General features: G+C 40.4%; 3 protein-coding genes across 3 annotated transcripts in view; all 3 read right to left on the bottom strand.

The window, feature by feature from the left end:
* The window catches only part of lrp1bb (low density lipoprotein receptor-related protein 1Bb), a 287,271-nt gene extending 277,087 nt beyond the window's left edge, over window positions 1-10,184 (bottom strand). The window contains exon 1 of the mRNA XM_083922252.1: window positions 10,054-10,184. Coding sequence (XP_083778378.1) covers window positions 10,054-10,144 — 91 coding nt within the window. The 5' untranslated portion in view covers window positions 10,145-10,184. The remainder of the gene's footprint in view (window positions 1-10,053) is intronic.
* A 24,996-nt stretch (window positions 10,185-35,180) lies between these two features.
* LOC310953341 (uncharacterized protein) lies at window positions 35,181-35,694 on the bottom strand. Its single transcript, XM_083922350.1, has 3 exons — window positions 35,579-35,694; window positions 35,421-35,492; window positions 35,181-35,339 (listed from the first exon to the last, which is right to left on the bottom strand). The coding sequence occupies exons 1-3, from the start codon at window positions 35,682-35,684 to the stop codon at window positions 35,182-35,184; spliced, it is 336 nt and encodes a 111-aa protein (XP_083778476.1). The 5' UTR covers window positions 35,685-35,694; the 3' UTR covers window position 35,181.
* Window position 35,695: 1 nt separating this feature from the next.
* LOC310953239 (uncharacterized protein) lies at window positions 35,696-37,049 on the bottom strand (the record flags this gene model as incomplete). The annotated part of the gene is made up of 3 exons (XM_083922201.1): window positions 36,982-37,049; window positions 35,758-36,290; window positions 35,696-35,702 (listed from the first exon to the last, which is right to left on the bottom strand). Exons 2-3 carry the CDS (start codon window positions 36,282-36,284, stop codon window positions 35,696-35,698), a joined length of 534 nt encoding a protein of 177 aa, XP_083778327.1. The 5' UTR covers window positions 36,285-36,290; window positions 36,982-37,049.
* Window positions 37,050-72,089: the final 35,040 nt, after the last annotated feature.

The raw sequence follows: 72,089 nt of genomic DNA, 5'->3' as shown, positions 1-72,089 counted from the left end.
CTGAGTCAGTTTTCATGGCAGAGGGCATGACTCTTAATTTGCATCAAGTGATAAGAGTAAATAATAACTTAGTAAATACTTCCAATGGCATATTTTAAAACCAAAATGATTCATGACTTGCAATAAGCAGCTTGCACAATCATTTAAATATTTAAAAGCTTTTGATGGTGTGTTCTAGTTATAAATATTTAAAGAAATACTAAATTAAATTATCACAACTCTTCAAATGTAGAATAAAAAGACTGGTTGCTCTCTTTGGCAATTATTTCAAAATGCACTGTTGGCTTCTCGTTATTTTTGCTAAATGACCTTTCTTGCCTGAATAAAAAGTCTCATTTAAAGTCTTCTGTTGGAATTAAGTAGGAATGAATGAGGTATGGCACAACATATTTAAAAGTATGGGTTATCAGGGCACAGTAGCTCAACTGTTGGAGGGTGCACCCCATAAACAAAGGCAGAGTCCTTGCCCCAGGCCCTGGTCTGAATCCATCTCACAGTCCCTTGCTGCATGTCAGCCAGTCTCTCTCTCCCCTTTCCTGTTGATCTTGAGCTGTACTGTCAAATAAAGGCAAACAATGCCAAACAAATAAACTTCATAAAACTGCCATGGTGTATGCATGTAAAGGTAGACAAAATCTGCATTTAATGGAATAAAGTAATACATGTAAAAAAAAATGAACATGAAAAATCCAATCCCTCTCCAAAAAAAGAAAAGCATGTGGCCACTAATCTTCAATTTTTCACTTGTCCGAGGCCAAAAAAGCAGTCATAAGAATGTACTCTCTAAGAGGAACATTAAATCTTAGCGAGTCCAGAGAGATTTTTATTATTTCTCTGGTGTTTTCTTCTAGGCACTGAGCAGTGAGAGATACCTGTGACAGCTGACATGTTTGAGGCCCAAGAGCTTAATCTCTGGTCTCCGGTACGGAGCAGTGAGGCGCATCACTAAAGCAAGAGGGGGAGTGACTGCACGCATTTCAAATCAGCCGACACGAGAAATGGAACGGGAGTTAACCACGTAGCATGAGCGCGGGAGCACTGCTCTAATCGTATCAAAGACTTCTACAAACAAACATGGGTGAACTGTGATTGATGGGAACGCAGTTAATAGGACTCCCAATCCAACACTGTGCGAGAAGGGAGGGTGGCGGGAAGCAGAGATCAATAGCAGCTCGGAAGCATGTTAGGGAATCATACTGAATCAGATTGATGACAGCTGGTGGTGATGTATTTGGCAATCTAATTTTAACACAAAGTAACTCAGTGATAGTGCTGCCATAAGACTGAAGTCAATCCTCATGGGCCAACAGTACCACAGCTGTTGAGAGTGAATTGTGTGTCTGCTGCAGGTGTAAGTAGGGGCAGCAGTCTTTGATTTTCAATTCATGCACTATGCCATCAAAGTGCATTAAATTATTCATCCTTATAGGCAATCTCACAAATATTTTAGGCCAAAAAGCCTCTTTCAGTGCACTGTCAGGCTTGGAGATAGATTTAGGCTCGCTGCTCCAAATTGATATTGAAAGAATCAGATTGGTAGATATTCATAGTGCAGCCCAAAGCAGTTGACAATAAACCGGCTGCACATTTGATGTAGCCACGCGTTGCTTTGCAGGCATGAAAATGAAGCCAATAATTTCTCTTTCTACCCTCCATCTAGCTGGACTGGATTACAGTGAGCTCTTCCAGGGAAGTCAGCCACGAGACATACAGGGCAGAGACATTCATTTTCAGAAAAGCTCAGTTTGTGTATGTGTTTGTATGCATGAGCTACAATATATACCGTTTGTGTGAGAGAAAGTTGGTAAGCTCTGTAAAAAAGAGACCCCTAATGTACCGTATGTACTGTACACCCCTACACTGCCCTGCATCTTTACTAAAGATCATTTTATCTGAATTCATCTTCTGGTTAATGGCTGAAATATACTGCAGCTCTTTAAGGGCAATGGGTTGTGAGAATGACTGAAAAACAAATCAGGCAAAAGAGAAATGTCTTCTGTTCTGTAGTAAGTGGTCCCTGCCTAAGCATTTTATGTTTAAATCCATAGCGGAAAATTGTGGATTATTACAGGGACGTACATTAAAATGGAACACCTTGATGGCTCAATATTTCTTAATTGCTCAGTGCACCAATTTTTCTTTTAAGACGGACACAGCGTACCATCACCAACTGGCCTTAGGTTTATCTGCTGAATGAAGCTTGTTGGGGGATGGATGAATCCCTCCCCTGTTCTGGTTTTCTGGGCCAATTCTGCATGATGGAGCCCTGAGCCTTCGGTCTGTGCCAGGTGGCAGCTGGGAGAGAGAGAGTCCCAAGCCAGGCTTCAGGAGCCCTCTCTCTGGTCCTCTGGCCACCATCGTTGCCACTTGGGGCCCGACACTGGCACTTCTGACCTGCAGATAGGCCAGGGTCTGCCCTGCAATAGCCAGTTTGTCTGAGCATCTACCTTTTGTCCACAATTTATTTGTTGAGCCAATAATTCCAGGTGTACCCCACCATTCACCATTTAAAAACTGTGGATTTTTATTTTCCCCCTGCAGAAATTCCCTGAGCTGATCACTTTAAATCTCAAAGAAGCTCTGCTACACAGAAGAGCATTCATCTCCAGTCTATTCACCTAAATTAAATTCTGCTGTGTCTGGTATGGACACTGGCAGAAAATGTTCTCTGCTCATACAAAGTGATGAATCAAATCTTAAAGTATTAATCAGCGAGATGCTTGTTGTTGGGGCTGGGCCATAGAGGCTCAGCGCATACAAGCTCATGCATTAACCAGGGGATCTCCATACTGCCAGTTTAATATTTGGGTGTGAGTGTGCCAAGAAATATAAAAGCTTCTCCAAACAACAATGTAAATTCTCCATGCAGGGTGAATTGCTTCCTACAGAAATGGGTACCTCTTCACCACCTCATAGAGAAAACTAAAACCCCTCATGTGTTTTTAAATTAAAAGTGTATTTCATCACTGTACCGTTACTGTACCTTTGACAGCTCATAACACTAATATAACATGTTCTGTGTCATTTTTGTCCCTTGGGAGACTCCGATGAACCACAGAACAATAGAAAAACACCTCCACCGGCCCGTCTAGTCAATCAAAGGTGTGCCGTCCTTTTTGCAGGGATAGATAGCAGACATCAGTGATAAAGAGTGGCGAGTTAAGTGGGAACTATAAAAAAGTGAGGTTAATGCTCCTGCTCCATCTCTCTATATATTTGAACAGCCATCTATTCCCATGGCAACACAACCTCTGCAGGAATGGTTCCAGCTACCCTAGTATTTAGGTAGCAGTGCATACGATAGCCAACTGGTCAAAAGCTAAATAAACAAGACAACAAAAGGATACAGCTGCAGTTCCTCTAGATCATACAGCCCTTTTAAAAAGCTCCTGGTATTGATACTGAATATTGGTATCATATCAACTAGAGGACCTAAGGCATGCTATTTTGTCAAGAAGGAGGCAAATACCGCAACAAAGTAAGGCTAAATTTAGGCAAGAGAAAAGGGTTCCTTGACCTCTGGCCTAAAGATATCTGAATGAAAATGGGTTCTATGCGTACCCACAAGCATACACACAAACACACACACTATTCTAATCCCATGCAGTTTTGGGCAAAAAAACATGCATTACAGATGTGTTATTTTGGCCTATTCTAATAAGGGTGTATTTGAATATTTCTGCATACTTGGGTCCCTAAACAGTCTTGGATTTGCATAAATTGTCTCTGACTTGAAAGCTGAGACTTTTGGATTCAATAAGCCCATCATATTCATGGCTGATGATGTCGGTTCCCATGGTAGCCATTTCATTGTACTGAGACCTTTTAACGAGCTAACTTTTCCCCATGTTTATAGATATAGATAAATAAAGACAACATTATACAAATATAAAATATCAAAGTCTGATCCAAACAGTGTCTGCTTAGAAAAAGTCTGACCCCTCTAGACCAGACTAGACAGAATGGAGGAACTAGGTGGTCTGCAAGGATCCACTGCTGCACTGAACATCGGCACATACTGAGCACACAGCGTTATGCAGGGGGCATATCCTCGGGGTGCTGCCTCCATCCAGCTAGCAGTTCACCCTTTCAAACTGACAGAAAGACTTTTAGCCTGAGATGGAGACCCATCTCAGTCGCCCCCCGCCCCGCACTATTCCCCCCCTGGAGAGGCTCTCACTTTTCACATCATGCTGCATACTAACTTTAACCTTTCCTGTCCAGGCATTCCATGATCATGCTCTTAACAAATATATGCCCTAGAATATATATACATTACAAAACTGTTTCATTGTTTGAATTTGTGTTTCAGCAGATGGTCTCGCTTTTTGCATGTGCAGTTTTTTTCCCTCCATTCACAAGAAACATTACATCACCCTTACATTTCATTTTATGATGCATTCTATCTTATCCATCACCCACTAATGCCCTCATGCTCAACTCGACTTGTGAAAGGAGTGGTTTACCCTATGAGCCCCATTTTCATTAGCATATTTGGCAATAAAACAGTTATGCATTCCTCCATTAATAATTTATCTACACTTTTTTTTATATATGAATCAAGCAGCCATTTCAGTATACAGCTGAGTTGCTCTTGGATTCAATTCCTGCAAAATGGGGCTTCTCTGAAGAAAGGCTTATTGATTCATTATTCACATTTTAAATTACGTAACATTTCAGAAAAATCTAATATGAAAGCCCATGCCACCCACATAATTAAGTCTGCCCGAACTTCAACACAAATCGATCATGTGGGTTAAACATTTTAAAATGTAGCTCCTCCTGTTATTGGTAATCAATGGCAATGGCTTTCACAACGTGAGCCAATCCATTACAGATTCAATTGTAACCCATTAAGACTGTAAGAGGTGATATTAAAGGTGACACTATCAAAATCCAATGGCTTCATTCAATAAGTTGGTTCTACAAGAGTCAGCCCAGCCCCACCATCACCCTGCATACCATAATGACACAGTGTAAGTGTGTGTGTGTGTGTGTGTGTGTGTGTGTGTGTGTGTGTGTGTGTGTGTGTGTGTGTGTGTGTGTGTGTGTGTGTGTGTGTGTGTGTGTGTGTGTGTGTGTGTGTGTGTGTCACTGCTGCCTCCTGTAGCTCGAGGCAATACTTCACCTCTGCCCCAAGAAAGATGTAAGAGCTCAGTGACAGCAACACTTAGCTGACATCACCGCAAAGATGTGTCAGCTGTTCTAATGTCTTTTCATAGCTTGTAAAAGACTCAATGCAATCTTGCAAAAGTGCTGTCGACGCCTTTGGCTCACACAAACCTCAGAAAACCAGTGATGACTAGTATGATGTTTGAAGTACTTCTGGGGGATAAACTAAACATTGAAAGGCTTAATCTGCTCACGTACAAACTGAAGCTGACCTTCTCAACACGCTACTAGATGACAGGCTGCTCTGACAACTCGTCTGGTTTTCCAGACAAGACATAGTTGTGAGGCAATAGTCAATAAAAAGCACCTGAAGAACTGAACACAGGTCCTGAATGCCAACAACAACTCCAGCCAGTGCCTACTCAACAAGTTTTCCTTTGCAATGCTGACTAGTCCATCACCTCCTACTGAGACCACCCTCCCCTTCATCCTGCCCCTGGCATTCACTTTATTTACTCTTTCCAAACCAGCTTCAACTGGAATCTACATGTGGTTTCTCCAATCACAGGGTGAAGACAGCATTGCCGGGTGAGTGCAAGCCACCTTCCGTTCTGAGGATCACCTACTGCTGAGGTAGACGCTTTTTCCTCCGTGTCAGGACAGGATGCGGACAGAAAATCGAGCTATAAAGGAGGACTCACAGCTGGCTGGCTCATTTTGTGTTAATGCTTTCCAGAAAAAGATGTGAAACAGCTATGAAAACAGAATTCAGAGCAACCTTAGAAGGTCAACCGTTAGTCACTGTCCAGCATTTCTTCTATAAAAATGATATCCTGGTCGGATGGCTGAATGTCATAGAAAGGCCTCAGGATCATGAAGAACAGTACAGATTTTTGTTTTAGAGTAGTGTAAGTGATTTACATAATGTCCATTTGGTTGCAATCTCTCATGTCCAACTGCAATTTAGTGACCAATTTTCTGCCTCAAAGCCATCTATTAAATGAGTAAGGATACAATAGTGACATTAAGGAGAGTGAGCATTTATTTAACTCAGCAGCAGTAAGGAAGCAGAGTTATAGATAGTCATTGAGCAGATGTCAGAGATTATTAATGTGCAAAGCCCTGAATTGTGGCTTGGTGCCCCTTGCTGTAACGCCGACACTCTGGCTTTGATTACAAAGTGATTCAATGGAATGAGGACCATTTTTAACTCTAAAAAGTAAGGACTGAATATGTGACATGATGGACGAAAAATAGGCATTTGTAAAAATCCTTTGTTCATGAGAAATATGTATCAATATGGTTGCCTTACTTACAATTACATTAATATTATTAGAAATTATTAGTAGTATTTTTAGTAGTAGTTAGTTATTAACATTAAACCCCTCCAACATGGGATTACAAGACACATATGACTAAAAACTGAAAGGTCCTATGTTATAAAAAGTGGGATTTCCAAGTCTTTTTCAGTTTTAAAGCACTTTGAGGTACTATATAAATACTGTGAAAGTATCAAACAACTATAGTATATGTATAGGTAGAAAGAGGCGCTAAGTGCTGTTACAGTCATTCTCCCTCTGCAGTGACAGCAGAGGGGCTTAAAAAGACAGGCACTAAAATTAAGTGTTTTGGACAGGATGAGAAAAAAAATTAACATGAAAGCGTGTAAAAATGTTCTAGAAACTCACAATACAAGTATGAAACTGAAAATGAGCATGTAAAAAGCCACCTCTGTTAACAAGAAAAACATGAGTTATATCACATTATATGTACTTGATATATATATATATACTTATACAGTATATACTTCAAAATATTTCCAAATATAATCACATAGCAGCAGAGAAAATAAAATATACAGCCTAAAGTTTATCCTGAGGCTTTCCCCCAACCTCTCCCAGGCTTTTTACAAAGTAACTGGCTGACTTTAAGTGGTACTCCAGTGATGCACTTCCATAAAGTTAAAGCACCCACAAGAGACTGAAGAAAGACATGGTCAAAATAGAAGCAGAACAAACCGAAATATCGACTTTTACCCCCTAGTAATGGTCAAGCTTCAAAACACGCTGGATCCGACATCATTTCCATGCAACGCAACCTGAGGCTATCTGTTCTCCAGACCAAGCAACGGTAAACCTGATCATCATCATCAAGGTCACTTTTTTCAGACCTTAGACAGCTCTTACAGAACCAGGGCATTATACAACTGCATTTTTGTAACCAGTTAACTAAACTGTGTAAAATCTGTGCCCATCTATATGTTTTTTTTTAATATGTAAAAATGTTAGTAAATTTTACTAAACAAAGTATTATGCGGTTCCCGGTAAAATAGAACGATAACAGGACAACAGAAAACAAAATATAACAAATTTGCATTAAGGTCATACAGTGAACAAATCAGATATCAGATTTCAACAGAGCACATTAAGATCTATACTTTACTTTACCGAATACATTATATAAAACACAGTCTCTATAATATCATATTCTATGATACTAAATGTGTGCAATTTTGGTTTAGTCCATATGTTGTACAGTATGTTGCAAATATGTGCTTTTTACATTTAGAAAAATGAATCTGAAAACACCTTGTTTAAATGTGAAAGAAGCTAAAGGGGTCTGAAATGTGAGCTGGCCTTTGCACACACACAGGCACTCACTTACACCTCTGTGATACTGTCTCGCTTAATTAGTTCCTAAAGGCTGCCTTCAATGCATTAGTAAGTGGACCTATCTGTGTCTTCCATTATGTTAGCATCTTTTAAATGGGGTGTACATTTGAAACAACCTTGAGCTGTCTGTGCTAGGTGATGTTTATCTGGCGCTGAGGTCACTGACTGAGATCAAGACTCTTTAGTTTTAAATATATATATATATATATATATATTAGACAGCAGTCTACTGAATCTAAACTTCTCTTTTCTGTCTTTGCGTCAGATCAGCTATGTTCTGCCATGCCGGTCCGGCCAGGTCATCCAGCTCAGTGTTAGATGGACACAAGTGATAAGGAGTAGGACACTGTGGAGACATTTCAAGGAGACAATGCTATTCTATGGATGAGCTGGAAATGCTTCCAATTCACACAGAGAAAAACCACAGACTCACTACTTGGCAGTGAGCGTAACAACGCTGCTACCACAAAGCAAATTCATTTTGGACTAATTAGGCTAACCACCAGCTTTGGTGTTGGAAGAAATAAGAAATGCTATTATCATTAGTGTCCATTTAGACACAGTGACGAGAGCTTCTATTTATTCTCAGTGCAAATGCTGACGAGCAGGACGGCATCGGCTCATAAGACAAATCTGCAGGTCTCAACTTTACTTTCAGCTCTGCGCGTGTGTCTGAATATCTGCTCTTAGTTTACATATCATTTTGCTAGCCCGCACGAGACATTCTAAGGGCACATGAATCTTCACTTTTATTCAAGCTTTATGCTGACAAAGCTCAGTGCTGCAATGCTGAAAAAACACAAACTCTAACAGCCATTTAACAGTCCGCTCTCAGAGCAGGGGCATCCTCGGGGACGTCAAGAGAGACAAATTCAACTTTTCATTTCATGCACAGAGAGTGGTAAACAGTGGTTTTCTTGCCTACTGTGATTACCAGTCAAACTCTCAGTCCCTGTTCTCCACGCTGTGTTGGGGGGCATTTGGTGACATTTGGGATGGTCTCTCAAACACACAGCCAAAGCATGACACTCATTGCTATGCTGGAGAGTGGACAAGTGAGGTACCTCGAGGCCAGCAATTAATGGATATACTATGATTCCCAACAGCATTTAATCATGATTTTTATGTTTCTAAAAAATACCTCATGTAACTGCAATTACACATAGCAGATAGAGTCAGTATGTCCAGTGATCATAATTAAAAATGTATACTTTATTGCCAGCCCTGAAAAATTAAACTACAAAGCAAAAAGTTATAACATAGGTTAAACATAAAGATTAATATTTAGGCTAAAAATTCCATTTCCATCATACTTAAGTAACCTGCCGATTTATGTTCCTTTGAGGATCCACATGATTATAAAACTTTCAACCCGCACACTTCCAAGAAGTAGCCATCTGCAATTGGAGCTGACGAAGCTGTAGGCAACACAACTCGAAGATGTGCTTGAACTCTATTCTGCAAATAAATGATCTTAATAGGTGAAGTGCGAGGGTCATTTCATCCCACATGACGCCAGAAAGACTGCTGATTGTGAAAAACCTGTGAAGCAGCAGCACTGGAGCGAGGATGCATGTGCTGTCATTTTGTGACATTCAAACGTGCAACAGTCAATATGCTGCTCAAAAAAAATAAAAAAAGAGTACCCCGACATGACTAGAATATGCACCCCGAACCGCAGATCCACAGTTTACCGTGCAGAAAATATCCTATCAACTGCGTCTCCATCCTATGATGTGCTGATCCCACGACGGAAATACACGCTTCGGCCCGGGGGAGAGACAAAACACACTTTGGCACGGAGATATTTTCACCTGCTGCACCGTAGGAGAGCGCTGCTACGCGCCTGCAGTCAGAGCATCTGAATGAATTCTGACTGGCTCCCGACAGCCTCAGGAATGTTCCTAAAAATGCAAAAGCTGTGCCTAATGCGCAGTGCAATTTAAGTGTGTTATAATTAAGGTGCTGACGTTATTTGTGGTTTATCGCATTATAATGCAACCTTTTTAACATCCCGAACGATAAAAGAAAAGATGCAGACTTCCAGTGTATCATCACACACTGGACAAAAAAAAAAAAAAAAAGAATGACGAGCAATTTTACATGATTTACTCTTTATCATTCATGACTGATGGCTTTTAGAAAAACATCCAACCGCTGCACAACATTTGGCGCCCGTAACAACACCATGCAGACTGCACTATAAACCGGCCCACGGTGCCCAAGTTTCACCGGACTGCGCATCCCCGCATCCCCGGTTCTTCCTTACCTCTCTCCTCGCCCGACACTGCCGAGGGCTCGGCGCACGGAAATAATCCCGAGAATAGGGCTAGGAAGGCGAGTAGAAAAAACTCGGACATGTTTTCGGAGAGCGGGCTACAAAGAGCCGCGGTGCTTCCCCCGGTCCTGCTCCTGCTCCCGGTCCGGGTCCAGTCTCCCCCTCCACCACCACCCAGTTGTCGAGCGCCGTTATTCGGTGGTGTCCAGCGGAACCAGTGCGCAGAACAGTGCAGCGCTCCCCCGAGCTCCGCGACACATGCACACCGCTGCTCTCGCTGTGCTCTATACAGCAAACAGACGCACCGGAGTCGGCAGGAGAGATGAGAGTCAGAGGCAAGGGGACAGAGCGAAGGCGGGGTGGGAGTGTAGGAGGATAAAGAATGAGTACGTTTCCTGTCTTTTCTCAATGATTAAATGCCGTCAAGGTGGCGCAGCTCGCCTGAAATTCATCATAATGGTTAGCTGTGCAGTCAGCGGGTGTCGTTCGTAGGGGGAGCCTTAAAAAAAAGAAGAAAAAGTGAGAGAATGTAGCAGGAAGCATGAATAATCTCAGCCCTCAGCGCTGTCTCCCTACAGTCAAGTTCAACATACAAAACCCTACAGACGCATCATATAAAATACTAAAGTGACATTTTTGAACTGTTGGACTTGTTTACAATCATGTCAATGACGCCCCAAACTGTGACTAATTGGACCACACAGAATGTCTGACACCGGACTGCATGGCGATAATTAAAGACACTATGCTGTGGTCATTCAAGTGCTGTTACATTTTGCAACAGCAGTTCATGTAGTGACTCGGATATGGCCACTTTGTAGTCCAGTCACCTTGTGTTGCCTTCAGAACTTGGTAAAAGAGGTGACTGTCAGACCTTTAGTAAATGAATACCCCCTGAAGAACATATGGAAGCTTAATGTCACGCATTACTGTTGCTGCCATTGTAAGTGGGGTTATTTTTGACAGAGGGAAACAAGCACAGCAATAGAAGAATGTTAAAAAGACCTCTGATTTTTTCTTTGGTCGGAAAAATTCCAGTCCATTTCCCCCTTTCCTGCTGTTTTGATTGAGAATTAACAAGGACACATTGTATGAGCTCAGATGCTGAATGTTGAACATCAAGGCTTGTATTATGCTCCTTAAGAAATCACCAAATATTACACTGGATGGTAGGCCATTTTGGTGAGAACTAGCCTTAGTGGGTTGTTCTGTGATTATATCCACCCCTTTGGTGTTTGTTTTAACTAAGAAAATTGTGGTCAATGTTAATGTCAAACACTTTAATTCCCTACATGTTACAATTTATAATAAAAAAAATAAATGTATAATAATATGGCTCTAACCCACCTAAAACCGCTAAGTTATTATTTTCTCTCTAATTTGTGGTTGTGGTTTTTCATGTTTATTTCATATATATATATATATATATATATATATATATATATATATATATATATATGGTATCCTCTATCTACATAGAGACATAGATAAAGTATGCAGTAATTAGAGATGAGTTATTGCAAGAAAAGTACTTATTTTAAGAAAAATCCAACACCTGTCATCTATGTTATAAGATGTGTACCTGTATGTGTTTTCTTGCAATACCCTAAGTTTAATCACTGCAGTTTTTTGAACACTAGTGGTGTTGTGGTCTATGTGGTTTTTGATTATACTAGAACAAACATTCTGCTGAGAGCCATTAATGGCCATTCTCACAGCCATAAAATAAAAATCTCTTGGAGAGTCACAAGGCCATTGTCAAAATTATTTTCTAGTTCAAGGATAAAATGCCTTTCGCCTGTGGATCGCTCTTCATGGCCTGTTACAGCGCTACTAACAATACTGTGTTGGTGCATTGGCCGGAATAAGAGGGAGCAGTAGCAAAATGATTTTCATTGTTTGGTGTGGATGCTGCAGCTGAGCTTAGTGTGGGAGACCTTCAGAAGAGCAGAGCGTCATAGCATTGCACAGTGGTCGGAGAAGAAAGTGATAGAATTGCATTAAGCGTGTGTTAATATTGGTGTGGATCTTTCCGGGCAAAACAAAAGTCAAACGCAGAGGCGGTAGTGTTTTTACCGCTAAATCAGTTTATTTGCTTGCAGAGCCCAAGCTTATTGGGACACATTTCTATACTGTGGTAATCAAAGAAGATTGCAAACAAATACATTTAATGCCTTCAGAAATTAGTTTCTACATTCATGTCCTTGAAAACAGCAACAAACAATCTCACCTCAAGGTCCGTTTAGTAGCTGCTCTGGAGGTCTTGATCAATGCGAGACCAAGCTGGCAGGCACGAGGACTCACATTGCAAAACATGTAACAATGTGCTCTGGGACAATAAAAAGGTCAACTAAATAGAATTGAACAAACTAAACCAACCAAAAACCGACCAAACAAATTGAAGCCAAAGGGGAACATATTATGTAAATTGGCTGATCAGATCATATTTGAAACAAAGGGGTAATTCAAAGACAACTACCTTAACTACAAATACAATTAAAACAGGACAAATCGGTATAAGATAGTTGAGGTATTGACCAAAAAAGCACCATCAAACTAATATATAGTCTCCAGAAATAAACTAAATCTCTAAACTACATCTTTTGCTCCAGCCTAAAAAAGATGTCCATCAGCAGAAGCAAGCAGCAGCAGCAGCAACCAGCAGCAGCGACTGGTGAGTCAAAGAAAAACAAATACGAACAATTTACGGAAAACTAGAGTGTGACTGTATATAAGTGAACTAAATGTGCTTGTTACAAATAGAAATTAATGTACTGAAACAAAAGCTATCTGTCATCATCTATCTGTTTGCTGATTTACCTGCACAAGGTCAACAAACTCAATGAGGACACAATGAACTACTAAGGTGTGTGCAGGCGGGTTACAGACAATTACATCAGCTGCATGGCAGCAGGTGCAGCCATCAAAATCGTATCACAGGATCCCTACCAGCAGATGGAGTTTGCTCACTTTAGGACTTCGGGAACAGCTGGTAAAGACACCTTGACGTGAGATTGTTTTGTCAGTTACTGCTTCTTCGGTCAAGAATTATACTTAATAATTAAAGGAATAGTGTTCTGGATTTATTGGCATCTAGCGGTGAGGTTGAAGAGGTTACTAACAGAAACTTCTCCAGTGTGCCAAGCGTGTGACCGATGTGAAAGGCACTCTCTTGAAAAGCTCCCCATTGTGGGCTACTGTAGAAAAATGGCCGTGCAACATGGTGGACTGACGGTAGGGGAGTAAATATAAACAGCTCCTTTTAAGCTAACTAAAGCACAACCATTCTTATTTGCAGGAAACTACTAAAGACAACATTCTTATCAATATTATATTCCATGTCTGCCAATAGATAATAATAATTAATTAGTAATTAATTAATAATAATTAGTTAGAGATTTAGAACACATACAGTGTGTTTCAGTGAGACAGTATGTTTACCTTCACACTAATATTTAATTATTATTCCAAACCTGATACAATTTCTTATTCAACACAGATCATGTAAATAGCATTTTACGTTTAGGTATTCTAAATTGGGCCTTATTCCGAATTAATTTCTGATTAAGATGTGGGATATGATATGATATGATCATATATGATATGATGATATGACCATTTGGATTTTAAAAGTATTCTTTGGACATACAGCGCATTCAGAATATTTGCTCAATTAGGGTTCTTGCAACAGTTAAAGGACAATTTACAGCATCTTGCCTGTTAATGGCTTATGGTCAGCTCTGAGTGATGCTATTGTCGTTGCGCAAAACCAACTGGCCAACAGTTTGCGAGGCCAGTGTAGATATCCATGTCCAAAAGAAAAGCCTGCATTTCTGGTCAGAAGGAGAAACACACTTACTTTTAAATATTATGAAAGACTTGGATATATGCAAATATCACAACGCCGACCTTTTGAAGGTAGCATGTAAGCAGGAATAATAGTGGAATATTCATTTCCATTGGCCATGTAAACAGCTTGGTAGAAACACTTTCTTTTTTCAGACAAGGACAAAACCCAGAATATTTTGTACGTGTAAACATAGACATATTTCATTTACCATACCACTCTACATGGTCCTTTTCATAACTATATCAGAAATGTGGTCTTGTATCAAAAGTAAGACGAGTGGTTCATCACTTAGTGGGGTTTTCAACATCAATGTTCACACCGGTGAACTGTAGAAAAGACATGAAAGAAAATCGTTGTGCTCTCTCCTGAACTGCTCGAGTGTATCAGAAGTAAAAGGTAAGTAACTATGCAGCTTGGTGAAGACTGCCCACACATCAACCCGCCCAAGGCTGGGCCACAGCATACTATCATCCAGCTAACGTTGCTCTACAAGCACTCTCTGAACCTTTAGAGGGTTTGTTATCCCCATTAATTTATTACACATCGTGTAGTGCTTTTAGCAATGAGAATAGACTGCGAGTAATGGATCTAATACTAATAGGTGACGACTATTGCTAATTAAGTCCCTGAGCAAAGTCTCTGTTATGAACCATCCCCTTGACCTAATGGCACACAGAAAGTAAAAGCTACATCACTGTAAACTATTCACATATCAAATTTAAATGTCTCCTAAATGCATATGATACTGCAACACATATTCATTACCCCCGCTGATGAACCAAGCTGTTAGTGCTACTCAAATACAAGCAGCCATGTCCTGTCACACCTTTATACATTCATTAAGCAAAACATTGTTTACGGTGACAAAGAAATGTATCTCAGATGAGATGGCATGATGCCCAACTCTCATGCGGAACGATCTGTCGTGTTTTATTATTGAGTTGTCACAAAGTATGAGCTAGTCCAAGTCTTCAAGGGCATTTCAAATCGAGTCTCTATTTCTCACTGCCAGGATTGCACTGCTTTGTGCTTCTCAGGAAAAAAACAAATGAATAATTTCATGAGGCTTTTTTTCTTTTCTTTTTTTTCTTTTTTACGTGAATCCTGTGAGGAGTCCACCCCTTGGGACCACAATGGAAATAAGCCTTAGGGCTTTTTTGTGTTATCCTGACTTTCCCTTTTTAATGTAAGCACTCTCTGCACTGGCTGTGCGGTTTCTTTAAAAAAAAGTGGAAATCAGTCAATCGTTTACCATCGCAATCACAGTGGCTACACTTTGATTGAACCGCTTAAAATTTTTCGGACCATTTATAAAGTGCTCTACTTATGTTCTAAAAGATTCATGTGCACCGCCGCTAAAGTGTTGTGTTAGCTGTGGAAGTGGTGTGCTTTTCACCTTTAACCTCTTGTTAGCAAAAGTCATCCACCTAGACACAATAGCATCAACTCACATTTAACGCCCTCTTGGTAAGTGTGAGCGTTGCCGTTCACAAAGAAGGCATGCACCTGTCAATAAGAGTAATGCTCAGCTTGCTCAAGCGGGCATGGCTTCAGTGCAGATGTGTCAGGGGGAACCAAAAGCTAGTGGAGGTTGAACCACTGAATGGCATAGGCTAGGGCAGCCTAATACCCACTCATGCATTGTGTGTCAGTCACTTGTGGCACAGGCTCTGACACACACGACTGGATGGGGGCTGTCCGGCTATACACACTGACATGCAGCAACACAAACGCATACCCCATAGGTTATTTTCTAGCACCGTGCCCTTGGGGCTCCTACTGACACAAGCGCATGCGGCCGTGCTTCTTGCATCGGATGGGTATGCCCTCCTCCAAAATTAGCAGCAGCTATTTACTCTGTTTGACCCTGCCATAGTTGCAGGCTCATTATTAGGCTGATTGCTCAACCGCTGTGGGTTCTTCCTCAGCCTTTACGTTCAGCATTCTTCTCAGCTGGGTTACCGCAGGATCTCCCTCAGAAGTCAAAAGCAATTCTATAAGGTGAGGAATGAGCAAGTGTCGACCGGAAAATATGGTCTGACATGCGTTTTGTTTCTTTTGGCGGTTATTAGTTGGATATTCACTGAACGGAGGTTGATTCCGTCTTGTTGCGGTGGGCGTGTGAAGTCCTCCGCCAGGGCCATAAAATTGTGAGGATTCACGGGTGTCCCTCGGGGTCTCTGCACTTGTTAATCAAGCAGAGGGGTGACAGGCCATTTGCTGCATGAATCACTGCACTCTCATCATGCTGAAAATGACTTGCATTTTCTGGAAAGGTGAATGTAAACTGCACCTTTGTTGCCTTCTGTCAGGATAATGTGATGGTAGAGCTGTTTGGTTTGTGTGTGTGTTTCAGCCGGCTGTAGTGCCATAAAACTGATCTAAGAGTCTTCAATCACACATCAGTTGACCATAGCTAAAACAATGGTGCTTTGTACAGTGCATTTCTTCTACCAAGTATGGCATTTTTTTGTTGTTGTAGTATTACACATTTGTCTCACAGATGTCATCAACAGCCAGTGTCAAAGCAAACAGAGATATGTTATTGTACAATAGTTGTTTGTTCCTTTCTTGCACATCTCAAAGGAGATGAACATTTAATTCTCACAAATAGAGAGTAGCCGTGATGCCATTTCCTGTGCGTATACTAAGCAGTTTGAGGAGCAATTTCAACAAAGCAATTTCAAGTTAATTGCCTTTGTGAGAAAACTGGAAAAAAGGCTTCCGCAATCTCTATTTATTCATGAGTGAAGGAGAAACCTGGTCCTGTAAGTGAGGAACAGCAGGCCGCCAAGACTATTTTGAAAATACTGTATCTTTTTCTTTTTTCTTTCTATTATTACTCATTTAAATCTATTTTTGAAATTATACCAACACACTTTATCAACCTCAAGGGAAAACAAACAGGCAGACACATTCAAAGACGCACTCTTCTCTGTGGTGGCAGTGAACTGACTTACTACTGCCATCTAGGGATACAGACAGATTCTGGTTTAGTGATGCTCCATGTGTACATCACATTTAAATTGGGGGCACTGCATGCTCCATATTACATTGAACCAATACATTTACAATCCAAAATGGACAAATAAGAAGTTCACTCAGTGTGATCCTATGTTAAAGAATAAAACCTTCTCCGCGTAAACAGAAAGCCAGCTTTCACTATTAGGCAAAAAAGCCCAATTGCTGTCTGTCCATTTGTGCATGACAGTAAAAGTATTTCTCCTTTATAATATTTTGTGCCGGTTCCCAGTGGACGGCAGGGTTGGAGGAGCCACAACACAGACAGAGGAGCTCGCCGCCTTTCTCCTCTCACAGCTGGAACCCACTCCTACTGAATAATGAACTCAATCTCAGCTCTGCCTCAGGGGGGAACCTTGGAGCCGCCCTCAGCTTAGTGCAAGGCTTTGTTGCCCATACGTGCGTGTGCACACACACACGTGCACATGCACACACACAATCCCGCTTGCTGTCACTCTTTCCTGCTGCCACAAGTAACTCTGAGAGAAATGCTCCACTGATTGGCAGTAGAAGAGAGGAAAAAAAAGAGGAACGGAGTCAGGAGACATCGAATGAACGTGATGCTTTCAGCATGAAGGAGGGTGATACGGAGGCAGCAGGAAAGAGGGGGGGGAGATTGGAGTGTGTGTGAGCTGGAGGGGTTCAATAGCAGTTTCCCAGCAGTTCGACCCTTGCACCTCTGAGGGTCCGTGGAAAGTGTTTCTACTGAGGAAGGGGAAGAAGGATTGGAAAAGATGAGGCAGCCTTGGTGGTGGGCATTTGAGGGGTGAGATGAAAGAGACAGCCGCTGGATACCAAGCTAATGAATGGCCACGCTTCCCATCCCTGATTGAGATTTAAGAGGTGTGGAAAGATAGAGCTGAAGGGGGTAAGCAGGAGTGGTGAGTCAGCTGACCTTTCAGAAAGCTGTTCACCTCAGCGGCCTCCACGTGGAGCCCATTAACTACAGAAATATGACAGCTTTCGATTAAATCCACTGTAATTACCTAATGAAATTTCTGGGCTGCTAGAATCCCAAAACCAGGATCCACAACATAAAAAAACCCACAATGTCAGAGCAGAGCACGATAGACACAGTTTGTGTCTGTGGCTTTGATGGTTCAGTTTAGTGTCCTGTGCTTGTTAGTTTTCATTCTTGGTGGTCAGCCATCCTGTGTCTCTAACTCACAGTGACAGATCCACTTCATGGTGCTTCTTTTCACAAGCAATGGCAGCTCTCCAACACATGCACGCCCCCTCGCGCACACACACAATCACACACACACGCATCTTCTCAGCAACATCTAAATAGGTAATTATATGACTTGTAAGAGCTGGAAGGTGGCAGCCAGTATGTCCCACATGATCAGCCTGAAACTAAAGGCTCCCCTCCGCAAATGAATATTAATTGCCTTTTCCAAGCCGACAGGCTGTAAGGAAAAGAGAGAGTTGCCTATCAACAAGCAATGGCTACCGACTTTCCGGCAATGTTAGTCAATAGCGTCATTGTTGTCGTCTCCTTGTTGGTGGGAGCGGCATGCCAATAATGTAGGCTAGGCGCTTATGTCTGCTTCAACATTGGTTTTCTGTCTATCTTAACTGTAAAGGCATGGAGAGAGAGAACAGCAGGGGAGAAAGAGCTGGACGAGGAGAGGATATAATCCATTATACTGCAGTTTTTATCATGCCTACAGTAGGTGAAGGGTCAGGCATCGGTTTCCTTTGATCAGTGAGGGAAATCAAATACAATAGTGATCTGGAAATGTCCTCCCACAGAGCTCCCAGGTACTGACATCAAAAATCGCGTCTCTATGTAGAATATTAGCGATGTGCTGCAGGAACAGGATTATTTTTTTTCTCTTTGCCTAGGCTCATTGATATGCACCGTTGTTCTTCCACTGATAATTGCCTGCTGAGCTCCAGATCAATTTTGTAATTTGCTATCAAAACTCCATGATATCACGTGTGTGCAGTCTTATCAGAGTTGAGTAAAAAAAAGAGAAAAAAAAAGATAGGCAATAGACTGGGACAGGGGAGAAGGTGAAAAGCAATGACTTTGAAGTCAGCGTGCAAGTAAAGCTTTTTTCACCTTATTACCTACTTGTGCAGTTTTTTTTTTTTACTCTTATACAAACATTAGAATCACAATGGCTCTAGAGACTATAATAATGCATGGGCGGAGAGGCCTTCTAACAAACACTTCTGAAGCCTAATGGCGGACTCCAAAATATAATATCAAGTTGCCTGTTGCTGCTGGATATAATCGCTTCATGCTTTTCTCACATGAACTCCAACGTCTGATGAATCAGGTGCAGGTGTGACAGATGGAAAAAGGTACATTACCAGCAAGTCTGATGACAGGTGAAGAGTCTCATCATATTTTTATCTTTTCATTCATTTCTGACCATTTCCATGTAAAGAGGATATTATATGGCTGTAATGTTTACTGCCAGTTGCAGAACAGTATTTGTTTTCATATGGTTTGTGCATAAAATCATCTGAACACCAGCAGTAGTTAGTATGGTGAAGGGACAACCCGCTTACTCACGTCAGTCATAATATGTGATGTGTAATATGTGTCTGTGCATATTTTACCCAAATACTCCCTTTTCAGGTCCAGAGAGTCCACTGGTGCGTTAAAGTTGCAAATGCTAGTGCAGGGTGACAGAATAGAAATGTATATTAGTAGAACTGTATCTGTGATATTTTACTGGTTATGGAATGTATAGTATGCGGTTAACTTGAAGTCAAAATTAAGGATTTTTGCAGTCTTTGTTCCTTACGCCCTTAAGGCATGACAGCACAGGATGAGACTGAGCATTTGGAGGCAGAGAGGCAGAGAGATAGGTAACCAAGGGAAGAGAAGGCTAAAAGTGTACTCCTGCACTGAACTAAGGGGGTGCCTGCTCTGGAGGGAGAGATCACTGATTCACCCTTCTTTGAATTTTTTAGGGCTGCACAGTTGCTTAAACATTCAGTTTATCCAGCGGTTTTGAAGAAGTCCCTGAATCTCGTGGTCTTTCCAGTTAGACATTTTTGTTGCCATCTTCATGTAAATCACCCTTCTTCTCATCCTTGAATCTGTTTTCTTCCAGTTTCGCGTGAGCAGAGAGGCAGAAATGCCATCAACACGCACACTCTCAAACTTTGGGCTCAATTGGACATCACACAGACTTTGTGCTAGGGAGCTGGTAGGGTAAAGTCCACTTGATGTCCCATCCAACTGATATGGAAATGTGCATTCTCACAGCTCCTCCAGGTAATGTCTAATTTCAGGTGTGCAGTGCATGTGAGAAATGGGCTTTTCTCTCTTTCTCTGCATGCGTATGTGTCATGTGTTGCAAGTAAAAGGTAAACCCAGTGGGACAGCCAGGAGAGAAACAGAGTGTATCTGTAGCTTTACATTATTCTGACAAGCTAACAGGCATGGATGAAATAAAGCACGCGCTCGCTAAATGGAGACTTCTCAAAATCTCTGGTGATTAGGGGAAAGCTTCTTCACTGTGAGAACATGGCCTGGTGTAACCCATGAATGTACCTGCTCTCACAGTATTTCTATTCTGGATAACAACTGCTGGAACATTTTAACGTAATGGATTTGTCCTAGTCCCACAATAATGGCTGCCTATTTCACAAGGGTGAATTACGCTGAGTATTTATCCATCCCTCTCAAACATAAGTGGTCATGAATGGAGTTATGTTTAAAATAAATTATTTAAAAAAATAGTCAACTGGTGTGATGAATCAGGTCTTTAATATAGTTTTACATGCCAGCATTGAGAGACATGTTGTTCATGAACTCTGAATGTCCCTCCAGAACGCCTCATCATATACACAGACACCTGACACCAAACACTAAACAGCTACTAGTATGTTTATGACCCAAAATGATGTTGGTTGAACCCATCAGATGTTAACAAACCCTTTACAACCAGTTTGTGAACCCCCTGATTTTTTCGACCCTCTCCCAAAGTTTAGGGTACGTCCACATGATCGAAAACCTCCAGCCTTTTAGGCCAGCCAGCAGTAACATAGATTTTCACTGAATCCTGACAAGACACAGCTCCACAAGGCCCATATGTGGCTCTGACACTCTGCCACAGAAATACACCAGCAACGGAGAAGAAGAGATGAAGCATGTACATAAAGCTCTTAAAGGGGTCATTTTGTATTTTTTTTTAATCCACTGTGGGACTTGGTTTCAGAAAAAGAGCAGTTTAAGGCTCCCATAATGCCGCCTCGATGTGGATGATTAGCCTAAACGATTAAAATGAAACGTATGCAGTTACAGCAATACATGTCTTTGTATAGACGGTCACAAAGTTCCTGCTGATAATCGTCTGACAATCACAACTAAAAACACAGAGTTATATCAAAATCAGTCATCAGGGGCCAGTTTCACAAAGCAGGTTTAGTGAAAACTCTGAGTCTGTTAACCCTGAAATGAGGGAAACTCTGAGTTTTCCGTTTCACAAAGGGAGGTAACTCAAACCAGAGAAAGAGGGGTAACTAGCCTGTTTCACAAAGAGAGGTAACTTAAACTCTCGGCCAGTTACCATGGTAACATGCTCTCTGAACCTAACCTGGTCGGGACCAGGTTTTTCTCAGCAAACCTCGAGTTTCTCTCTGTCTCTGCCCTCTTTCAGCCACACACGGTATTTGATTTCCTCATTCATTCAGTCAGCAGGCGAGTTTTGGCGTAGTATAGTTCTGTCGTCTGTTTTTTCAGAAATTCATTGCAAAAATCAGTCATTATAAGTTATATTAGGTGGCGACTATTTCCACTACCATGGCATGTCCTTTTGATAACGATCCCGTGGATGAAGGTGCAGCATTACTGCGCAGATAATTAAATATTCGTCGGGAGATGATTATAGACGTAGACGTAGTTGTTGTGCCGTATTCAGCACCCAAGCCGTGAAATGCACCCGCTCGCATTATAGGTGATATTCTTGATCAGAAGGCTGTTGTTTCCACCTATAGGAGTAGTTTATATATATATATATATATATATATATATATATATATATATATATATATATATATATGTCACAGTCCATCATTTACATACACAACCTCATCCGTCCTTACATTTCCAACATTGACAACCAAAGTCATGCTCTCACATCCCAGCAGATATTGTGTGTTGCGCTGCGTTTTTTGCAAATGGGAGTTTTTTATACAACATATAAAACAGCCACTTACGGTTATATTTACTTTACCATGTAAAACATGCTCAAAATGAGGCGTCACCATGAGACTGTGCTGAGGTTTTACCTGTTTAAACATTTTTTTTATGTTTCATTTTAAGCTGCCAAGTGCGCTTCTGCCCCGCGGGGTTGCACCTAAATGAAATAAATTAATAGACTACCACTCAAGCAGTTTCCCCTGTGATATTATTGTGATTGCAAAGGACTACATTTAAACGAACACACTGACCCGAGCAGCAATGTTCTCCCGTGCTGTCTCCCTCTCTTTTGCTGCTGCAGCGGTGTTACACTTTTGGCGAAAAACATGCTCAAACTCACCGCATGAGCGCATTAATATTTCAAATTCCAGTTGGGTGAAAAACATAGCCCTCCCCTTCCCCGTTGCCATGGTGACTCGTCGAATCAGGGCTCCATTGATGCTGTCTTTTTATACTTGTGGTGCACGCGCTTAACTCCAGGTCAAACTACTCAGAGTTGATCAAACTAACTCAAATCAGCTGTTCTGGAACTGAAAACTCAGAGTTTCGTATCTCAGAGTAGATCAACTCAGAGTTCAGGGTTAGACTCAGAGTTTGTTGAACCTGCTTTGTGAAACGGACCCCTGGTCAAGTCATCATTTAACAGAAAACTTCCATTTCCCACATATGGTAGATTAAGATGCTAAACACACACTCAAAAGTTCATTGGTATGGTTTGGTACCAAATTCAGGTATAACTACAAATAACATCAAAGATAGCCATTTTGTACAGTGCAGCAGCCACTTTTAAAATGATGAGTTTCATGCTGATCATTACCCACAGTTGCATCGTCTATACAGAACATGGATAGGACTTGAATCTCAAAATGACTCCATACACTTCTTCTTTCAGCCAGTGTATTAAATTTATATCTACTGCTGTACTATAAATGTGAGCATCACATCAGTTTTACCAAGATACAATGACAGACTCAGTCAGACAGACCTCAGTCCTAAAATCACCACATTGGTTGATTTTGCCAGCAGTTTATTACGCCCCAAATTATGGCGGGAGGAGAATGTCAGATGACATAGTATAGCTAGGAAAATGACAACAGCGCAGTGTATGCACATCTTCACACAGCGCATTCAGGTCTTAACTTTACAGTCAGTGAACCAAACTAGACTTTTCTTACACTGATTTGCTCTCTAAATACAGAGAATGTAGACTAGACATGTTGATATTAATGGCACTATGCTATTGAAGTGCTCCTGTCAGCCATGGAAGTGAGAGAGTGAGCCAGCATCCACAATACCAGGACTCTAAATGGAACTCAGTCTTCATTCATTGTATTAATTACACCTTTTTTTCCTACTATGACATATCAAAATGTATTCTGTGCTAAAGACCCTGCATACCCACACAGGTGTTATCACTTTTTCTGGCTAATTAGACCTCTACACAGGTTGAAGCTTAGTTTAGCTATCCCAGGGGTTACCAAACCAAAAATTATGATAAAGTTATTCATCTTGCCTTAACAGATGTAAAATAAACTAATAGGAACGTGAGAGAGGTGTCAATAAAGCATAGACTGTAGTATCCCGTTCTCATTCCAACAACGTCAAATACCGATGCTTTGTCTCACGCAGACAGCATTTGATACAGCACAAGCTAGTCTTGAGCACTGGTGTGAGATGCACCAGGCTTTCAACTGTAAACCCCTCCGTGGCAATATTTGACGCTCAGAGCAAGTGACCCAGAAGTAAGAGAAAAATGTTTGCGTAAGGAAGAGGTTGCAGTGGTGAACGGGTCAAACAACCACAGGACTTTTAGCCAGGAGACCACAGTTCCTGTCCCGTGCTTCACATTAGTTACATTACAAACATGCTTATTTTAATCCCTCTCATGGGCCCTCATTTATCAATCTTGTACGTTCGTTTGATAAATGAGGGCCATGATCTTTTCGTAACCCTAAGCATCTTTTCCTAACCCTAAACATACAGTGACCGTAGTGGAGCACCACAGTTTGATGTGCAAGGCTACCCAGCACATTGACAAGTTTTGCAAAGGGATCGTGACAACATGACCATATACGATGAACAGTCTAATCAAGCAAAATAAACAAAAACACCTTGGGCCTCATTTATGAATCTTGCGTTAAAACGGGCGCATATCTGAGCGCAGAATTGGTCGTAGGACACACATGTGATTTATGAAACATTCGTATCTGACCAATCTCAGCGTATGAATGAGCGGGCCCTAATAAATGCGGCGGCTGAATTCGATCGTCATTAACATGTAAGGCCCTTAAATATTCCTGGTTCGGAGGCCTCGCCCACACAGGTCAAACATTGAGAGAAGAAACACTGGGAAGAAAAGAAACTTTTCCGAGATCGGCATCCTGACATTCGAGATGGAGCAAAATAAAGATGTGCTTTTTGGCATTCTTAAGAGTGGAATAAAAGGGGCCCATAAAACCGCTGTATGGAAAAGAATAACGGAGGCAGTCAACCGGAAGCAGCGCTCCACTGTGACCCCTGCGCACCTGCTCTGTAGCGGGGTTTGCCAGCGGGATTATTAGGTCTTCCATTAGAGGATAACCTTTGTCACCTGGAAAAACCATACCAAAATGTTAATCATCTGATACCTTGTTTGACTTAATGCAATTTATCGAGGCTAGTGAAGAATTAAAAATCAATGAGTAAAGTATCATAATCATGTGTTAGCGTGTGTATTAGTAATGATTAATGAGAGTGTAATAATAAGACGCAATAAGTATAATCCTTTAAGAGTGTGATAGTATGTGCCTCTGTCTGGATCAAAGCTTTCTGCAAAACATCAGCACATGAACTTTTGGCAGTCAGTCAAGGTCACAAAGACAATGAAATAGCCAGCTTGCACAAATGCACCTGGCAACTAGTCGAGATTAGACCAAAACAATACCATATAAGGAGGCAAGGTACGAGGGAGGATGAGTGCTGTGCTTCTTTCACAGATAAGGAAAAAGATTCCTGTGGAAACAGAGGTTACCCCGGCGCGCGGGGAGGAAGATGGAGGCTGGAGCAGCGGCTACTTCTGAAATACACATATGCACGCACAAGCAGACACATAACCACGCCTTTGTAACAAGTTTATATGCTGGAGCAGATAGAATAGAGATCAGGAACTTCTTGCCTCTGATCACGGGTACTGTGTTGCACACAGTTACTCTAGATAGAGAATAGAGCATTTCTCCAGACGTCTGTTACATCCGATGTCCATTTGCTAATAAATGCCTGCTGGCGCACTAAAATGCCAACGACTCTGCTGACTCCAGAAAGCCTCCTGTAGAATTTGAATTACGCAATATATACTCTGTGAGGTCCTTCTGATTTGACTTAAGTTTTGTGTGTAAAATTCCTACAGTAGCCAATAACCGAGGAGATGACTTTGGCTCTGCAGTGTGGCTTGCTGCAGCCGCGCGCCAACACATTCATTCATATATTCATCTTCAACCGCTTGTCCCTGTTGCGGGGGGCTGGAGCCGAGCTGTTTTGAAATTGTAATGGTAAATTTGAATATTCCTTCTTCCTTGAGAAGCCTTTCAGACAGCAGAACAGAAGGTTTTCCCCCCAAGATATCAGATCCCTTTTTTCTTTTCCACCAATTTGTGTATTTTAATGTCTAGACCTTGTAATGGCATTTCACGTTTCAGAGACAGTCAACCGCTCACTGTCTCATGATGTATTCAACCCTTGTGTATTCTGAAACTGTGTTGATCAGACCTGTTAATTATACGGCAGGATGTCTGGGCTGGTCAAACCCCACAGTAAGACAAAGGATGTAATACACATTCAAGGGGTGGGCTTTCGTCAGGTATAAATGTTCAAGGTTTCTTTTGCTCACTTGTCTTTCCTCATTCGAACCGCTCGCATGTCGATTGACCTTTTCTTCGCAAAGAAAATAAACTTTGTCGGCCGGCAAGAATTCGTTATTTCATTCTTCACCAAGAGCAGAAAATTTCCACGACAAAATATAAAAGAATTGTGTGTGTCCCCTGGCCACCTGGCCACCACGTTTGAAAGCGACAGCTTGGCATCACAAATCACCTGTACATTTATCGAGTGGTAGTTTTTGCGATTGATGAATGTGTAATCATTCATGGATGGTGCCTTCAGACGCATATGAGTACAATCAATTGCTCCAACCACAATTTTAATTTTTTTGTATTTGTTTTTAAGAATCCGTTTTGATCTGTTCTTAATATGTGACTGCTTATGCTTAATGACAGCTGAGGTTTGTTAATTATTATCAGCCAGATTTTGCTGTGCTGCACCGCAAATACACAGGCTCAATTGTGCGTACACGATCTCAGACCTGACGTGAGATATGATCGTAGCTCCCGCTCACGTCCAAATTGATGAATGCCGAAGTTTACCTGGAAATGGTCGTACGTACGTTTTTATGCCGTACGTTCGTTTGATAAATGAGGGCCCTTTTGTGGGTTGAGCCATAAGCTAATTTTTTTATTTCATTTTTTAATTTTAGCTGAAGTTTCCCATGAAACATTCGTACTCAGTTTGGTCTTGATGATAAAAACTGTGCTCAGCCGTTGATTACTAACAGGGCTAGAATTTTAGAAATACTTTTAAATAAATGTCACCAAAACTTGTTTGGACATTATGTTCACATATATTAAGACTAAAATAAGCATCTGAGGTAATAGAGTAGGAGGCTAATATTAAAACTCTCTCTTACCACTAGCCATAGGCTGGTAAATGATCTAACTAGCCTTACGGTGAGATTCATATTCTGTGGTTTCAACCTCAATGAGACTTCTACTTCCTGGAAATGTTAATACTAAAACTACAATCTGCAGTTAGATCACATGGTTACTATAAGCCAGGATGCATCCACAGACAGGCACCATCATTTTATTGACACACATGCTATACTTAAAAGTTAGTCAAAGGGAAACATTGAGATAAGGAACATGACCTCTGTGTTGCATCAGCAGCGGCATACACAGCTGATCATTCAGAAAGACTTTATCTCTAGGTGACCACTTCACATCCAGCTTAGCCATCTAGGGCCTGTCTAGCTGTCTTCTCTGTTGTTGCTCTCTCTGTTGTTTATCTTGCATGAGTTGTGTTGATAACACTTATGGAAGCTGACAGTTTTTGGCTGTGGCTTGCCGCCTTGCCTAATGGCCTACTACTGTATGATTGATGGAAAGCTGGGGGAAAAGTCAACCATGGCTGGAGTTTCCTCTCCTCCATGCAGCATTAACTCAACTCTGACCAAGGTTGAAGGATCAAAAACGGTATTGGATGAAAATCCTCTTTCATTAACTGTAAATTTAGAATTTTGCGGTGAGGAGTGCATACATCAATGTTTTAGTAAGTGTTTTCAAAGCACAGTTGTCATGCACGGATCAGATGAGCCCTTATTGTGCAGACTTGCTGCAGGTTCCTCATATGACCTGAGGAAGAAAACAGCTATTTTGTCCAAAGCAAGCACCCTTCACATGCTTTATGTTCTTTCCCCATTCTCTCTAGACTGAGGTCAGAGAAATCAGTCTCGGCAAGTGCAGCTGAGACTAAACAACTGCTCTTGAGAAAATGCCTGTCATGCTGTCATGAAGATGTGCACAAGAGACAACCAGGTGAAAGACTCTGCAGAAGATGTGAGATCATAAAGTGCCTTTGTCATGCTATGACAATAACTCACACGCACAGAGCAGTACAATACTAGTATAATACAAGTACAAACACATTTTACAAAAATAATTTTTTCTTGCTCGATGGTACAGAAATTGTGCATTACTATTTTGATAATTGCATATATGAATGATCCATACACTTTTATACTAATGTATTCATGCCAACAGTCTGGGACAAAACACCTCTCATGTATAAAACATTAGCCTCTTTCACTTTGCTCTACATTTCTACGGTCTGTAATGCAATAAATCTTTCAGACTGTTACTGACAACTGTTTGTAGGATTGTGACCTTTGGGTTTATGAAATAGCTCTTAGCCACAACACAACAGTCAACAGCAGCAGTAGTGGCTATGCCACACAGCCCATGGAGGCAATTAAACTAGTTAAGCTTCTTCTCCAAGTAATTCAGACTTACTTACAACCTCCAGTGCTTATTTGCAAATAAACAGCCATACAGTATATACAGTGGATATGTAGAAGAAGATGGCAGTTTATCTGCTCTAGGGTGACTGAAACCCTGCGACAGCAGGTTGTCCAGATGAAGGCCAAAGGGATGACCCTCTCAGCCATCAGAGAGAGGTTAGGTGTTCCAAGTCTGTGATTTCAAGATATTGAAACTTTACAAGGACACAGATTAATTTTAGGCTCTCAAAAAGGCCGGTCATTCATGTAAAATGGACATGATTATGCAAAGACACTCTATGGGGAATCAGTTCAACACTGCAGCTGGAGTTGTTCGTCAGTTCAGTGTAAGGATCAGGGCAAGGATCGGTCTCTGCACTCAGTGTCTCACCATTTAAGACAATTTGCACTGAAAGCCCACTCTGCAGTGAACAAACATAATATAAAAAGGCGAGACTTGCCATTGCTAAGGAGCATGTTGTGTGGACAGAGGAGAACTGGTCCAGAGTGCACTTCAGTGATGAGAGTCTGTCAAATTTATTTGTGTCTGATGGGAAACATTATGTTCGGGGTAGGACTGGGGAAAGACCGAACCCAAAGTGTATAAAGACGTCAGTTAAATTTGGAGGAAGTGTCATGGTCTGGGCAGGGCAGTTGCTAGGAATTCTGGGCCCCCTGAAAGAATATCGGTGTGGGCCCCTCTACCCTATTCCTTGCCACCTTCAATTGTATTGTTTTTCAGTGTTCTGCTGAGGGGTCAAACTCAGATGAAGCAGGCACTGCTACTTAAATTATATATATTGGATACAATAATGGTGGGAGTCAGTAGCTCAGTCGCGAAGGCCACCCGCGTATAGGTATAGAGGACTTTCCTTGAAAAAAAGGCCCTGCAAGCAAGTCACAGGTTCGATCCCGGCAAGAGTCAAACAATAACTGTCATATATAACCAAGAATATTAAACTACAGCATGCGTTTATAACACAAAACTATCAGATTCAGTCGTTTAAAGTGAAACTAATCACAATGTTTTTGTAGAAAGAATTGTTTAGGATGATAATTAGATGATAAAACCATATTGTTTAAAGAATGGACAATAATGCAACTTTTACATGCTGCTGCTGGTAAAAAATGAATTGAACTAAAGTAGCAGTGATAATAACATTACTTGAATTGAACTTAATAATAATAGCAATACAAATAATAGATTAAACACTAGACAGTGATTTACATAAAGAACAGTGTTTAAATAATCACACAAGAAAGATATTCATTTCCAAAATGACGTTAGTATTATACTAAGGTTTCATTAATATATCGTGTTGATGCGTAAGCATACAGCTGAGCACATTAATGATTATAATATTGAATTCATTTATTTTGTATCACTATTACTTCACCCATAAAGTAAACACAGTAATAGATTATAATATTAAATAAAAACATTTCTTTATGACTAGTTCTCCCCCTCCCAGGTAAAGACAGTCACAGTGATGCTTTATATGAAATATTTTATTGAAAAACAGTTAAATTCTAAAACACACAAAATCTAAATAGCAGATTAAGAGATCACAGATTAAATACAGCAGATATTTGTGCATTCATAAATATATACAATATAATAATTCACAGAAAACAAAAGCATACAAATTATTCTAAAAATAACAATAATAAAGCAAAATGATCTTACCATCTCAAGCAAACAAAAAAGAAAAAATTAAATTCACACATTTGAAAAGGAGTAGGAAAAAGTATAATTTCTTTAGTCCCACCCTTTCTCTATAATTAGTGGTATTTTTAAAATAAATTATACACTATAATATAGTAATAACCACTTATTTTTATATTTTTAATTTCAGCATCTTCATTTTCATTTATAAAATAAAAAAATCCATGTTTTGGTGATGAACATGTAGCCACAGCCATGTACAGTGTGTGTGTGTTCGTGTGTGTGTGTGTGTGTGTGTGTGTGTGTATGAGTGTGTGTGTTTGTGTGTGTGTGTGTGTGTGTGTGTGTCTGTGTGTGTGTGTTTGTGTGTGTGTGTGTATGTGATTCTGAAGGTATATCTGGGGTTTGGGGGGTATGCAGTCACTTTCCCTTCTCTGCGACCCATCGGTCCCTCTCAGCCTCATAAAAGTCAGAGAGTTTGAAGTCTGTCCAGCTCATCTCCTTCTCCATGCCCTGTGGTTGGTACAGGGAGAACACTCTGGTGGGGCAGTAGATGTATTTCCCCGGCACTCCGGGGAAGCTGGCGTGAATGTGGTGGCTGTGTGGGCTCTGCTTCAGTGGCTGGTGACAGAACCTGCACAGACGACCTGTAGGCAGCTGCACCGCTGACTTCCTCTTCGCTCTCTCTTCTACCACTCTCCTCCACTCTGCGCCTCGCTTTCTGGCACCCTCCAGCTCCCGCTCAAAGAAGGGAGACGCTGCAAACTCCTCAAAAGGCATCCGCGGGTTTGTGAGGCCTTCATCTTTATATGTCTTAAAGACCCTCGTGGAGCAGTAAAAGTACTTCACGGCTGTTGCCTGATAGAAGAAATGAACTGAAGAGCCGTCGCAGAGATACCGGGACTTTGGCTGACCGCAGGCTAAACAGTTTCTGGTTGTTATCTTCTTCTGCTGCTGATGTTGCTGTTGTCTTTGGAGGACCTCACTCACAATCTTCTCCACTGTAGCCCGACTCAGTGACTCATCCTGGGGCGCAGCCACAGGTGGAGGGTTAACAGGTGCAGGAGGCAGGGTGATGACAGGCACACTGACCGTTTGACTGCCTGTGGTCAAACTCTGCCACAGCTGCTGTCTTTCAAGAACCTTCTCTGTGCTTGTGTTGATGGAGGAGCTGGTGTTTTTTAGCTTGGCCAGATGTTTTACATATCTTGAGATATGTTGCCATGTGGTTGGATGGAGAAGGCTGTTGGGGTCAGTGCAAGTCCTCTGGACCATGGCTGCATAGTCTGCATCCACCCGCTTCAGAGTGTCTTTCACGCCATGGTGTTTAATTAGAAGCCCGTCGATGGCGGCTCTCATGGCTTCTGGCCACCGGCCGTGATCCAGGACCTGAATAAGACCTCCAGTCTTTATGGGTCCGGTGCGGGTGGCCCTGGGAGACGAGGCAACAGGCAGCGGTGCTACCCCTGGCAGATTTAAACAACAAAGCATATGTTTATCATATTGTTTTTTGAGCTGTTCAATTTGTCACATTTATTATATTTTCCCTTCATTTTCGCATTTTGCATACTTTAGCTTACTAATTCTTACTAATGGACAAAATCTAAGTGTCCCTCCCTCAGACAGGGAGGGGAGGTGGGTGGTTTGAGTTACCTGTATCTGTCAAAGACTGAGTCTCTAGTTTGGCTGTGGCAGGAGCTGGTGTCAACGGCTGCTGAAACATGGGAACTGCTTCTGATTGCTGCATCGACAACAGGACAGGTGCTGCTCCTCCTGGATCCTCACTGCTCTCCTGAAAAACGGCATCAATACAGTGATTCAGTGGGCCAGTCTGCAGGTCAGTCAGTCAGTGACAGTGAGTCATAAACCTAGATTACCTGAGAGTCCGTGCTCACCACAGCGGCAGGGCAGGGATCCTCTGTCTCCATGGCTGCAGCAGCTGAGATGTTGGGCTGTGTCCTGTTCTTGTCCCAGTTTAAGAACACAGGACGACAGCCTGGCTCCACATACTGCAGTCCAAATCTCTCCCCTGTGTCCCTGTTGGTTGTCTGCAGCATTGAGTATTTTGGCCTCCCTGTCACCTTTACTGAGACTGCATTCATCTCTGAAATCAACAGGGGGTCAAACACAGCTGGCAGCTCCACATCAGGTAGCTTCAGGTCCACCAGCCTCTGGAAGTTCCAGCGCAGGTTGCGTGTGACCCAGTGAGCCTGGTGAAGGTGGAAGCCCTCCTGCTGAGACGTGCCTCTCACAGGGATCCAAACAGGTACAGCAGCTCCTGCGCCCTTGGTGTAGTTGAGCTGCAAGGTTCCACCAAACCTGTACAGGGTTCCCTCCCCTACCTCTGGGTCGCTCAGGCAGCCTCTTAGGATGTGAACACGCTGGATCTGCCACACCTTCAACATGGAGGCCTTAAAGAGGAGCACATCATTGGCGTCCTTTGAGAGGTGGAAGTTATGTAGAACATCTTCCACTCTCTGCAGCAGTTCTCTGGGCAGTGGCACCCTGGTCCTACAGTGCTCCCTGATGTGCTGCTTGGTGGGATTAGCAGGGGATATGCCACAGAAGTTGTACGCCTCCCGGAGCCTTTTCAGGTCGCTCTGGTCCACAACAAGGAACGCTGCAGAAAGGAACTGGCAGAAAGAGCTGTACACAGGATGGTGCTCTGAGACACACTCCCTTGTAAAGCGGCGCATGCAATGAAACAAGTCCAGCTTGATAGTGATGTTCTTGTTGAACCTGCTTCTGGATGCGCTGCTGTTCTCAAGCTTCCCGGTGGTAGCCTGTGCAATAGTGGCCTCAGAGGTCCTCCAGTGGTCCCACAAAAGGTGCTCCTGAGGCCCGGGTTGCAATATCCTGAAGGCAGCACAGCAGTCTCTAAAACGTAGAAAAGAAATCTCATTAGAAACAATGTGTTTTATACAGAGCAGGTCTTATTATATTTACAGGAAGAACAGCTGATGAGGATCCTAAATACACAAACAAGCATTATTATGAAATAATATACTTTTTTATCTATTTGTGTGTTTTTTTTAATTTGGACTACTAACAAGAGGAGTCAGATTACACTACAATAAACAAAACTATATGAAGAATAAGTCCAAAAATCTAATTCAGTTGAATTGAAAGACAGTGTGTTTACCTGTCCACCCACTGGCAGCTTGCCTTCTCCACTCCTGCTGCAGAGTAGCGCTGGGACAGACCATCATACATCGGATAAAGGGACCGATCACACTCTGACTGCAGCATCACCCAGCTCACAATCATCCAGTTCTCATTCATTATGGCGTAGGAAGACATGGTGCCGGACGACAGCACCACCTTCCTCGCCACTTTGCGGGTGTGATCAGCCCTCAAGGCTTGTCCAAAGGTCCCCTGCAGCAGCAGATTGAGGAGCTGCTCCTGCCGCTGATACTCCCGGATGAGGCAGTCGACCAGGTAGTGTGCAGAAACAGACACTCCGCACCAGCCATCATCATCGGAATATCCTCCAAATGGAGCTGGAGTGTCAGTTCTTCTGAGGAGCCCAGTGATGGTTCGCTGGCCGTAAGCTCCTGCCTCAGCATCCCTTACGTTCTGCACGCTCAGCAGGTAGGCCAGGTGAGCTCTCTCATATTTTAGATGGAGTGCCTCAGTCAGCTGCTTGGACATGTCCTCTGGTGATCTGCTGCTGCGCCGCATCTGATCCATCACAGACTTGCAGATGGCCTTTTTTAAGGTCAGGAATGCCGGCACAATGTTCTGGAAACGCTCTGGAAGCTTCTCCAGCCACGGGGGCTTGTCAGCATGCCAGCACTTCTTGCAAGCCTTACAGGTGAGCCGCGAGGCAAGAATATAATACTGACCACTGGTGCCAATGATGACTCTTGGCCTTCCAACGCCAGAAGAAGCTACCTGAGGGTTGAGACAACCATGAAGACAGGGCAAAATGTAGTTGTTCCTCACCCTCTCCATGATGGCGTGCTCTGGCTTCCAAATAAAAAACGGATGAAGCTGGAAGTACTTTGGTGAAGGCAGCTCAGAGATTGAGTCTATGAGCTCGGGCTGGGGGGGATAACGCCACAGAGACAGCATGTTCATAAGGTGACGTACTGGACGTGACCCCGGCCACAGCCCCAACATCTCCATCTCAGTCTTCATCCAAAGTCTCTGCTGTTGGGAGCAGTTCCAGTGTGCAACGTCCTGATCATAGCCTGGGACAGAGACTGAAGGGACAGGAGGTGCTGGACATGGCAGAGCTGAAAAACATAATCAAACAATACGGTACATACACAGTACGAAAAAAGGCAAGAGAGCTTTGTATTAATGACCACCGTGTGGCAGAAGTTCATACCATCATGCAGGACAGTGTCTCTCTGTGCCTCCACAGGAGCAGGGTTCTTTGATGATGAATCTAGGATGGTGAGATAAAACAGGAAATGTGTGTAAGACATACACATTAAAATAACTGTAAGATATTCCTTAATAAAGCATTTACTACCTTCAGGGAGAAATGGAGATGCTGTTATCCCGGGCTCTACAGAAGAACTCTGGGAGACTGGCTTTCCAGGTGCTTTGGAAAAAACAGACACCAGATGTTATCATTACTTAACATGAGTGTTAGACAGTATAACACATTGAAAAACTCGCTTCTGTTCATCAGAATAAAAGGCATATGAATGTGAGACACACATGTAGAGGATACATACTTGGTCTGAACACACTGGGTGGCTGCTCTTCTATCCCCAGCTGTGTGGCGAGGGCGAGCAGCTGAGGAGGGACAGGCAGCGGGGCCTTCTGCGTGGCTGTGGGATTAAAGCGCAAAGGCCACACTGTTTGGTCACAGAGCACGTGCATTAATAACATCACACAACGTTCAGGGTGGTTTTAAGAAGTGAACACACAATAACCTTTGAGAGAAGCGACAGTCACAGAGGGGACGTCGGGGTCAGCAGGTGAGGGAACAGTCGCAGCAGATGTGAGCTTCGTCCTGTGTGCTGTCAAACATATTCACTGTCAGTGTCATCACACCGTCAAGTTTGTTTCTGCTTCACAATGTTTCTGTCACTAACTGCTGCTACACACTGAAACTACAGCTGCTGTTGACTGTGAACTGTGATTTATATCAAACGTAAAAGCACAGAAACATTATCAACAGATACTGTAATAATCACACCAGCTGTCCTTCAAGGATGTGGCATGGTAACCTATAATACATCTTAGATAGATATTTCACATGCCAGATCCTTGAATGACAACCTGAGGAAAAGCATGCAAAAAAAGAAAACACTTACCCTCATCGCTGACATGTTATTTCCTTCAGTTAGTAGGAGAGTAAAAGAACACAAGCATCAGAACAGGCCAGAACACGGCCAAAATAACAAACGAGTTGACGGAGATCGGTAGTAGCAGGAGGATTCTGGTGAAACAGAATCCTCCCTCCACAGTGATGGAGAAAAACCTGTTGCTGGAGGCACAGCCGGGGATCTGGAGACTGCTGCTGATGGCCCTGAAGCACAGGGGACATAAGACTTTTATCATGTACAGTAAGACTTTAGAAAACTCTTTTTATTAAACTAGATCCACCTACTTGGTTCCCTGTCGTATTTAGACGGAGACATCTCTAACATCTCTCTCTCCAGCTCCTCGTCCTCCTCCATCACTAGGGGATTGAACAATAACATTTATGACATGTTCGGTACATTAAATGTTCACATTAAATCAGTATGTGCATGGTTGTGAACTGACCAAGTGTGGTGGATGTCGCTGTGGAGGCAGCTGATGTGGTGGAGACAGGTGGTGGAGAAGACTCGGCCGTCTGCTGCCTCAGGATATACTGCTGAAGCATGTCCATCCTACTGTTCTTCACACACTTCAGCCCCAGAATGAAGCCAGCAAACCCATCTGCCCTGCTCTCCCAGACCTGCCTCCAGGTGTCCTTGGCCCTCTGTCCGAAACCAACCACGTTGTCCCACTCTGAGGCCACGGGGGGAGCAGGCTTCCTGGTGGACAGATACTCCTTCAGGTCCTCTACTTCCTGGAAGCTTCTGGCATAGTCCAGAAATGACAGCAGGCTGTCTTTGCTGGCTCCCTGAGGATTGAAGGTCCCACGTTGCTCCTCGTCTTCTACCTTTTGCATAAGGTAGATGGTGTAGCCAACGTCGTTCTGCAAAAGCCACCTGAATGACTTCCCCTTGTATTTTCCGAACTGAAGTTGATACTCCCCCATCACCTCCTGTCGGTCCGACACATCCCCGCCACGCTGAAGAACCACAGTGAGGGCGTTGGTCCTCACTAGGTCCTGTCTCTGAGGTGGAGACTTGTCCTGCAGTGAGGGATGAGTCTTCATCCTCATGGCTTCATCAGAGGGGTCCTGACGCAGATGGCCTGATGGGCCCTTTCTGAAGGACACCGTCATCTTTCCTGGAAAGAAGCTGAAGATGTTCTTCTTCATTTTCTCCTGTGCATAGAAAACCACAGTGCATATTATATAGTAATGATTAAAAGTGTATGCACACTATTGTAAACATGCACATTTATATATATATACACACACACACACACACAGAATTGTATCATCAATCATATAATCATTATTTAGCATTTGTTTTGACTAGGTAACAATAAACAGACAGACAGACAGATGATAACTAATTATGTGTTTCACATACAGTATTATCATTTATGTGTTACAGAGCAGTTCGACCTCCATCTTACATGTAAGCTTTATAACAGACACATACTGTAGTAACGTTATTATCACTGCTCAATCAAAGTGTGCACCTGTACAGTACAGCAGACAGACAGATACAGACACAGACATTATACACGCTGCTCATTCAAGTGTACTGTTATTCCCCTGTATCAGAAATATTAACGACAGTAATGAACTTACACAAGGAGAACACGAAAGCCATTAGTTCCCATACGTTTTAAATAGAAAGACGATGAAAGAGTGGAGTGGAGATAAAGTTAACTAACGTTAACAAACAAATGATAATTGATGAATTTAAATAAGGTCACGTAACGGTGACTGTAAATACAGTTACAACCTGTCGATGCTATCACAAAAAAACTGTTAAAAAAACATTTCCCGGTAATTATAACTGAAAAACATTAATTTACTACTATGAAACATGAGCCCCACTTACCTTTGTCGAGTCAAACCGTCACTAACACTTTAGTTTGTGATAAAAGTCCGTGTTTATGCCAAAACTCCGTGCACTGATTGTTTTTCTGCTGCTGCTCCGTCTGAAAAAAATCACACTCCTGACTGTTCCCAAAGGGGGAAACAGCGCCCCCACAATCCCGCTTGTGGCCAAAAATATATGGCAGTCGTAGTGATAAGAACTACCATAGAGAATGAATGGGAAAAGATAAGAGAAATAAGGACTACTATACGCGGTGCCCGCGCGGGATGGGACTTGGCTTGGGAACCAGAAGGTGACTGGTTCAAGTCCTGATATGGATAAAATATTTTTAAACCATTCAAAAGTCAGTGTAAACTGTCCAAAATTCTGAATAGTCTTTTTTTTACTTTGTTGTTGTCAAAAAAACAGAACAACGACAAATCTTTGAACAATTAACTTTTTTTGTATTTAGACTATTCAAATGTCCCACTAATGACACATTTTACAAGACCACATTGAACACATCATGAAAACGTAACTGACCTTCGTCAGATGCTCATAATTACTGAGTAGAAATTGAATGGGTCATAATACAATTGAATGCAGCCTCTGAATGGGCGCTTACTGGAGCACTGTCCGACAGTGTTATGTGCGAAACACACAGTCACGGTGGTAGCCCCTAAATTAGTAACGTTCAGTTATAGCTACTCTAGGAACCGTCGCTCTACAATGACCTGGCGATTTTTTTTTAATGAACTGGCGACCTGTCTAGAGCGGGGCCCGATGACAGCTAGCGTAGGCTCCAGCCTGCGCCCCGTCAAAGGTAATATTACAGACATTAAATGAATGAACAAGCAGGCTAATTGTTTAAGCCGCCCTCGGTAGTTTACTCTCACCATTCTTAAAAAAAAAGGTTTTGATGTCTTGGGCCCCTGCTCTGCTGTTCCTACACCTGACCTCTTTCTCAACTCTTTTCTGGTGTCCAGACTTGTGTTTTTTGGGGGGCATACTGACTCTGCTGCAGTTAGCTTCTCTACCGGCTAGCACTTAATTCCGATGAGGAAGAACCCCGGGAAGAAAGAGCCGCGGTGTGGACCAAACCATTTTCTAAGAAGGGGCCAGGGGGGTTATTGAATAGAATAAACATATATATAGAGTATTGTACAACTTGTGGCTTTGTTCGTATGAATATATATTAGTTCAGTGCATAATCATTTTGTCATAGAGGCTACTGGAGCAGTGTGTGGGCCCTGGCTGGCTGTGGGCCCTTAGAATTGTCATCACCTTTCCCCCCTATACGACGGCGCTGGGTCTGGGGGATGTTTTCTGCAGCAAGAGTTGGGCCTCTTGTTCAGCTACATGACAGGGTGAATGCAAATGTTTATGTGAACCTTCTTCGGCAACATTCAATACCTTCACTGCAATTGTCTCCCAATCAGCTGCAATTTTCATGCAAGACAATGCTCCCTATCACACTGAAAAATGGGTTTTGCAGTTACTTGAAGATAAGAATATTGAAACAATTAAATGCTTGTCAACAATGTAATGTCTAAGAAACCCACTACATTTACTGAACTGTGGAATAGACTGAAGAATAACGGACCAAGATCAAACCAGAGCAGTGTGAGAAACTAGTGATGTCCTGTAGACACAGATGTGCTGAAGTCATTCAAAGCAAGGGCCTCTACACTTCCTATTCATTTTTGAATCCTAAAGAAGAAAACATTGTTAATATCTTCTCTTCTGACACAATAGTTACTGTTCTCTATTTTTGCTCACTGTTTTTTTTTCACAAAATAAAGTTTTTTGTTGAAGTGCCTTGGTTATTTGAAAAAAAAAAAACATGCTAGTACATCAGCGGTATAGCCACAAATATTTGATCAAATAATTTGATCAAAATTCTGAACAATAAAAAATAACATTATTTCAGAATAAATCAAGTATTAATACTTTGTTCTTTTTGATGAAATTTTGATCCCCAGTGTATGTTTAAAAAAGGCACTACTTTTTTTGCAGCATATAAGTTATATAGTGAAAAGCTGTCTGTACATCCACAGGTACATTGAAAGGAGGAGGCATATAGATATTTTAAAGGTCACATATTGTAAAAAGTGAGATTTCTGTGTCAATACTGTTTAAAAAGCAGGTTGTGTTGCTATATAAATACTGTGAAAAGTAAAAAAACGCTCAATCCACAAAGAAATGCACACAATGGTATACAGAAACTGTGCAAGCCGTCAAGACTTCTGTACAGCTGTGATGTGACAACTATACTATACTCAGATGACGCTACAGTCATTCCCCAGCTGCAGGGACAGTCCAGAGACACAGAGAGCACAGATGTGGAAGACCCAGAACGTCTGACTAATCGGAACAGACTGGGCTTTATCTGGAGGGGGCTTGAAGGTGCAAAAACAGAGTGTTTCAGACAGAGGGTGAATACAGATATATTCAGACAGACAGTATGAGAAAATGTGTTTTTTTAACATCAAAGCATGTAAACATGTTCTAATAAAAACCCAAAATACAGGTATGAACCTGAAAATAAGCATAAAATGGGACCTTTAAGTCATTATTATCAGGGTTCTAAATTAACACCCGCCAACCAAATGCGGGTAAAAATTCATTTTTATTGGTGTCAATAATAACTTACTGGCCGGTGATGTTCAACATAAGGCATTACATGCATTATACAAGGCTCTGTTCTTGGGCATTTATCCCTGGGGCAGTACTCCCTACATTTCCCATGAACGCTTTGCCGTAATTCTACATGATGGCGTTTCATACGCCCATTGGCTGTGCAAAGTTTGAAATGAAACCAGGGTGAGAAACCATGGAAACGAATGAAGCGTCCAGCAGAAACATAAGGAAGAAGAAGAACGAACGGAGCCAAAGCAGTAAAATAGACTGAAAGAGGAGGGAGTTAGCTAATGTTAGTCAAAAGTTCAGATTAAACAAAATGCCGCGGTGGTTGTGACAGACTTCTGGGGGCTAGAAGAGGAAAAAGACAGGGGACAAGGAAAGAGACAGGGAACAAGGATATCGACAGAGAAACAAAGAAAAGAAAATTTAATGCCAAATGGCTGACGGGTCGATAATGGCTTGTGTTTGATCACAAATATGTTGTCATGTTTTGTCAGGATTGACGCATGTTCACGAAAGAAAAAAACAAAACAAACAATTTCGTGGTGGGAACTAGTAATTTTAAAGTCGAAGCAGTAAAGGACCACAAGAGTAGTCCCCGAAGTCACCAGGAGAGCCTAAGGAACTTCTTAGTCTCTCCTATCAGATGGATGGATAGATGGATAGATAGATAGATCCCAAGCCTGAAATTAAATGTTTGCATTTTCTGTTTATATGTTGCTGTATGTCTTGTAGATAGATGGATAGAGATATATATACATAGAAAGATGGAAAGAAAGATATAGATAGATAGATCCCAAGCTTGAAATAAATATTTGTTGTATATATTGTACTTGATGTGTTTTCTATCCCTTCTTTTTGTTTCTCTCTTCTTTTAGTCAGCATAACACTTGAGGATGTTGTTGTGGGGACATTAAAGAAAGTAATGGGTCTTATTGTTTACTGAGCAAAAAAGACTTGGCACTGAGATTGAATAAATTACACATAAGTCATTCTTAAAGTTATTTATTTACTTTTTACAGTTTTATTACCGGCAGTCATTCTCAGACAGCAGGCCAAGTTAACGGGCCAACTCATCCTCATGTCATGTAAGTAAAAATAATGACGTCCAGTCTGATCCAGTGCCAAATCACACTGATGTATGTTCTGATTCAGCCTGGACCAGATGCAGAGGCAACAGCGGCAAGGCAGGAAGAAACATCAGGAAGAACCAGACTCTTGTTATGCTGGAGGACTTGCTGTTTCTTCAAGCCACGAGACAATCTAAAGAGGAACTCCAGCCTTCCAGAGTCCCTGCTGCTGATCACCTGGGTTGGATCATGTGCCATTCATTATTGGAGTCCCACCCTCAACAGACTGGTCTATATCTGAGAATGTGTGCAAAAGGCTTACAGTAACGTGAGTTGGTGAACTTCAAATTGTTTATGGGCTAATGTTTTGGCTAAGCATTGTCCTCTGACCCTCTTTTGGAAAAGAGGATCATTATAAGCGATCCAGCGGTCAGAAGAGTCATCTAACTTTTTGACTGGATGCACCTTGTCACTCATGTAGTGTCCTGTAAGAGCAGCAGGTAATCTTGTCAAATAAACACAAACTAAACTACAATCTTTTGCAGAGGATAAAGACAAAATAAGACAGAACAGTGTGTGTGTTTTAGTGTATATGAGTTTGTGTGTGTGTGTGTTTGGTTGCTGTACATGATCAGTTCAGCCTCAGGCACTGAACGCCACACCCCCTTCCTCACACCGTCAGTGTGAGCAGAAAGTTGTCCTTCCACACACACACGTAACACACATAACAGGAGATTGTCCATGTCGGACACATTCTTTCTTGCCATTCCTTGAATTTGTCCAGTTAGACATTTCCATTGCCATTTTCTTGTAAGCCATCCTTCTTCCCCCTCTGATGTTAATTATCTTCAAGATTGCCCACTGGCTCGCTGTGAATGCTCTGGACGATGATCTGCTCTATCCGCAAATTGGCTGATTGACGCAGACTTTGTACAGTACAAGGGAGCTGTCAGGGTAAAGTTCACTTGATGTTTGATTTGTGTTCTCACATAGAGTACAGCTCAGCTGTGTAATGTCTAGATAATTTCAGGTTTTCAGTGCATGTGAGAAATGGGCTTGTGTTTAATTTACTCACCCAAGCTAGTCCACCTCAGAGACTCTGACGCGTCACATTTTGGCACTACAGGAAGACGAAAACACAGTCAATAAACATGACAGCCTGGGGGAAGTCAGACAGTGCCTAAACAGACACAAAAAAGTCTAAAACTGTCAGAATAATTATCTTAATAGGGAACTGTACAATGAGAAAGCAAATGGCCACATTCCAGTGCCAAAATATTATTGACTTTCAGTACGCTTTTGTTTGTGGTTCTCAATCAGAAGACTTGTAGCCTAGTTGTGGGCTGACCTTGCCTGAGAAAGCATCTTGGGTGGCCAATGTCTGGCATACTGCCTGGACCAGTGAGGCAGTTAAAATGGGCAGGCAGGATGTCGGTCCTGTAACCAGCGGGCTGATCTTGACCCAGTTAGGACCTTGTTACACTGATGAAGAATTATATATCAATGTTTTTATTTCATTTTTGTTTAAGTTTACAATCTTTATTGACATTTTTTTCCCATTGTTTATTTATTTATGGCTTTTTCACCTGCCTCTTTAGTTATTCAGATTTAATACAACCACATTTGTGTATTTGTGTATTATTATTTATTACATTCTTTGTGTGGAAATGAGGATGTGTGATGGTGTGTGTAATACAGTATATCTATGTATACACCATGGTATTTGTTTTGGGGAATTAGATTACCCTTCTGGTTATGACATGTTGTTCCTAGAGTAGAGGTTTTGAGTTTTGGCATTACTGTACAATAAAAGTGTTGTTTTTTGTGACTATCACAGCCACTAAATGTGGACGGTATAATGCTCAGATACTGTGTGTCTTTGAGGTTTGTTGCATTCTGAAAACGACTTGGGAAAAAAAGAGAATGAGCAGCACATTCTTCTTGTCGGCTCTCTTCTTCACTGCTTGTTCCTCTTCTTCAGCAGGAGCTTTGAACTCTACCACTTTATCAACCTCTTCTGAAGTCCCATGTGGAGGTTTGACAGAGGTGCAACATGGAGTGAGAAACAGGCATTCATTGGTTGATTTTGATATTTGGTAGAATATTTGGTAGAGTGCTCTCCCTTGTTGTTATGAGTCACAGCGACTTGGCTGGTGTTTTCACTGTCAGAGAAAGGCTCAATAATACAGTGACAGCCATTGTTTCTTAGTAAATATCTGGTAAATTTGACACACTGAATCTTTTTGTGAAAATTGCTCTGCAGCAGTCAAAAACTTAAAGCTGGAGCGTCTGAGGAGGTAATTCTGTGGACAAATACAAGCATCGCTTCCTATTCTACTGTTACCACAATTTTATCAGGGGATAAATCATCTGAAGTTATTGTTTTAAAGGTTGAATCCATTTCTAGTCTGCAGTGAACTACAAAGCTTTACTAACACTACCAAGATAAAGACCTCTGCTTTGGGCCAGAACACTGGCAGCTTTCATCTCCCGTAGGTTTCTTTAGCATTTGGGAATCTTTCTCCTTAGAGTTAAAAACTAAAACAAACATAAGAATAAACCATGGCAAACATATTTTGTTTCCACAGTTTAAATACAAATATCCAATATGAGGTTAATATGCACTTCCTGTGAACGCAGGTCGTCAAACCGTCTGTACCGCCAATGAGTCGTCCCTATAGACTTTTCTGCAGAGGTCTTGGCAGCAGGAGGGCCTGAGACTGTGACTGATGATAAACAGAAGTCAATTTTTCTACTGTGAACTCATGTTAGGAATTAATCAGACTTCAGTAAAAGTTGCTGTTTGATGGGATTAATCACTCTCTATAGTGAATAAAGCATGTTAGTAAGCAAGAAACATTCAGGTCATTTAATTGAGCAAAAATGCCAAACATTCTCCGGTCCCAGCCTCAGGAGATAATTTGATGTTCTTTTTCAGTTTAGCATAATTAAACCTAATTAAATTGAACATATTTTAGTCATAAACTGTTAGTCGGACAAAACAAGACATTTCAAGATGTCATCTTGGGCTGTGGGGAATTGTGGCTGGCATTTTTTTTCAGTACACTTAATTGGCTAAAATTAATAGATTCATTGAACATTCAAGAAGAGATGTTGTATTTGACTAACTTAGTTAAATCTAGGTTTGTCGATTACATATGCTGTCGCACGAAGACGGTGGCACCGCCCAATGTGAATCCCATTCCCTACATATGCATGGTTGTCTTTTTCTGTCAGCTCTCTGACTGATTTCTTAATTGCCTAGGTACTCCAGTTCTGTCATTAATTTTTTTCTTGTCTCACTTGGGCTTTCTCTTATCTCTGTACATTTCTGAAGAGAAAACACATTTTTACACTATCTTTTCGTGATATTGTATCTTAGCACGATACTATAGTCATCAAGTGCATATTTTAACTTGTGCTCAGTAAGATTTTTATCTATTTAATTGTCTTTTAAGTTACAATCTACCAAAGAGTGAGTTAAAACAATGCTGATTGATCATATGACCCATTAATCAAAGCACTTCTACTTGCCTTTTTTGCCGAGTATTCCAATCTGGGTGTCTATGGCAGCATCCTCGGGCTTGTAATCGGAAATAGGGAACCTCAACTTCTGAGTTGTAGTAAGGGCAGAAGTGTTATGGGAAACATCGTGTGTGTGTGTGTGTGTGTGTGTGTGTGTGTGGATTCAAGAGGGTAACATATAGGAGACAGACTGGAGAGTAGAATGTATGTCAAAGTTTACAAAATAACTAAAAATAACTAAATAAAAATGAATAGTCAAAAGATGGAAAGTTCTGAAGGTGCTTGGCTCCTTTTATTTAAAGCTGAAATATTTAAAAAAGGCCAGTGTCTTCAACCATGACAGTTTGTAAAATGAGTTTGTGACCAAGGCAAGCCAAAACTAAACCCCGCCTACCAGCTGCTCGCCCAGACAAAGTTTCTCAATTTAAACCTACCTAAATGGTACTAATGTTTCTGAAAACTCTTTATGCAAGAAATATGCAATTCAGTAACATAATATTGATTCATATTTGATCAGTGCTGCCTAGTTTTACAGTTTGATCATCGTTCATGAGCAGTCATTGACACTGTTTCAGAGACTCCTCTGTTCTGATTGGTTGTCTGTCAGGTACAGTGGATCTAGCAGATGAGATTAGGAGCAGTCAGAGAGGTTGAGTGGCATTACTATTTCATAGATCATCTGTCTTTTTGTGCTGTTGGCATGTAGTGACAGTTTCAGCAAATAGGTAAAAAAACATACTTTTTTACAAAAGTTACCAACTTCACCTTTAAAAAACCAGACTATGCTATCAGACTGCATACATGTGTCATGGAAGAATGGGAAGCTTGATGGGGTGTGGCAACATTAAGAATTTTCAATTTAGCCTCACCCCTGCCCCATCTCTCATCTATCAGTCAGTTGATTCAGAAAGCATCCACAAAATCCTCATATGCAGTCTGCCTATTAGACTAAAATGATCATCCTCCTGACTACTCTGTGCTGTCTGGCTGAAAGAGTCCAAAGTGGCTGGCTGCTGCTCCCTTTCAGACCTAATGGAGGGGAGATCCAACTGGAAATGGATGTCCTGTCATTCTCCACTCAAGCATGTTTTGTCCACTTGCCATGTTGAGAAAAAAGGCAGAAAGAATTTAATCTGTACACCAAGTAATTGGTTAGTCTCAAATCTACTGGAGCAATATATAACCATCTTCTCTCTCTTTTGTACAGTTTGAACAGAAAAAGTTGTGTAAATGGTGCATGCAGTAACTGAAAGGATTTAATAGTATGATTTTTAGAGACCTTACAGTGTGTAGTTTGGGGTGTATCCTAAACTAACCTTTCTAAAATGATGCAAATAAAACAAACACTCTCAGTGGAGTGTTATTTATTTAGTATTTAATTATTTATTGTTGTTTTCATTCAGCTATTTAAGATGTCTTGTTAGTATTTCATCTTATATTCAAACCACAAAGCAAATTCAACTCAATTAAACCCTCATATGTTGAACAGTGTACAAAGCTTTGTATCACCAATCTCTTTCAATTACAGATGTAAAAAACCTGCTATTAATATAACTAATTTAAACATGGTGTTTCTAACATGTGTTACAGTTTATCAAAGTTAAATTGTGATGCTTCGGTATACATTGGCCTGCTATCATTCAATAGGCCAAGAGTGGAGTGATATTGTTAGAGCCACTGTTTCTCAGAACTAGGAACCAAATTGTTAAAGATCCCCCTCAATTCAATTCAATTTTATTTATAGTGCCAAATCATAACAAAAGTTATCTCAGGACACTTTACAAACTAGGTAAAGACCACACTCTATGACTTATTTATGATAAACATAGACCCAACAATCCCCCCGTAGAGTACGGTGGCAACGAAAAACCTTCCCTATTACAGGCAGGAACGTCGGACAGACCCAGCTCTGTGGAGGACGGCCATCTGTCTTGACCCCTCCAGGCGTGTAAAAAAAATAGTCTGCTTGGAACAATAATGTATGTCTGATATGTTTTATCCACAGTAGTATACATTCTACGTTAAAATTGTTAAAAGTCCCCTTCCACTCAAAAGTGTGTTTTTCTTGTTTTTGTCCTCTAAAATGTCTGATGTTTAGACACAACACCGCCAAAGAAACCGGAAATGTGCAGAGGACTGTCAGTGTAGACAGCGAAAACACACATATCCCCAGGTACACAGAGTAGATGTGTTTCCAGCCCCTTCATTTATTTTTTTACTTTATATGTGGGAAAACCATGTTAAAATATTAATCATAGCAGAGCAGTTTTAACATACTTTAAAATGTGTCTGTAGTGGGAATTTATAACGGCCTTAACTACCTTAAGTTTCTACATCACCCTTGCATGAGCAAATTTGACTTTCAAACTAGTTGTGGTGTCTCAATTCATGCTTGACGGCCCTTAAAATCTGATTATCAATGATGAAAGTACTTCCAGCAGATACATGTGAAAACAGCCCTCCACTGTGAAGCTCAATCATTAAACTGTGGGAACAAAAAGAGAAAAACATATGTTGAGTAGAGTGGGACTTTAAAATCAAGGGCTTTACTGAAGATGTAAAGATGTTAAAATACTACCTATTGTTTCATTCTTCTTATTCTTTCTCTCCACCATCTGCCAGTGTCAAAAAAGTATACAGTTTTACCAACCCTTTTGTTGTTTTGTGCTGCAAAGCACATTATTTCCCATCAAATTCTTCACAATACATGTTGTCAGGGGAGCCTTCACCCAGCAACATTTGTCACTAAAATTGGCCTTTTAAGTGTTTCTAAGTCATTGCAAAATCAGTTGTGCATAAGAGAGGCAACCCAACACACTTTGTGGGCTGAGCATGCAACAATGAGAGAAATGCCATAGAAATGGGTCCCTGAGAGCTGCCTTTCTCCAACAGTTTCCTTGTCTCTATGGACACATCATCTTTCTGATAGTTTCTAGGCTGCATTTTGGCCCTGCGACAGATGATGGAGAGAGACACCCATCTACTCTTATCTATTCAGGAGGGCAAACAGCTGTAAGTATTTTATTTATCCAACTTTTATGACTAAATCAGTGAGTAATATTGGATTTTTTTAATAAGGTTAAGCAAGAAACACACCAAAATCTTGACAAAACGTTTTTTTAACTTGTTTGCCTATGGTTTTCAGTAAGAATAGAGACAGGGAAGAGGTTGATTGATGCGCTTGGCAGAGAGAGATAGAGAACACAGAATATTGTTGAAACAGTCATCTGACATTATAATCCATATTTAGTTCAATTTTTTTCCGAAGAAGAACGTCCTTCAATCCTATTGCTTTTTCTTTAGTACGTTTAAACTAACATCTCTTCTGTCCTTCTGTCACACCTCCACTATCCAATTCCCATCGACTCATCAATAGATTGTAAATTCTACATTTTCAAACATTTTAAGAAATTATACTTCTAAAAAGTGGTGGGGAGTGGGGACAAACTTTTCATTTCAAAAAGTGGTATTTGTAGTCATTTGTATCATTCAAGATTTGTATGGCTGACCTCACAACTAAAGTAAGTGCTGCAGCGTGATGTTTCAAGTTCAATACTAGACCTCGAGGGATAAAGACGGTTAGACTGATTTCTATACATTTTTTATCAGCCTTCTCCCTGTTTCATTTCAGTTGACAGGTATGCTGTGGGGACAACACAGCCATTCTACTGCAAATTAAATTCGATCACTTATGCAGTACGTGTCAGATCGGAGAATGCTCCATACTACATTTGTGTCACAGTTTTCCAACTCGATCTGCTCTCTGCAGTGCTGCCAGTATGATGACTATAAAAAGAGTATTCTGTCTAGAATGGTCATGTCATAAGCAATTTTTTCCATGTGGGAGATCTGGTGAACTCAAGAAACCACTAACGTAGTGAATTTTTAAACCTGGCAAGGCTGCTGATTACGTGTGTGATAGTATCGCTTACAACTGCTATGCCGATGACATGCAGCTTTACTTCTAAGTTAAACCTAATTACCTTAAAAACCTTAGCAGCCTTCATGACTGACCAGCTTTTGTTACTAATTGGAAGTCTCATAATGTCAGTTCTGACAAAACAGACAAATCTGCTCCATGTTTCTAGAGGTGACCTTGCTTTTGCAATTGTTGATTGTACAGCCTTCCTCATTTCATCAGATCTGCTGAATCTTTGGTTTATATTCGTGGCTGCTGAAAAAGATTTACCTGTATATATCTTTTTCAAAATATCTTTTTTATAAATACTCTGGCTTTAGTTTTGTTTAATTTTGGCTGTATGCCAGTAATAATGTAAATTGAAGAAGAAGTAGTTTACCATTCTTGAGCAGTAAATGTCCTCTTCTACTCCCCCCTTTAACGATCACAGGAAAATTAGCCTATGTGCTATACTGCGATTGCTGCTTAATAAGAAAGAACAGCAGCAATATAAATAATATTCCCAGGACACAATGTGGGTCCATTTTGAAAACTGTAGGCTATTAAAAGGCAGAACCAGTTAAGTGATTAATTTTAATAAAGTTGAAAGATTTTGCTCCTTACTGAACTGTTTTATTGGACACATTTTGTCATGGAGTAATTTGAATAGCTTTGTTTAATAAGCTTGGTCAGTGTCTTCATACTTCTTTCCAGATATGAGTTACTACTGGAACTCATTTCAAAATGCATTCATGGATTCTTCTGTTCTCACTTCTCTCCTGTATTGTTTTTATTATCATCCTTATCTTTCTAAAAAACATAGTCATAAATGACAAAAACTGGCAGATCCCAAATGCCATTTATTAGTAGCTCGCTCAATAGGTTGTTTTCCATATTATTTGTAAATATGTTGTCTATAAAAGTGGCATCATGTGTTGTTACTCTGCTTAGTTTGGTGATTACTGGATATGAACTCATGCCATACATTTTATCAGTAAATTGATCAGTATTTTGTTTGTTTGGATTTAACGGATCTATATTTAAATCACCACGAATAAACAAAACATTGCGAACATTTCTTCATTCCTGTCCATCAATATTTCTATATGTTAAATCCCTCCTTATACACATTTCCCATGCAGAATTATATGGTAATGGTAACAGTAGTTGAGATGCTTTCCAATACTTTGAGGGTTTCAATACAGCTTGAAATCCACACCCTTCTCAGAGTTGAGCAAGGTTTCAGATATATAAACCTATAAAATTGAATGATTTCTTGAAATGACTGAAGTATTTCTTGATATTTTTGAGATTTGCATATAAACTCCTGTTGTTGAAGTGAATAGTTGGACCGTGATAACAAGGGCTTCCACTGCCTTTTTGGTGCTTCAGAGCGTACGGAGCTGCTTTGACAAAAAGACAAGAAAATAAATTCTAATTAAAGGCTTTGGAGCATGTAAACACACATCTTATCGGATCACATTAATTAATGTGTCTATCCTCTCCCACTCGATGAAAACTTTGCAACCTGCGATTGAAGTCACCTGGATCTTGTTCTGTTGTCCGTGTTCTTGTTGGTGAGGTATTCATTGATGTACATGTCGGTCCTCTATTGTTTATACACACTTTGAATATGTATGTGTATGTTGGTAGGTAGGTAGAGATGTATGTATACTTGTATTTGCACGTTCTTTATTTGAAGCACTTCGAAAAGATGTTTTAAAAAGTGCTAATGATTATTTATATAAGGTTTTAAACAATTAAATAATATATATTATGTAGAAACAACTTTTCAAAACCTCTCTCCTCGCCTCCAAAAGACTTCACATATTTTTTATACACTCTCATCACCATTATCTCCCCAGGTACAGTTCATGCATTATATACCTGTATGATTAGTATGAAGTCATATAAACTAGAGTCCCAAGCCCTAATTGGTGACTATTTGGAAATCCATGACTGCTTTGACGTCTGCGCCTGCCTATCTTTTCAATGCTTCATTAAAAGCTTCCTGTACATTATGCAGAATTCTGTGCACCTCTCTGACATATGATAAAGAGCCTTCCCCTAGCTGCTGCGTGCGTGTGAAAGGAAGAAGAAAGGTTTAAACATTTCCTGCTCTCAGATGAATCACCTGTGCATTGTTTCATAATTAATTAGCCCATAAAGAGACTGAACAAAAGAAAAGGAAGAGGCAGCATCTTGCGAATCCACCAAGGTAATCAACATCCCTCCCTCAACCTGTAACATCGCAGCTTTCTCCAAATAATTGCTTCTTGCACCCGAGGGGGCGTGTTGGTCCTGTGTTTGCTGTTTACATGTTGAAAGGTACGACTGAGTGAGTTATATTTAGACCAGGACTTGAATTCAAAGGCTCAGCTGTATTTAACCACCTTGTGAAAAAAAGGTGGAATAGAACTATAGTGTGTATATCTTCTGCCTGTCGATGTCTTTGTTTAAGTTTTGCCTAAAACATTTTCAAAATGAGAGCTGGCCCAGCATTCCAAAACACTTTACTGTAAAGAAGTACCATAGCTGAAATATCACAGGGGCTTTCTTGTCCAATATGGTCATGCATGCAACTACCCAGCCTCTGAAACTTGTATTTGTCAGCAGCCCAGGGAGAGTTGTCAGAATGAAATAGTTTAATGCAAAATAGATGCATCCCCCATGGTTTGTTTAAAATAGCAGCAGCCATTACCACATAGGATTCATTCGTGGAGCCAAGCCAAGGAAAGATCAGGGGAGTTAGAAAGTTATCATCCTTGCACCGCATTCTGCATTTGGATACACATGGGGGCGCCGCCCAATGAAATATGGCATAACAAATGTAATCAAAAAATATGAGCTCCAAAGAAATTTGATGGAGATAAATTAAATATTGATGGGTCATTGAAAAAGCTGTCCTTTCATGTCTCTAAGTTTAATGTCTCAGGGTGTGATTTTCATTTGAATGATGGGACACAAAAAGCAATAAATAATGTATTTACTTATTTTTGATAGTGGAGCTTCATGAATATTAAGGGATTCAACTTTTACATCTTTCATTAGATAGCCATTTGTGTCTAAAAAAAAGTAATAACACTATGCTGTCAGGCAGGCAGGCTATTAAACCTTAAGGGAATGTTAAAATATTTGGGAAAATGTGCCTATTCACTTTCTTGGCAAGAGTTCGATGTCATGTCTGTGTGTTGAATATGAAGTCCTGTCTCACACAGGCTCCACCCTCTACCGGGCTCTATGGGTAATACTCTCCTCCAATAGCCACATTCACTTTTTTTAAACACGTAAAAGACATATTTTCTGTAGTAGAACAAAACATGAAAATCTCTTCAGCTTTTATTAACCACGGACTTTGTTTCAGGCGTCTAGCCCGTTTAAAAAAAGGGGAACTAAGTTTTAGGACTCGTCTCAGCAGCACTCTATACATTTTACTAATTAACATGCTATATCCTATTTTTTTTTTATTTTTTCAAACCAAAGAATGAAAACATACATTTGTATTGTTACAGTATGAGGGGTTCTGTGTGGGACTATTGTTCTTTAAAACTGAGCTAACCAGCTGCTAGTGGTTGCTTCTTATTTCCATACAGACATGACAGCAGCATCCATCTTTTTATCTACCTTATATATGTTGGTGAATAAATGTATTTCCCAAAATGTCTAACTATTCCTTATATATTGCAGATAATACCTAAATCTGAAATCCTTAAAATTGAATTATAAAATTCTGCTTCATGCATATTGAGCTGGCCTCATATTCATCTGGGCTTTTGTGCATACAGTCCTTGCACAACACTTGGAGTATCCTGATAAGATTTTAATGGGCACTTGTGCTTCTTGCCTCGATCCCCTGCCAGCCTTTGCCATGACCAAGTGAGAGTGAACAGTCAAGGTCAATAGCTGATAACACTCTTAACCTAATACTGACCTCATGGCGGCTTGTTTCACTTGAGGGACTTCGCTGCGGTGGAGGCGATTTGTCATGTTCGAAATATAACCGGCAATTACCCTGCATCCTTATAGGCATCATGTATCATTGACTCTCAGCAACTATCTGTGGACCTCACAAATCCCAGCTGATCCAAATAGGCCAAACATAGCCTCCACGTTTGAGTTTGACCTCAAATATGGAGGGGTTTTTTTTATGTATAGAAAAATTAAGACCATGCCAGACTGGGAAGAGTGTATTCAGCAGCAAACCATACCCTAACAGGACTGACAGAGATATTTTACAAGTCTAATATTGAGTCTTTATTATTTGGACCCAGAGGGCTCAGTATTTGGTCAATAATTCATCGCTCTATGTCATTAAATTTTAAATATTTTATTACTATCATTAAACCACATCTTTCTTGATGTGCTATAATCCCAAGAAGAATTGTAACCATTCGTTTATTGAGCTGCTGTTGATTATTAAGAAAGAAATCAGATGGTGTGCCTGGCATGATAATTATCCACTGGCAATAAACCTAAGCAATTAAAATGTAGTAGGAAAATCTGGACAACTTTCTTCTCTTACACACCTTCACACAGTGCCTCATTCCTTCCTCTCCAACATCCTCAATACATCACCTTCACATATGGGTCTAAAGTGGGTCAGCCTATGCTTCCCTTGCTCAGTGGGAAAGAGCGTATGCATTCATCATGTGGTGTAAGCTCTTTTTTTCTAGACACAATTATCCCTAAACAATGGCACTTGCACAAAGATTTCTTTCACTTTGAAGTGGTTAAAAGTTCCAGAATATATAGATGCCTGGCTCAGCGTGAAATACTTTTGACTTTTGTACAGATTTAAATGTCCATTGGCAAGTTTTATGATCCTTAAACCTGTAACTTCAGTGCTACTATTAGATAAAGTTGTGAGATGCATAAGTTCTGCAGGCCATTTCTAAATCCAACAGTGGTGCCTGAGGCATCATTCATGACAAAAGGTAAGGGAATCCCCATACACTCCAGCAGCTCTCTGGGTTGGGTGGACACAATGTACAGGCAGATGCAGGTACAGACAGGTTCATACTTGTATTTTGAGTGTCTATGAGAACATGTTTACATGCTTTAATGTTCAAATAACACCTGATTTTTCTCATACTGTCTTTCTGAATATACCTGAATTCACCCTCTGCCTGAAGAGCCCAATATGCTCTCTGATTGGTCAGAGTTTCCAGGTCTTCCACAACTGCACTCTCAGCATCTCTGCACCGTCATTGCAGTATACTTGTTTAAAGACACAGTTTCTCAATAAATGCTGCAGTTTCCCTATGGATTGGGTGTTTTGATACTTTCACAGTATTTTGTATAAAAATAGACATGGAAATCTCCCTTTTTACAATATGGGACCTTTAAAATAAATGTTGAGAATATTAATTAAAGGTGTCAATTCAACACTATGGTAAAGTGACCAATGTTGTTATTTCAGATCATATTATATTAAAGCAATTTATTCATGATATTGAGACCTGCATTATTTGGTAACCCAACCAGGATTAAATAAAAAATGTAGAGTTTAAACATTGAAACATAAAAGGGAAACTGAATGTAATGGGTGACTTGGTTAATGAATGTCTTGCCTGTTTACTACATACATACGGCACAATGTTTGCTGTATTATGCCAAACAAATAGAGCATTTATCCTGACCTGACCATGATGTTGTCTGTGTCTCAGAGAGACATCTCCATCCAAAACCAGAGATTATCATGAATATAACAAAAGAAAAAATGCTTGTCTCCTCCATTTCATTAGAGCTGAGCCAGCAGGCTGCCCCTCCTCTCTGTGTAGCTCCAGGGGGGTCGCATCATCCCCATGCTGTCGTCATGCCTGGATGTGAGGGAACATATCCTTCCAGACAGAGAACCAATCTGAACCGCAGGGGGAAAGTCACCCCAAGGCTACCAAAGACACAAAACTGCAAATGGGAATCCACAATGGAGAGACAATGTTCTTCTTTTTTTGAGAAACAAATGGTACAAATGATGCCATGGATGGCAGACCTGGTACGCTTCCTGCTCACACTGTGGCCTCCCTGGCACTGCAGTATTTTTTTCGTTCCCTCTGTGGACTATGAGCACGTACTGGCTGGAACAAAAGGCTGGTGGGTTGTTGTTTTTTTTTAATTAGATCTCTGACATATACGCCCAGAGCATTTTGAACATAAATGTGTGAAAACTTAGATATTTTGGCAGCTTCCACTTGTGCCCTTCTAATTAATGACATTCAGTCAACATTAACCTTTCTGAATAAAGACACAACATAATTCTCAGTATTAAAATTAATGATTCTGTTTCTCAAGGCTTGCCAGCAATACTTACCTGCTAGACAGTTAAGGCTATTCTTACCTTTCTGCTGTTATGTTGCACAGCACTTTCAAAAAATTGAACATGAACAGATCTGCCTCCCACCCTCTTCCCCCTGCCTGACCTCTGACGCTCCCTCCTCCCCTGACACGTGCGGTGAGAAAGTGAGCAGCCCAGGCGAGACGGCTGGTTTGTTTACACTTATCGGTGACGTTAGCGCTGACACTAACAATAATCGTCCTTGCACAAATAACATAGTATTACAGAACTATAGTAACTGATAACTGAAACTCCACGACCATCTAATTTCTTTTTAGCTCTGAATGAAGCTGCATTAGACTCTGCCATCGCTGGAAAGCAGAGTCAATTTTGACTCGCATCTTGCCTCTTGACGCATCGGTTCTTTGCCGTTCCTTGCTATCTCTCACAGACTACTCTACCGCTCTGCCGAGAGGCGTGCAACTCGCAAACAGTGACATGGGCAGGCAACTGGAAGGGACTCTGCGACGATGACATGCAGGAAGCTCGGCAAAAACATTTATTCTGACCCAATAATATGACTGTTCAGACTTTTATCATAAATATATGAAACTGAAATATTAATGTGTTTCAACACCTGGATTTCTTTTACATTTTAGTGTGTCTTACGCTTATTAGGAGCATTTTAAGATTACACGTTATTACAAGTGTAAAAATGCCAGAAAGGTAGAATTGCTTTAAAGTAAGTTACATTTTTATTGACAGATACAGTGTCTATAGAAAGTCAAGATACCCTTTTGAAATAGTCACTTTTTTGTTTTACAACCTGAATTAATAATCCATAAAAAATATATTATTCCAGCATGATTTACACATTTTGCCATACAACATTCAAGTGATTTTTTTTTCTCCAAAATTTCTGTAAATTAATAAAAAAATAAAAACTAGAATAGCAGGGTTGGGAAAGTGAGTCCCCAGATTTAATACTTTGTGGAGGCACCTTTTGCTTTAATTACAGCCATCAGTCTGTTTGGATAGGGTCTACAAGCTTTGTGCACCTAGACTGGGAAATATTTCCCCATTCTTCCTGCAGAACTGTTGTTCAGTCAAATTCTGTGGTGATGGACTGCACTCTTCAAGTCCATCCACAGATGTTCTGTAGGATTCAGGTCAGGGCTCTGACAACGCCACTCTGGGACATTCACCTTTCTGTCCTTTAGCCACTGTGTTGTTTTTATAGAGGTGTGTTTTGAGTCGTTGTCATGCTGGAAGGGGATCCACCTGCCCATTTTCAAGTGTCTAACAGAGGGCCGTAGGTTTTCCTCAAGAACTTGGGTGTTCTTGGCAGCATCCATTTTCCCTTCAGTCCTGACCAACTGCCCAGTCCCTGCTGAAGAGAAACAAACCGACAACATAAAGCTGCCACCACCATGCTTCACTGTAGGTATGGTGTGTTTTGGGTGGTGTGCTGTGTTTGGTTTCTACCAAACATAGCGCTTGGAGTTCAGCCCAAAAAGTTCTATTTTGGTCTCATCTGACCATATAACCTTTTGCCACATGGCATCAGAATCTTCCGTATGTTTTATTTTACCATACTCAGATTCAGAAGAGGCTTCTTTCTTGCCACCCTGCCATACCAGTAGAACTTGTGATATTGTTGTCACATGCACAGATTGACCAACCTCTGCCATTCAGACTTGTAACTCCATCAAAGCCACCATGGGCCTCTTGGTAGCTTCCCTGATCAATCTTTTCCTGGCTCGGTCACCAAGTTTGGAAGGGGCCGATCTAGGCAAGGTCTGGGTGGAGCGATATGCCTCCCACTTCTGGACAATACTCTGAACGGTGTTCAGAGGCATAGTTAAAGCCTTTGAACTCTTTTTATATCCTTTTCCTAACTTGTGCCTATTCACAACTTTATCCCGGAGCTCTTTTGAAAGCATCTTTCCAACCATGGTGAATTATTTGTGTTACCATGCACTAAGAGGAGTGGAATCCTCAAAAAGACCACATTTGATGTCAGGTGGAGGCCAATTAACTTGGTGTGTAATTTGGAAGGTGATTGGTCACACCTGAGAATGTTTATAATGGTAATTTTAAAGGGACCCATCACCTTTCCAAAACACATTTTGAAAAAAATTTAATTCATTTTAATGTATGGCAAAATGTGTGCTAGAAATTTTTTTTTTTAAGTATTATTACTATCAAAGGGACTATTTCAAAAGGGTATCATGACTTTCTACAGGCACTGTACATGTGCATTTGAGTTTTTTTGTAACATCTGTTGGAGTAATTATCGGGGGGTTTAATCTCCAAGCTTCACTATGTAGTGTTACAAACAGTCTCTTTGTCTGCGAATGACTTTCTGGAAAACAAAAGGAATAAACATCTGTTCATGAATAGCCCTTTAATATTTAAAACATGGATATCTTTTTTGATTTTTACTTAAATACCCTGCATATTGAGTTTAAATTAAAAAGGAAAGAAGAAATATATTTCTGGGAATAATTGGTTGATTAATGATGGCTGTGGGATTGGAAAAAAATGAGAGTGAAGCCATTGTCCACAAAGCACAAAGGTTAAACCAATGTTCTACTTCCATACACTGTTTGAAATTGAATGTACACACGTGGGATCATAAACACTGAACCACTGGTATTTTCCTTTCACCCAATACTTTATTGAATCTCAAAATCTTTCCCTTATACAGCAGCACCATCTCAGCTTATGAATCAGCTGATGTAATAAAAGCACCTGTGATGTAGCTAAAAATGAGTATACATCATGGTCAGGGGAGGAGCAGTTGTCATAAATAAAAAAGAATGTAGTTTATTTTGCACAGAAATGTAAAAAACTATGAAAGGCACCTATACAAAACAGTATGTTCTTCATTTTTGTCAGGAAGTTAGAGGTAGATTTTTAGCTGAAGACTGACTCTCTCATTAAAAATAAAATAAAACCAGACAGTAAAAAAGGCTGACAGCCTCATATCATATTAATATTAACTGATGTTAATTGTTTAGGAAAGAACAGGGACCTCAAGGCATTCTCATGCAAACTGTTTACAATAATGAGGCCCGACAGTTATTTAAAGTAACTCAGTATTAGTAAGTTATTCAGTTATTCAGAACCATAAAAAGTTATGAAGAACATAATTCTCAAGTATCCCTCTAATAATTATTCAACCTATTTGCACAAGGTTGCATCAGACTTTGAGTGACACCTTAGTCTTCTAAAAAAAACTCAGGTGTTGCATTCATTCCAATAAGTCATCTATTTATAGAAACAATTCAGCTTGGGATTTATTTATTTTTTGTAAATTAGGCAATGAAGTTTGGTGACAATAAAGACGTTCAATGACAGCTTATCCAGTGTGTGTGTGAAAAGTTCAAATCAAGAATGAAGAGTGTATTAAAACCTGAAAATTGGAAAATAAGTTCTTAATAGACTTTTACTTTATAGTGAATTACTCCAGTTCCTAAACAGCCCTGTACACCTAGAATGAAATGTATTCAAACAGTCTCATTCAGTGCACATCAATTTGACGCAACACTGCAGCAATCACCCCTCATTGACATTCAGACGGTTTCACGTTTCCATCTCTAAAATCATTTTCAGTGACAGTGAAAGCCTATTTATGTAACAGATGACATCATATGACACAGATGACTTAACTCCCCAAGTGGGGGAGTTCAGCATGCTGCTGTACTAATATGCTAACACATTTACACCTGCGATATTGGCTTATTTATGTCCATTTTATCCAACTGTAAACAGGTCAGTAAGTGAAAGTCAGTCCTAATGGGGTTTTTCAGCATGCCAGCCTGAGCCCGACATAGCAACAGAGTCTCACAGGAACTAAATGTGATCATCTAAATGATTTAAGTTGTCATCAGTGTTGTCCATGGCAGACAGAGATGCTTTGAAATGTAATTACACAGTAATTGACACCCAGCTATCACTGTTGAACTACATTCTCAATGTAAGATAAGTAGCAATTTACTTGCCATTTTCCTCCTAAATCCTGTTTTATACTTAAACAATGTTTGATTCATGCTTAATCATCTTCTGTTGATGATAGTTTTATAAGGTGCTTAAGTAACTAATGTTCTCAAGTTGGAACTGTACTCGGGCTTAACAATGTTTAGTTGAAGATGCATTCATGTGTAGCACCGTAGAGGAGTTCTAGACTCTAAATAGAGAAAATAGTATCTAGTATAGTATAGTAATTAAAAAAAAAGACTTTGGCACATTTTTTTGTTGTTTGCTGAGGCAATCCATACCTTTCCTTGTATTGCCCATTTTATCAATCAGCCCTTGTAGCTATTACATGCTAATTTTTCATAGAGAAAGATTAATGGCTCCACTTCAAGTTCTTTCATTTGTTTGGTCTAATATTGTTGTTACTCTGAGGGTATGTGGTTGCTAAACTTAAGGTAGACTCTTAAATACTGTAGGCTATTAGTGCTGCAATGATGTTCCAGTATGTTATTGTTGCATGATACTGTGCTTTTCACTGTTGAGTTTGGTTTTGAGTTGGTCAGCATGTTACAGAGAGATCAGAACATACTGGTGCTGGTCTCAATTCAAAGCAAATACTGTTTGTTTAAGGTCCCATATTGTAAAAAGTAACATTTACATATCTTTTTTATTCTAAAGCAGTTTGAGGTGCGATATAAATACTGTGAAAGTATCAAAACACTCAATCCACAGAACGTTACCTGTTTTCAGAACCTCTGCCTATACCATATATAGGTCGAAGGCATGTCTACAGTGTCATTCCCTAGTTGCATTGATGTTTCCAGGAGCACAGATGCCAGAGACCCGGAAACGCTGACTAGAAACATCAGCATGTAAACACGTTATATTAGAAACCAAAATTCAAATATGAACCTGAAAATGAGCATGATATGGAACTGTTAATTTGGATCGACATGATAAAAAAATAGTTCAGGTGGTGACATAAGCACTGATGTAGTCTACCTTCCTATCTCTATCTACCCTAAAGGAAGTAGGATCACATTTAAGTAAATAGACCACAAATAACTCATGACAAACATGTTTGCAGTCAAGTTGGCTCTTCTTATCTGTGTCTTTTAGAGGTATTATTCTCAAAGTCAAAGTCTGGTACATGCCTCAGGACGGGGGTTCTGTCTATTTTAGGTATACAGCAGGGAAATAAAGTGGCACATAGAGCCTGACATATTTAGGGCTAATGCTAGCTTTTTATTAAAGATCTGACACAAGTCCATCAGTGTCATCCTCTGATATGATAGATATGATGCCATTGAAGTAACATATTTACTATATGAATTGATGAATGCTGCAGTTCAAGTTCAATTTAATCTGATTCTGGTACGAGCAAGAAAGAAAAGTAATTTGTGTTTCCATACTGTATAGAAATTACAGAATATAATTAAAAGGCACAAGCATGTGTTAGGTTCAAACCAAACAGGATCGAGGAGCTTCTCCTATTTTAACACCAGAGATCTATGAACATCAGATGCTTAAATCTTTATACTCATAGAAGAGGAAAAGAAGAACTGAACAGGAGGGATGAAGAGGAGGCTGCAGATTCAGAAAGAAGGACGGGATGAGGCAGATGAAGATGACAGGGAGGGAGAGGGTGCAACTGCTGTTCCCCCTGGATCACATGGTAGATGATGTTTTTGTTCTTCTTCAATATGAATTGGGCTTGTTCTTTTTGTGCATTAAGAACATTCAGTGTGTTAGGGCTTGATAAAACAATAAATAGTTTAAAAGTATTTTTTGTGTTTCTGTTTTTTTACAGCCGCTTTGGGATTCCTGCGTACCATCCTCCCATGCCACCCTTTCAAGATCTCTTGCCACCGCTTTGCCACCCCATGTAAAGTTTTATAGATCTGCCACTGGTTGTTCAGCCCAGTGAATGAAGCAGCCTGACTTCGGAAGGAGACAGCCTGTGCTACTCCAGAGGGCAATGGCATCACACTTGACCACACTATGTTTCCTCCATTAAATCTCCTGCAGACAACACAAGGCTGCTATGTATAACTAAACAGACATCTAGACCCATCAGGCTGCTGTTATAATGCCACATACATTTCTCTTTTCTCAGCTGAGATGGACAGCATATCACTGCAATATTTTAATATTTACACTGAATCAATTAGTCTATTGACTAGCAGACTTATGCTTATATACCTGGTAGAATGTGTGTGTGCGTGTGTGATCAAATGAGAGGAGAGAAACAAAACCAAAAATGACCTGTAAGGAAATAAATAATAAGAAAAAAAGACTCTCACACTGAGCTGAAATGGAGTTGAATACATGTCCAGGCCTGATAGTGTCTGTTCATTGATTCACTCATCTACCAGAATCCATTTTATTATTTTTAAATGCCTCAAACCAGTACTGATAAATGTGACTAATTTAGATTAATGAATCATAAAATGTGTAGTTAATTAGATAACTCTTTTAATCTCTTGACAGCCTTACTTTTGATACAAATACCTTAATATTATTTTTTTATCAATTAATTCTTGTTATCTCCCAGAACTGAAAGTTGAAGTTAGTCGCTGTCTGATAAAGCTCCTGACCCAAGAAGAATGTCATTAGTAATATACACACACTCAATGCACAACCCACCACACAGACAACTCTAATATTCAATTATTGCTGTTGTGCCTTCTTATATGGGTTTTGAAAAAAAAAAAAGCTGTCAACCAGTCCTGTACTCTGTAATTTCCTGTTGAAAACAAGGCTGCTTATCTGTGTCTATCTTCTTGTCTGTCTAATATGACCTCAGTCAACGGAATCTACTGCACCTACACCAAAACAGTCACAATCCCTGAGCTGTTTTGAAATGGTAAAATGAAGGTGTAACAGTAAGCAGCCTGACTGTGGCTCCAGACTAACAGAGCAAAATCCCCCCACCAAATCCCTGCAGCACAATTCAATTCCATACTGTAACTGCAGGCCAGGGCACCCAGGATGTAATCTGACAGCCACAAAAGGTTGGCAGCAAGAGGATACTCTTTGGAGTCCATGAAATAAAGGCAACCATTGGCCTGTTGATCGATAGCTTGTTTTAAAATAACTTATTTCTGTTCAAGTAATAGAAATGTAATAAACTATAAAATACATGATTAGTGAAAAATAAACAATGTACTAAAATAAAAACAAAAACAACAATAATAATAAGTAAATAATAATAATAATAATAAGCATGCATGAAAGTGATTTTTGATAAGTGAGATAAGTGATCTCCTCAGGCAGGACTTTCCCTAATGTTCTGATTGTAATAGCTCAGTCACCTCGGGTGTTTTCTCTAGACTTGCCAAGAGCCACCCTCAGGACATGAGCCTGTGTGATGTCACAAGGACCTACATGTACTACCTAAAACCAAATGAAAAATATTCATTATGTGTTCAGTATGGTCCAGTCTGTTTAATCACATGTATAGAAGTAAAGCTCAAAATAAAATGGCATTGTTGCATTTTTGCAACAGTTGCAGAGAAAGAACAAAAAAAGAGATTTGCTGCTGTATTTAACCATGTTTTACCACTCGAGAATTTATAAAAGAAAAAATCCCTCTTAAACCTTTATGTGCTTTTTAAAACTGTATTATTGTTTTAATGACTCTGCTTTACTATTCATGCATTTGTCTTATTTCTCATTCTATCATTCTTAATTATAAGCGATTTCACTGTATTGTATGATCATTCTATTGTCTTTTTATGATTTTATTATTTTCTTTTTTCTGTAAAGCACTATGAATTGCTGCTTGTATGAATGGTGCTATATACATACATTTGCCTTGCCTTGCCTCCTAAACATCACATTAAGACACCCAGACCTGAGAAAATGCCAAAAACCGCAAGAATTGCATTTTGCGGATATTGGATGGCAAGCAGGGTTAAAATCTGAGCTTTCTGGGGTTCTATAACCCTTCCCTGTTCCACCTTCTGGCTTTTTCATTCTTAAGTATCTATCTTGATTTCATTTGAACTTGAAGTTGTGTGGGAGGTAACAATGGTCAGTACCACTACACCTGCTGTATAAGCATGGATGAAGCCTGAAGAATGTTGGGACTGTGTAAGCCCTCATTACTAAGGCTGTTCCAACATTTATTGGACCATGGCCGTTGGCATTGCATTATTTATGATTAAGATACTGTACATTGGCAATGTATTGGTGACCCCCACAGATGTAATATTTTACTGCTTTCATGGGAGCTCAGCTGGCTCCCACGTAACTCATACCCTGATGGCAAGACCTAGGTCTCCAGTTTGTGGTTGTAAAGTTTCATGAGGCTGTGGTTATGAGGTCACAACAGCTCATTTTATATATTGAGCTCAAGTTTCAAAAATTGAAATGGCTACTATTGGGACTAACATCATCACACATGAATACAATCAGGCTGCAGAAATATCCAAATACACCACTTTAGAATAGACGAAAAGAACACATTTGTACTGCTTGGTTATTGCCCACACTGCATGGGCAAATGTGTAAAGGGGAGACTTGGTGGTACCCATAGAACCCATTTTCATTCAGATATCTTGAGGTCAGAGGTCAGGGAAAAGGACTTAGAACATGGCCATGCCAGCTTTCTCTTGCCAACATTTTGGCTTACTTTGGAGCATTATCTAGCCCCCTTCCTTGCAAGCTGGCATGACATGGTGGTAGGCTTGTAGGGAAATCCATTACAGTGGAAGGTTTGCACATTGATGGACTTTAATGGCTTCCTAGGAAAGACAAAAAGCCTAGAATATTATTCCATTCTAGTTTTATAGTACTTAACAAACATCCTCTAAATGTATCACATGCTCTTTTCTCAAAAGGAGCATATACACTCTCCTGGATAGGTTCTTAATTTTCCATGTTGAGAACTTCAGGTTGCCCTGACCTGTTCTCTGAAGGTCTTATGTTACAAAACTAGCTATTTTCTGGAAAAATGTTTTGTTCAATGTTATGTGAAATGTATTCTGGGAACTGTGGTCATACTGTGAGCAAGTCACGTACACCACACAGCTGCTAGATGGATGCAATTCTAATTACCGAGTTATTAAGATATGCTATTGGGAATAAGTTATATGCATCATATAGTATATTATATATTATTGAAAGAAAGTCATACGAGCCATAGTACCAATGGATCCGGGCCGGTGCAAATCAACGGGTTAAACGCTACTGGCACCATTTTATGTCTTATGTGTGTTTGTGTGTGTGTGTGTGTGGGGGGGGGGCGCTGCTGGCACCCGTACAGTTGTCCCGGGCCCCTGGAGGTGGGAGGGGCCCAAGAAGACTGTCGGGAGAAAAAACAACAGAGGTCTTTTTGGGCCCCTCCCACCTCCAGGGTGCTTACCATAACTTAAAAAAAGAGTTAGCAATTGTAGCAATGTCCAATAGCGCTTCTGTTAAGGCAAGCTGCGCTGGAGAGAGGGAGGAGGAAGACAATGTGTCTGTCTCTGAGTCAGACCCAGAGTGACCAGAAGTTAAATTATGTGCATCAGAGTCGAACTGTGCCCACACAGCATAGGGCCTAACTAAAGCTATGTAAATACAGTAACTATTTGTTGATGGATGAAGAATAAATGTTCACTCAAGTTTAGGAATGATACCAGTCTCAGTGATGCTCTATTTCATTGGGTCATCATTCACTAATAATCAGGGGTGAAGCGCACCTATGACGCATGTGCATGTGTGCACACGCACTATTAAAATGGTACACCTTTTCACGTGTAACCTACTGTGAGTCTACATAGACCTAATATGAGTCAACTGTATAAAGGCCTTTACACACTGGGGGAGTATTTTTCCTGTGATTAATTTGCACTTAAATATATTTTTATGACTGTTGTTTTTCTCATTAACTTTAACAGAACGTGAATATTACAAGCCGCAAAGTCATGTTATTTTTTCGGATCAAGGACAATTTTTCAGGGCTTTCGCACGCGAATAAAAACATCAACCAATCAGGTTATTAGTTTACTTATTAAGATTATAAAACAACAAATGTCTGCTGCTAGACCTCATTCATCTATGGATCAGACGGAAAACTATTTGAATTTCAACATCGACAAAAGGCAACGCAGATAGCTTCTCTTCTTCCGTTCTGACCTTTCACAATAAAAGCTCTAGACACACATTACACAACAGTTAACTGTTTACCAGGGGAAACTTAAATTCATTAAGAGCATTTCACTATAAGGAAACTCAATTAAATATCCTACAGTAGCTCAGTTTTTTCCTGCTTCCGCTTCCTGACTGTTCAGAAATCACAGGAGGAGACGCTTTTATTTTGTATTTTCTATAAAGAAAATCTTGTCCCGGGCACAGGGAAGACCCATGGCGGGCCAGCATGTTAATATTCAAGGCAAGTGAAGTGAAGGCATTGGTGGCACGCTTTTTATAGGTTTCTCCAGGCAAGCCATTGATATAAAAAACTAATTGTAGGAAAGTTAAGTAAAAATGCTTTAAGCTGTAATGTGTTGAAGGTCACTTGAGGCACTGAGAGCACTGACGGAATTAAGGGACTGACAGAAGTGGACCTGAAAAGGGAAAAAGGGGACTCTAAAACCTTAACTAATAGTTGTTTAGGAATAAAGAAAAAGTGTACTAAAACAGAAAATTGCGATTTTTATGTATATTTCAGTGATTGATTGATTGATTAATTGATTAACTGAACTTCACTGAAGCAATTGGCTATAGAAACAATCCTCTCCACTATTTTGATGAACATGACAATAAGAATGAATAGAGTTTTGAAAAATATACAATCCTTTTATTAAATGGCATGTATTATTGTATACAGAACTTTGGAGAAGTATAGTTACTTTATTAAGAATTAATTTTAATAAGATTTATTTAAGTGGGTTAATTTACCCTTTGCCTAATCCCTGGTCAGACAGAATGAATAAATAAATAAATATTGATTGTACTCACAATACAGAAAGAAACATAAACATGCAGTGGCTAATTAGTGATTGAATATGAATATTTTCATGAAACCTCTATATGAGCCAACTGTAAATTTCCAAATAATTACTGCCCAACTAAAAATTAGTGTATTAAAAATATAAGGCCCTAAAATAACTGCTTTTTTTAATATCCTGCAAGCACACAGCTGTACCTGCCCTCAGCTGTGGCTGGTACATTTTAACAGCACTTGGTTTTGAGAAAATGATGAATACTTCAAGCATTAATGTGTCTCTAGTTCCACCACATGCTCCCCCTGAGAAAGCTCCTCGAAGCCTAATAAGATAGGGATCAAGTTTGAGATTAAATAATGAATATTTAATATCTGAAGTGAAATTTCAAACTTTAAATTCCTTTATGACTTCACATTTTAGATTATGTAATTGGTGAAAGTAAGTTATTACAAGGGGAATGGTAAATAATTTCTCCGTTTAATTTTATTTTTGACCCTTCAGCACCAGCTGTAAGTCCCTTGATTGTCTAAGAAGGACTCATATGAGGGTTTTCTGATCTGCTACCTCTATGGTTAAGGTTAGGTACTTTACAGCAACTAAAACTACTTGGTTAAGATTAGGAGAAGATCATGGTTTTGGTTAAAGGCAGGGAAGCCCTAGCATGCTTAAAACTAGGCTGAGTCTAGAGCATAGCTCTACAGCCATGCTAGCAGCTCTATGAGACTGTACTAAGGGTGCAGACTGCACAGCAGTGCTTTGAGCTAAACGCTAACATCGCCATGCTGTTGTAGTCAAACTTTTGCAACTGTAAAACGGTGGATAAATTGTTTTGATTATTGTGTGCTATATCAGAATTGGGGTGTGTCTACCTGTGTATTTTCATAAAACGCCCTGTCCAGAGCCCAGTTCAACATTTAGTAAGCAGAATTTGCAGCTGCGTTTGAACGATGTGTATAAAATTCAGTCACTTTCAACTGACAGAAGCGTACAACCTTAAAAAAACATGTTGACTTGACATATATCTATCTATCTATCTATCTATCTATCTATCTATCTATCTATTTATCTACCCATAGATAATCTCTCACAACAGTGTTCTAAGTTATGTCTTTTAACACTGTTGTGGTAATACCGTTAAGTGCTTACAACAACTTCTAGATGAGCTTTACTTTATTCCAAGCAAGCCGCAAATGGCATAATTCCTGCATCTTTCTTCCTAGTCGAGATCTGCCTCTCAATTAGCACAGTACATGTAAAATCAGAGATGCTGGATGTTAGTCAGAGCTTGGGGCGCTGAGAGAAAGTCAGTCTATATATAATGACGTCAAACTAAATGTTTTGTGACGGACAGACATGGGTTTTTTTTGCCTTCATTTGAATGGCTTGGATCATTTATTTTTAACAGTTATTAACAGCAGTTTACACTAATTTTAGAATGTTACCCTACAACAGACAACTAACATGAACATGCTGTGTCGAAGTAGCAACAGCAACTAAACATTCACCAGCACAGAACTAAAGTTTGAGAACTGTAAGGAGGAGGAAGTAAGACAGTGTATAGATGCGGGCAAGAGATATGACCTGCAGGTTATTACAGATTATAATAATGCAGGACAGTGTGGATACAGGAGACAAGCGTAGATCTAATGATGCCCATTCATCCCATGGAGGTTGTCTGCGTGACACTGTTAACAGAGACTTCAGTCTCCAGTCTCTGCTCATTATCCAAATGAGAGCGTTTTTGACATCCTTCACTCGCATGTCTCACAGAACAAATACCTTCCATTTTATTAAATATATCAATCCACACTAACTTGTTTTTTTAACATTTCAAGTGTTTTTTTGTTGCATTTAGTGAAGCTTAATCTGCAAAGACAGCTGTTTCAATAACACAAATATCCCACTATAAGTGTTTTATTATTAACCATATCTACATTGATTTATCTCCCAGGCTGTCTTTGACCTTACCTGTTTGACTACAGGCAGATTTCACTCACTTGGTGTGGTGGGCGGGGAAATAAAATCAGTAAGTTGGCCTTGTGAAGGCAGGTTAGCCAGAGGCTGTCCACTTGCACACGAGCAAAGTTGGCCTTCAGGGCTTTTCTCCCAGGGAGCTGCTGCTGACAGATGGCAGAGACCATATCATTCTCATTCCCAACTCGGCACATATGGACGCTTGTCTAAAAAGGACACTCACTTGCTAAAACCCAAAATGTTTTTAATTTCCATTGCAGTGAGACAATAGGGCTACAGAAAAAACAGGATAATTTGCTGCAGGACCCACAGCACCCACGCCAATGTGCAAAACCTTTCATCAATGGGTCATAGGTTTGTAAAAGGTTTTATATGAATCATATGATCTTACAGGAAATATTACACATTTAAACATTAAATAGAAAGGAATTGACCTAGAGTAATTTGCATTTTTATAGGTTTTGAGTTTCAAAGAGATATTCTGTTCATATTTGTTCAACTGGAGGATTGCTGATACAAGCAAGATCTCAAACTGTCAAAAGTTTCTTCTTTAACTGAAAGCTGATCTATTTCAGCTCAGCACATCCAATTTATATTTTTCCCTTCACATTGTGTCCTGTCCTCTCCTGCTGTCACTCTGCTGTCCATCTTACAGTGCTTCCAAGCCACTCATTCCTGTCGTAATGACCTCCTCAGAGACCTGGAGACAGTGTCTGCAGTCCCCACGTTGTTCGGTGAAGGACCTTGCCACTTCATGTGAAACAATAAAGAAAGTGACAGAGCGTGGTGCCTTGTTAAAAGCTCTGATGGCAGAGTGCATACCAAACCTTCACCAAGATGAAAAGGACAGTAACTTGCAGGGCGAAGCCCTTTCTCTCATTGCAATGATGGGGTGGGATGGGGAACAAAAAGTCTCTGACAGCCAATCATGTTAGCCTGTAAAATATATTTCCTCTCCTTGAGAACCGAAACACTGCCAGTCAGTTATTAACAGTGCAGACCAAAATGTCTCTGGACTCTGTTAGATACTGTAGACCTAAAACCAATCAGATCTTGGTCTGTTTTGAAACAGGAAAAAAATGGCGGCCCGATCACAAACTTAACAGTACACTCCTCAACCATCTCATCTCTGTTTAGCGCCGCATTAGCCTTCCCCATTGCAAGCAGAGCAGAAACTTGCGCTTTGCCTCTTGACGCATCAGTTCTTTGCCGTTCCTTGCTATCTCTGCTCTGCAGAGAGGTGTGCAACTAATAAGCGGTGACAGTGGTAGGCAACGATGGCAAATTTGGACCGATCTGACTGATTGGTCAGACTTTTATCACAAATATAAAATAATTAAATATGAGTTTCAACACCTGGAGGATTTATTTTACATTTTAAGTGTGCCATAATAAGATTACAAAAGAAAAGTGTTAAAATGCCAAAAAGGTAAGAATTGCTTCAATTTATCCTGTGCTCTCTGACCGATACTGTTGGTTGTTGTCCAATTTTCATTTTTTCTTATAATACTTGGTGCTGTATTCGTCTCCATGCCCAAAGTGAGGTACTTTAAGCATTGCCTGAGATTCAGCCCCAGGCCATGGTTAGCCCCGCTTGAGCCAGTAGCTGGCCCCGACATAGCCCTACCAAGGCACAATCTAAGACCGGAAGTGGCAAATAAAAGGGAAGAGGCCTTGGCACAAACAAGCTTGTTTGGTAGTAGAAAGGGGGACTAATGAGGTTCCAAATGCAACTTATGACTTGTTGTCTGCAAATCTAAGGTATGTACGTATAGTTAGATGTTTTATACAATCAAAGAGAGCAAACTAGTTGATGCTTTTTGTTATGTCTAGACGTACTTTCAGTTAGAAATATCACATCAATTCATAAATGTTTTGTAGATATAGACAATGACCTAGAAGATAAATACACAATGATCTAAATCATTCAAAGCAAAGTGTTGGTATGAGGCATTGCTCAAAAACAAGACCTTCACTCAAGCACTATTTTATTCTAAATCTAAAGTTTCAGTGCTGCAGGCCTTGCACTCTGTGGGGAACACTAACACATTGCGTGCCTGCTCAAGTTTAGTTGAGGTTATGCAAGTGTGTTGAAGTTCCCTCAATTTATGATATGTATCCTCGACTCTGGTGCACTTAGATAACCACTTTGGATGTGCAAATATTTCCCCAAGACTGAGTCTGTAGCCCACAGCAGAGCCCTGACTTTTCAAAAGTGGCAACTCTAGCAAGAGAAACACATTTTGTTCCCTCCTCTCAGTGCACTTCTGTGATGATGAGACTCCAACAGAATCATTGAAAACAATTAGAATCACGTCCAAGCTGTCATCTGCCTCACATGTGGCAGCCCCCTCTGGCTTGAGCTCTAGATCGACTGCTTTCTCTTATAGTAATGCAACGGTCTATTTTTGGATAAAGTTGTGACCATAGCTCCTCATGTGACTCTGTCCTCAGACTGTTAGGCATTAATAGGTCTGCAATACAACAGTGGTTGTTCAGGTGTCTTTTAAAATTATTACTTGAGACAGCTGCCCCTGTGTATGTGCTTATTGGTGTTTGTATTTGACATATTTCCTACATTGGTGAAACAGCCATCCATCCATCTATTATCTGTAACTGCATGCTTATCTCAGCTGGGGTTACAGGGAATTGGGTGAGAGGCGGGGAAGCCAGACTATCACAGTGCTGACAATCATTCACGCTCACATTCACACCTACAGGCAAGAGGAGGAAGCCAGAGAACCTGGATCTGTCTCGCTGTGAGGCGACATTGCTAACCAACGCACCAGCGTGCTACCCTCGTTGAAACGTCTGAAGATGTATTGGGATAGTTGAGATTGAGGTGGAAGAAGTACTCAGACTGTTGGCTTTAGTAAAATAGCAATTCAACACAAAAAGTACAGCAATAAGTGAATTATTAGATTTATATGCATTGTGCAGTACAATAAATAGACAAGGCTTAGGTGTCTTAGCCTTGTACCTTTTTGTGTTTTGGTGAGTTGCTACAGGGGATTGGCTTTTACAACCAAACTCCTCAGAGTTGTGATCCGGGTGTTCTTTGTTGGTCCTCCGAACAAAACAGGAATCATGAATATGCAGAAGGAGGAGGAGAGAAGCCCCTCCAGGCCTCATAAAAAGCAGCATTAAGCTTTCCTAATTAAACTGAACTCTCCCCTTACGAACAGTGAGCATGACTTTGGGAACATAATAGAGCCTCCTCAGGGCCTCTCTCAGCCTCGCATTGGTCTCCTGCGCCAGCTCCACTGCTGGAACACTGCAGGCTGCAACAATCAATAAAAAGAAACTTCATGAATAGAGAATATCTCATCCATTAAAAACTGTTACTATTTTTGAACAGGCTGGTAGAATGGCTTGATTTAAATGCATTGAATGCTGAATGACACCACAGTTTACAGCTGGTAAAGGTAATCTGTAATCCTCTGTAATGGCCTGAAGGGTAGAGCAAGCATGCGCTGATTAAATGAATTACACACACATTTCCACTCCATAAAATAAGGACCATCATTCAACTCTGGCAAAGCAAACATTTTCCATAGAGTGGCATATCACATTAATGTTTACTGTGTTCCTGAGAGTGCTGCTTGTTTTCCATTCACCTTGTAGGTATGTCTGTGTAGGGAGAAATCAACCCAAATTATGGATAAGGTGCCACATATGAAAAACAAAAATCGCAGCAGCAGCAACAATGTATTACAGTCTCTATGGTCAATTCTGAGATCAATTTTTGACAGCTGTGTAAAAGTACTGTTTTGTTGCTGTGCCACTGGAATTCATATATAGCTGTGGATCCTTATGAAAGCTGCAGGTAAGGCCCACCAGGGGGGATAAGGATACAGTGAATGCTAAATTTTTAAATTTTCATCGTGTTACATCAACACAGTCTCACTCCCAACGCGTCAAATACTGAAGATTACACACTGCTTGATAAGTATTGACTCATCTGATAGATTATAGTGAGTTTCTCCTTCATTGTTATTATAAAGGAAAACACTATTATTCCAAATCATCGAATAAAAGCACCATTTAAGCAAGTTTGTCCAAATTAACTGCTCAGTTTTTTCAATCAGTGCAGTTGTGTGAGTGAGTAAGAACATCAAGCTCCCATCAGTTCAGAGCTTGCCAGTGGTCTTCACACACAGTTAACTCACACAAGGCTTTGTCGTTATCACCTGATTAAGGGGTTTCATGCAGAAAAAATAAACTGTCGTATTGGTCGATTGTGCAAGCCTGATAATGTCCCATATTTAAGTTTGTTGTTAAGCGGAAATCTCTTTTATTTTTCACAGAGGCAAACAAGGAAGTAGGTGATGTGGTATAAAAGCCCAAAACTCTGCGTAAGGAGGAAGGTTACAACCACAAAACCATAATCCAGGAGACTGGAGTTTTAATACTTCATGACACCAAATGTCAGCAACATTTTTAAATTTTACCAACGTCCATACTTGATGTAGTTCTGCCCATGACAGCTGTGACTTTTATGTTTTATGCAAAGCATTTCGAATTTACTTGTCACTGAAATGTTGTAAATAAATAAACTTGCCCCGCCCTTCCTAAGCCAATTAATCTTTTTCTATCCCTAAGTATTTATAAAATAAATATAATGGTCACTGCAGTCACATGATCACTTCAGTCATGTGATCACTGTGGTCACATGTTTCAAACTGTCCGCTTTTGCCATTTCACGTTAAAAAGAAAAAGCATCTAATAGGATGTTTCTGGAGTCATTCTGTTTAGATATGAGGACATGTTTATAAAAATACATTTTGTTATAGAATATATGAGAAAAGCTGTGGCACAATGATTTAATA

The sequence above is a fragment of the Echiichthys vipera genome, assembly GCF_963691815.1.
Source record: "Echiichthys vipera genome assembly, chromosome: 10".
In the NCBI taxonomy this organism is placed as follows: Eukaryota; Metazoa; Chordata; class Actinopteri; order Perciformes; family Trachinidae; genus Echiichthys; species Echiichthys vipera.
Note: the sequence above shows the minus strand (reverse complement) of the source record. Positions and strands in the feature narration are given on the sequence as shown.

What these genes read in the sequence shown, in the direction of transcription:
- LOC310953341 (XM_083922350.1), bottom strand. Translation starts at nt 35,684, where the DNA reads ATGGACATGCTTCAGCAGTATATCCTGAGGCAGCAGACGGCCGAGTCT. An exon ending in AGCGACATCCACCACACTTG is followed by an intron (nt 35,493 to 35,578) that starts GTCAGTTCACAA and finishes TCAATCCCCTAG; the next exon opens with TGATGGAGGAGGACGAGGAG. An exon ending in TAAATACGACAGGGAACCAA is followed by an intron (nt 35,340 to 35,420) that starts GTAGGTGGATCT and finishes CCTGTGCTTCAG; the next exon opens with GGCCATCAGCAGCAGTCTCC.